Source organism: Thalassophryne amazonica, chromosome 7 (genome assembly GCF_902500255.1).
Source record: "Thalassophryne amazonica chromosome 7, fThaAma1.1, whole genome shotgun sequence".
In the NCBI taxonomy this organism is placed as follows: domain Eukaryota; kingdom Metazoa; phylum Chordata; class Actinopteri; order Batrachoidiformes; family Batrachoididae; genus Thalassophryne; species Thalassophryne amazonica.
In genome coordinates this window covers 109,357,547-109,429,635 of record NC_047109.1, presented here as the reverse complement: position 1 = coordinate 109,429,635, position 72,089 = coordinate 109,357,547, and the positions used below count along the sequence as shown (strand labels likewise).

Sequence of the window (72,089 nt, the reverse complement as noted above, 5' to 3'; positions counted from 1 at the left end):
TTTAAAAAAAATATACATTGTGGATTACTGTGAGGCCATTTTGAGGCTGGACCATCAAAGCGAATAATAACAGCACTGCATATTGTTCAAAATTTGCAAACTTCTCCAACCAAACATACAGATCAAGGTCTCTCTGAGGTCCACTGGGACTGGTGCTTATCTCTGTATTCCGTAGCATAAATCTGAGTCTAAGATCTCCCCTGGATGGGATGCCAGTGTGTCGCACATTACTTCCTCACCCAAACCCAGTATCCATTTACAGCGGGGTGGACCTGGGCAATGCAGATGAAGTGTCTTGTCCAAGGATACAAACAGGTTAAGTGGAGAATCAAACCCAGATCTAAAGATTGGTAGCCCAACTCCTTGTCCCTTTGAGCTAACACAGTACAGAATCAATCTTGTCAAAATTCCCCTGTCAGTTTTCACAGTGGTTCATGATTTGGTCTTGTATCTTGTTAGAACTCTTGAGAACTCTGTTCCAGTAGAGTTTATTTACACAGAGTTGATGTGAGACACTTTGACGGTTACCTGGACATGCTCCATCATAACTGAAGAGTAGCTGCTGTCTAAATGTTTAAAACCAGATAACGTTCATGCTTTCCAAGGCTTTTGAATGATTTCCTACATGTGTTTCATTGCCTTTTTGGAGTTTTTGTCTGCTTTCATATACACATCACCACTACATATGAGGTGTTTTTGGTAGTTATTTATGTCTCATAAAACACTTTGACTTGCCTCAAAGCTGCTTATAACACAAACTTTGCTTTTGTTAAAATTATTTTGTCGTTTCTCTTTTTTCTACTCTTTTTGGTCACCTCCTCCTTTATCACTTTTCCTCCTTAGCAGCCTTACCTCATCATGTTTTTGTCTCCCTCTCGTCTCCTACCTAGCCCTCAAAATGTTGTGCTTCCTCCCTCTCTCACTCTGTTTGTGGTCAGTCACACTTAATCTAGCTCCATCCATCTGTTTCTCTTCATTCGTTTAGTCTTGACTGTTTTCGATTAAGATTACATCAGGCTTTGACCTATTAGTGTGCTGTGAGCCTTTTGAAGTCATTGTGTGGTTACAGGTTAAACTCAAACCCCACCACTCTTCTTATTCAACATAATACAGACTGTAATCTGGGGGGTTGAACGTTATGTGCACCAGGCTCTATGTTCTTAAACATTTTCAGCCAAGGGACTAAAACGACTTTTTCTCTGAGCTCGGGGATCATTAAATCATATGAGAGTTCTTGTCATGTGGAGACCCACTAGTAGAGGGCCTGTGAACCATTTTGGGTCTCAGCACATAATCCAACCTAGCAATCTGTGAACTGGAATAAGGCGTTCGTTTAACCTCATATCCTGAGGATTTTGATTACATATTAATGGTAATGTGCCAACCGTAGAGTTTCTGTTCCTTATTAGAGTTTCACTTCAAAGTAAGGCTCAGGTTTCCCACTCAACTTGGTGTAGCTTTTCTTTTTCTGTACAAAATCATAGGTTTGTTTGCAGGACTATACACTATTAGTTGAGCCCAACCGACATATCAGTTTGCCGGTATGAGCCTTTCAAGAAAATATAAGTATTGATGTTATTTTAGCATATGTAAAACTTTTATTTAATGAATAAACAATACCTTGGCAGTTGTAAATAGTGTTATTATGTAGTTAGTCCAACAGAAGGCATGCCAACTGCATTATTTATAATGCTGTCAAGCATGGCTGGGACCTCCATCATCCCTTGCTCACATTAGTTACAAGACACGGAGGCAGAGGGACTTGTTAATATTAATTGTCAACCAAACTGGGTGTTTTATAGTGACAAGAGACAAGTGGTCGCTATGCCACAGGCTAAGCAGGGACAAAGGAGACAAGTCTACTCAGCAAATGCTGAGTGGCCCATGTGGCACAGCGACTGTCAATCTAAGTGTAGACAGTGTCATGTAAGCTGGTTGGTTATATTTGTAGTTGGTGTCAAAATCCAACCCTTCATCCTTGTTGTGACACCTAGGTAACAGATCAAATAGAGGATTACCTGTTGGGGTGAAATACAGTAGGTGCCTCGTGGCCTCTACAGTAGCCATGAAGACCCAACAGGAACTGTGGACATGAGATGGTGAACAGGGCTCAGGTGAAACAAGAAGTCTTCAACAGCAGATCAGGCAGAGGAGGTAGCGGCTTGTAAAGCTGCAGCAGGACCTGAGACGCCAGTTGTCTGGGATTTTCGAACCATTGGACTAGGCAAAAGATCTGTCAAGGACCATGTGTTTGTGTCATTCCCACATTAAACAAACACATACAGAGGCGTCTCTAGAAAGACCATGGACGTAGATTTTCTATCCCATCTGGGAATCAATCAAGAGACAACCTTCCTCACTACCAAGAGATTTCCGTTATTTATAAAAAGTTCATGTTAAAACTGTGAGACATCAAACCTCCGTTACATTACTTCCTCATAAGGGTTTGAGAATGAAATGTTACGAATCACTACCACTTTGTGTGTATATATTGACAGATATATTGGTATTGGAAGTTTTTTGCCCACTAATATTGGTATCAGTATCCCCCAAAAAACCCCATCCATATCAGTCTGGTTTTATTTAGAACTTGACACAATATTATTATTTGAAGACTTTGCAAAAAAAGTGCCCGTGGATCTTAGAATCTACATATTTCTGAACTGCCATTGTTGCCCTCTCATCATCGCTCATCAGAAGGCTAATAACGAAAATGTCAGCATTCATTTCCAGATGTTGATGAAGATATCATGTCTCAACCCGTGAAGTATGTCTCCTTTCTGTCCTCCCCTTGGATGCCTAAAGATTGACTGAAATGTTAAACTGTACATCATCATTACTTCTGGGTCAAAGATGGGCTAAGTAGCCAATTGGCCGCATCATGATGCTAAACTGACATCTGTTGGCCAAGTTGTGGCAGGGTAGGATGTTAAAGTAATTTAAACTCATCAGGCTAAGTGGACACAGTTGACTTGAAGGCCTCGAACCTCCTCATGTCTGGCTGTGGGTAGATTTCTGTGCCAGCACTTCTCAATTAGACCACTGGATAAGAGGACGTGTGTGTGTGTGTGTGTGTGTGTGTGTGTGTGTGTGTGTGTGTGTGTGTGTGTGTGTGTGTGTGTGTGTGTGTGTGCGTGTGTGCGTGTGTGCGTGCGTGCGTGCGTGGTGTGTGTGTGTGTGTGTGTGTGTGTGTGTGTGTGTGTGTGTGTGTGTGTGTGTGTGTGGAGTCTGCCTGCTTGACTTATGTATATTAATGTCAGCCAACAGGCCTGATTTCACTTCACAGATGAACCGCGGAGGTCCGTCTGTTAAACATTTGCTTAATTACGTGTGCAACATTTACACCAACATCGTAAAAACGCTGCTGAACTGTGACGTGACTCTTTGTTACGGTACCATAAATTTACTCACTGAATATGTCAAATTAGATGATGAATGAATAGATTACATTTGAGTTCACATTAAAGCTACAGTGTGTTGAATATAGTGTCATCAAGCGGTGAGGTTGTAGATGACATTATGCTTTTGGTGGTCACAGTTTTAGAGATTAGATTCGATAGAACTTTATTGATCCCTTGAGAAGACACCCATTGTGTAGCAGCACACAGGGGAAGAAGCACACAAAGTATCAAAAGTGAAAGTAAAAAAGAAAAATAGTTTGAAATATTAAATACACAATATAAATACCAGACATACATATGCATATCAGTACTTTTTTCTGGTTACTACTGCTCCTCTCATTCCCAACTTCTATCTTCCTGTTACTCCTCCCCCCCTGACTGTTTCCCTTCATGTTTTTGCTTCTTTGATGATGGGGGTCTTCATGCTCCCTCACCTTCTCATGTGACACGTATGATCCTCTCACAAAAATGAAGGTTCTCAGAACTTGTTAGCTGGCAGGAGCAACCAGTAGAGAATGTATAGAAAAGCAACCACTGATTCATCATCTTGTTTTTCAAGTCTGGGCACATGCATTGGTTCCACACTTTGCTGCAACCACAGCACCATAGTACTGCATTGAGCCTTCAATGGCAACCACCCAGGTAGACAACGGGTCCATCCCCACATCACTAAAATGAAAGAGATGAGAAATGATGAAAAAAATTCTTGTAAAACTTTGAGTCTGCAGTCAAGTTTGAGATGAAATGAACAAACTTTTGCTGTTTATTTCAATTTAACAACTTTGTTAATTCAGATATTTCATCACAATTGATTTACTACCACCTTTATTGCAATTTACCATCTGCTTCCTTGCTCTACTGGTGGTTGGCTCTCACTGCGGTATTGTATCACTTCCTGTTCCGGAGCACAGCGGTGTTTTGCTGTATCTGTTAGCTGTTTATTCTGCGCAGTTAGATTGATCTAGATAACTAGATAACGATTTGTTTCACAGTGTAATCTTCACGTGCCTTAACTAAAGCACTCCCTCTGCTGAATCACCTCTAAATTATTTACACATTATTCACTTTGTGTGTTTTTAGGAATCCGCTAGCTTAGCACAGCGACTAGCTCTTAGCCGGTTTAGCATGGCGGCTTCTCCTGTCTCTCCCGCACTTTTCTGCTCTGGGTGTGAAATGTTTAGTTATTCCTCGGCCTCCTTTAGCAGTAATGGTACTTGTAATAAGTGTAGCTTATTCGTAGCTTTGGAGGCCAGACTGGGCGAATTGGAGACTCGGCTCCGCACCTTGGAAAATCCTAAAGCTAGCCAGGCCCATGTAGTCGGTTTCGGATAAAGGTAGCTTAGCCGCCGTTAGTTCCCCTCCAGCAGATCCCGAGCAGCCGGGAAAGCAGGCCGACTGGGTGACTGTGAGGAGGAAGCGTAGTCCTAAACAGAAGCCCTGTGTACACTGCCAACCCGTTCACATCTCTAACCGTTTTTCCCCACTTGGCGACACACCCGCCGAGGAACAAACTCTGGTTATTGGCGACTCTGTTTTGAGAAATGTGAAGTTAGCGACACCAGCAACCATAGTCAATTGTCTTCCGGGGGCCAGAGCAGGCGACATTGAAGGAAATTTGAAACTGCTGGCTAAGGCTAAGCGTAAATTTGGTAAGATTGTAATTCATGTCGGCAGTAATAACACCCGGTTACGCCAATCGGAGGACACTAAAATTAATATTGAATCGGTGTGTAACTTTGCAAAAACAATGTCAGACTCTGTAGTTTTCTCTGGGCCCCTCCCCAATCGGACCGGGAGTGACATGTTTAGCCGCATGTTCTCCCTGAATTGCTGGCTGTCTGAGTGGTGTCCAAAAAATGAGGTGGGCTTCATAGATAATTGGCAAAGCTTCTGGGGAAAACCTGGTCTTGTTAGGAGAGACGGCATCCATCCCACTTTGGATGGAGCAGCTCTCATGTCTAGAAATCTGGCCAATTTTCTTAAATCCTCCAAACCGTGACTATCCAGGGTTGGGACCAGGAAGCAGAGTTGTAGTCTTACACACCTCTCTGCAGCTTCTCTCCCCCTGCCATCCCCTCATTACCCCATCCCCGTAGAGACGGTGCCTGCTCCCAGACCACCAATAACCAGCAAAAATCTATTTAAGCATAAAAATTCAAAAAGAAAAAATAATATAGCACCTTCAACTGCACCACAGACTAAAACAGTTAAATGTGGTCTATTAAACATTAGATTTCTCTCTTCTAAGTCCCTGTTAGTAAATGATATAATAATTGATCAACATATTGATTTATTCTGCCTTACAGAAACCTGGTTACAGCAGGATGAATATGTTAGTTTAAATGAGTCAACACCCCCGAGTCACACTAACTGACAGAAGGCTCGTAGCACGGGCCGAGGCGGAGGATTAGCAGCAATCTTCCACTCCAGCTTATTAATTAAACAAAAACCCAGACAGAGCTTTAATTCATTTGAAAGCTTGACTCTTAGTCTTGTCCATCCAAATTGGAAGTCCCAAAAACCAGTTTTATTTGTTGTTATCTATCGTCCACCTGGTCGTTACTGTGAGTTTCTCTGTGAATTTTCAGACCTTTTGTCTGACTTAGTGCTTAGCTCAGATAAGATCATTATAGTGGGCGATTTTAACATCCACACAGATGCTGAGAATGACAGCCTCAACACTGCATTTAATCTATTATTAGACTCAATTGGCTTTGCTCAAAATGTAAATGAGTCCACCCACCACTTTAATCATACCTTAGATCTTGTTCTGACTTATGGTATGGAAATTGAAGACTTAACAGTATTCCCTGAAAACCCCCTTCTGTCTGATCATTTCTTAATAACATTTACATTTACTCTGATGGACTACCCAGCAGTGGGGAATACGTTTCATTACAGTAGAAGTCTTTCAGAAAGCGCTGTAACTAGGTTTAAGGATATGATTCCTTCTTTATGTTCTCCAATGCCATATACCAACACAGTGCAGAGTAGCTACCTAAACTCTGTGAGTGAGATAGATTATCTCATCAATAGTTTTAAAAAGAGAGCCTTAAATCAGAAGTGCCTGACTCCGTGGTATAACTCACAAACTCGCAGCTTAAAGCAGATAACTTGTAAGCTGGAGAGGAAATGGCATCTCACTAATTTAGAAGATCTTCACTTAGCCTGGAAAAAGAGTCTGTTGCTCTATAAAAAAAAGCCCTTCATAAAGCTAGGACATCTTACTACTCATCACTAATTGAAGAAAATAAGAACAACCCCAGGTTTCTTTTCAGCACTGTAGCCAGGCTGACAAAGAGTCAGAGCTCTATTGAGCCGAGTATTCCTTTAACTTTAACTAGTAATGACTTCATGACTTTCTTTGCTAATAAAATTTTAACTATTAGAGAAAAAATTACTCATAACCATCCCAAAGACATATCGTTCTCTTTGGCTGCTTTCAGTGATGCCGGTATTTGGTTAGACTCTTTCTATCTAATTGTTCTGTCTGAGTTATTTTCATTAGTTACTTCCTCCAAACCATCGTGTCTATTAGACCCCATTCCTACCAGGCTGCTCAAGGAAGCCCTACCATTAATTAATGCTTCAATCTTAAATATGATCAATCTATCTTTATTAGTTGGCTATGTACCACAGGCTTTTAAGGTGGCAGTAATTAAACCATTACTTAAAAAGCCATCACTTGACCCAGCTATCTTAGCTAATTATAGGCCAATCTCCAACCTTCCTTTTCTCTCAAAAATTCTTGAAAGGGTAGTTGTAAAACAGCTAACTGATCATCTGCAGAGGAATGGTCTATTTGAAGAGTTTCAGTCAGGTTTCAGAATTCATCATAGTACAGAAACAGCATTAGTGAAGGTTACAAATGATCTTCTTATGGCCTCAGACAGTGGACTCATCTCTGTGCTCATCCTGTTAGACCTCAGTGCAGCTTTTGATACTGTTGACCATAAAATTTTATTACAGAGATTAGAGCATGCCATAGGTATTAAAGGCACTGCGCTGCGGTGGTTTGAATCATATTTATCTAATAGATTACAATTTGTTCATGTAAATGGGGAATCTTCTTCACAGACTAAGGTTAATTATGGAGTTCCACAAGGTTCTGTGCTAGGACCAATTTTATTCACTTTATACATGCTTCCCTTAGGCAGTATTATTAGACAGCATTGCTTAAATTTTCATTGTTACCGCAGATGATACCCAGCTTTATCCAGAGGACACACACCAATTAGCTAAACTGCAGGATTGTCTTACAGACATAAAGACATTGTTATTGTAGTTGGCCCCACAAATCTTAGAAACATGGTGTCTAACCAGATCCTTACTCTGGATGCATTACCCTGACCTCTAGTAATACTGTGAGAAATCTTGGAGTCATTTTTGATCAGGATATGTCATTCAGTGCGCATATTAAACAAATATGCAGGACTGCTTTTTTGCATTTGCGCAATATCTCTAAAATTAGAAAGGTCTTGTCTCAGAGTGATGCTGAAAAACTAATTCATGCATTTATTTCCTCTAGGCTGGACTATTGTAATTCATTATTATCAGGTTGTCCTTAAAGTTCCCTGAAAAGCCTTCAGTTAATTCAAAATGCTGCAGCTAGAGTACTGACAGGGACTAGAAGGAGAGAGCATATCTCACCCATATTGGCCTCTCTTCATTGGCTTCCTGTTAATTCTAGGATAGAATTTAAAATTCTTCTTCTTACTTATAAGGTTTTGAATAATCAGGTCCCATCTTATCTTAGGGACCTCATAGTACCATATCACCCCAATAGAGCGCTTCGCTCTCAGACTGCAGGCTTACTTGTAGTTCCTAGGGTTTGTAAGAGTAGAATGGGAGGCAGAGCCTTCAGCTTTCAGGCTCCTCTCCTCTGGAACCAGCTCCCAATTCGGATTAGGGAGACAGACACCCTCTCTACTTTTAAGATTAGGCTTAAAACTTTCCTTTTTGCTAAAGCTTATAGTTAGGGCTGGATCAGGTGACCCTGAACCATCCCTTAGTTATGCTGCTATAGACGTAGACTGCTGGGGGGTTCCCATGATGCACTGAGTGTTTCTTTCTCTTTTTGCTCTGTATGCACCACTCTGCATTTAATCATTAGTGATTGATCTCTGCTCCCCTCCACAGCATGTCTTTTTCCTGGTTCTCTCCCTCAGCCCCAACCAGTCCCAGCAGAAGACTGCCCCTCCCTGCGCCTGGTTCTGCTGGAGGTTTCTTCCTGTTAAAAGGTAGTTTTTCCTTCCCACTGTCGCCAAGTGCTTGCTCACAGGGGGTCGTTTTGACCATTGGAGTTTTTCCGTAATTATTGTATGGTTTTGCCTTACAATATAAAGCGCCTTTGGGCAACTGTTTGTTGTGATTTGGCGCTATATAAATAAAATTGATTTGATTTGATTTGTGTCAGGATGGGTCACAAACCAGGTGGACACAAATGCAAACTCACAGCAGGTGCAGTTAGAATTAGGTTTAATCGTTGAAGAAGGCAGGGATTCAGTTCACAGGTGGTCCAGCAATGAGGCAAAGGTACCGACAGACGTGAGGCTGAGGCTTTATCGAAAAAACAGGCTGAGGTCAAAATACAAAGCGTGGTGGCAATCAAAGGCAAAGACAAAAACGTGGTCAAGGACAAAACAAGGTCTAATACCGGCAGGCTGAATACAAGACAAAAGGAGGCAGGAAACAACAGCTGGAAAGTGAAAGACATTCAACAATCAAGCAAGGGACTGTGAGACTGTGAGTACTTAAATAACTGGTGGTGTGATTATTGAAATAAGATTCAGGTGTCGGTGAAGGTTCTGGAAGGGGGTGTGACCAGTGAACAGAGATAGGCATGATACAAGATAGTGAAGGCAGGAAGACAGAGTGGGGTGATGAAACAGACAAAGATGTGTGAGCAGGTGCAAGAGCGGGAGTGAGTGAAAATGCAAAGCAGACTGAATCAAAGTGTGGGAGACAAAGACACAAGAGCTGGAGTAGTCAAAGAACAAGAGGCAATAACAGAAACCATGGACAGAACGCAGAACAACTATGACCGGTAACAAACTAAGCCTGAACATAAGAACTGAATACACAAATGAGAAGAGCAAAATAAACAACTGAAAAACAGAGAATAAACAAACCCAGTGACTAGAGAATAATGCAATTAATAAAACAAGATAACAGATAAACAGAAAATGCAATAAATAACAAATGGAACATAATCAAATAAGAAGCACTGCAGATAAATAACCAAACCCTGTGACTAAAGTATAATAAAGCAACACAAAATAAATGATAAACAGAGTGCAATAAATAACTAAAGGAACATAACCAGACAGGAAACACTTGCAGGTAAATAACCACCAAAAACTGTGACCAAAGCATAATACACACAATGTGATGAACAGAACTAAACTACAGCTACATAAGGAACCAAGAGTGAACAAATGCAAGGATGATTGACAAACAAAACCAATGATAACATGAACATGAAAACCTGACAAGAAACAAGACCAGCTTAAGCATGACTATGATACATGGCCTGAAAGCTCAGAGCACAAAAGTGGAAAAAAGACTTCAAAATAATAACAGTCGGGCCCAACAGGGCTGGATCATGACAATTTGATTACCATCACCAATATATAATACATGCAAATAACATGTATGGCAGATTGTAGGGTATCATTCTGCAGTCTACAACCCACCCACCCATCCCTTCTTTACATAGAGCCACAATAAAACTGATAAAAAATATGTCTCCAGACCTTATGACTCAAAGTTGGCAAGATAACATTAAAAAAATCAAAAGCTACCAAGTGAAAAAAGAGAAAAGGAGAATAAACTAAATCTGTCAAAATAAACAAGTGTAAACTTTGTTTCGTCCTTTGTTTGGGTTCCTGTGGCTGCTTCCTTGACTGCACATGGCATTAATGACCCCCGATCATTAAAAAAAAGAGTTACAGATTTCACACTCTGAACTCTACCAGAGTGTCCAGCTCATGTCTTTTAATAAATCAGTCACAGAGACTTCATTCAACCACTTCCTGTAAATACAGAGTGTCACCTCTAGTTTCAGTCTGTGTCCAAAGAAGATCACATAGGTCTCTCTCTCTGCCTGCCGTTTCAACAGGCTCATTCAAAGTGCATCATCTACAGTCCATAATACAACCCCTGGCAAAAATTATGGAATCACCGGCCTCGGAGGATGTTCATTCAGTTGTTTAATTTTGTAGAAAAAAAGCAGATCACAGACATGACACAAAACTAAAGTCATTTCAAATGCCACCTTTCTGGCTTTAAGAAACACTATAAGAAATCAAGAAAAAAATATTATGGCAGTCAGTAACGGTTACTTTTTTAGACCATGCAGAGGAAAAAAATATGGAATCACTCAATTCTGAGGAAAGAATTATGGAATCACCCTGTAAATTTTCATCCTCAAAACTAACACCTGCATCAAATCAGATCTGCTCGTTGACATTGACCCTATGCCATGACATTGACCCTACGGGTCTTCTTGCAAGGAATGTTTTCGCAGTTTTTGCTCTATGGCAAGATGCATTATCATCTTGAAAAATGATTTCATCATCCCCAAACATCCTTTCAATTGTCCAAAATATCAACGTAAACTTGTGCATTTATTGATGATGTAATGACAGCCATCTCCCCAGTGCCTTTACCTGACATGCAGCCCCATATCATCAATGACTGTGGAAATTTACATGTTCTCTTCAGGCAGTCATCTTTATAAATCTCATTGGAACGGCACCAAACAAAAGTTCCAGCATCATCACCTTGCCCAATGCAGATTCGAGATTCATCACTGAATATGACTTTCATCCAGTCATCCACAGCCCACAATTGCTTTTCCTTAGCCCATTGTAACCTTGTTTTTTTCTGTTTAGGTGTTAATGATGGCTTTCGTTTAGCTTTTCTGTATGTAAATCCCATTTCCCTTAGGCGGTTTCTTACAGTTCGGTCACAGACGTTGACTCCAGTTTCCTCCCATTCGTTCCTCATTTGTTTTGTTGTGCATTTTTCGATTTTTGAGACATATTGCTTTAAGTTTTCTGTCTTGACGCTTTGATGTCTTCCTTGGTCTACCAGTATGTTTGCCTTTAACAACCTTCTCATGTTGTTTGTATTTGGTCCAGAGTTTAGACACAGCTGACTGTGAACAACCAACATCTTTTGCAGCATTGCATGATGATTTACTCTCTTTTAAGAGTTTGATAATCCTCTCCTTTGTCTCAATTGACATATCTTGTGTTGGAGGCATGATTCATGTCAGTCCACTTGGTGAAACAGCTCTCCAAGGTGTGTTCACTCCTTTTTAGATGCAGACTAACGAGCAGATCTGATATGATGCAGGTGTTAGTTTTGGGGATGAAAATTTACAGGGTGATTCCATAATTTTTTCCTCAGAATTGAGTGATTCCATATTTTTTCCTCTGCTTGGTCTAAAAAAGTAACCATTACTGACTGCCACAATCTTTTTTCTTGATTTTCCTATAGTGTTTCTTAAAGCCAGAAAGTTGCCATTTGAAATGACTTTAGTTTTGTGTCATGTCTGTGATCTGCTTTTTTTCTACAAAATTAAACAACTGAATGAACATCCTCCGAGGCCGGTGATTCCATAATTTTTGCCAGGGGTTGTATAATCAGATTCTCTGAATCTTCTGATTATATTATGGACTTCCTACACGTAAGCGGCAAGGCCGAAAACTGACATTGAATGCCCGTGACCTTTGATCCCTCAGGCGGCACTGCATTAAAAACTGACATTGTGTAAAGGATCTTACCGCATGGGCTCATGAACACTTCAGAAAACCATTGTCAGTTAACACAGTTCGTCGCTACATCTACAAGTGCAAGTTAAAACTCAACCATGCAAAGCGAAAGCCAAACATCAACATCATCCAGAAATGCCGCCACCTTCTCTGGACCCGAGCTCATTTGAAATGGACAGACGCAAAGTGGAAAAGTGTGCTGTTGTCTGATGAGTCCACATTTCAAATTGGTTTTGAAAATCATGGACGTCGTGTCCTCCGGACAAAAGAGGAAAAACACCATCCAGATTGTTACCAGCGCAAAGTTCAAAAGCCAGCATCTGTGATGGTATGGGGGTGTGTTAGTGCCAGTGGCATGGACAACTTGCACATCTGTGATGGCACCATCAATGCTGAAAGGTACATCCAGGTTTTGGAGCAACACATGCTGCCATCCAAGCAACGTCTTTTTCAGGGACGTCCCTGCTTATTTCAGCAAGACAATGCCAAGCCACATTCTGCATGTTACAACACCGTGGCTTCATACCATACCATACCCTTTATTTATATAGCACATTTCACAAACATAGTTTCCAAAGTGCTGTACAAAAAAACAACAACAACAACAACAAAAAACACATAGTAAAAGAGTGCGGGTACTAGACTGGTCTGCCTGCAGTCCAGACCTGTCGTCCATTGAAAACATGAGGTGCATTATGAAGTGCAAAATACGACAACGGAGACCCCGGACTGTTGAACAACTGAAGTTGCACATCAAGCAAGAATGGGAAAGAATTCCACCTACAAAGCTTCAACAATTAGTGTCCTCAGTTCCCAAATGCTTATTGAGTGTTGTTAGAAGTTAAGGTGATGTAACACAGTGGTAAACATACCACTGTCCCAGCTTTTTTGAAACGTGTTACAGGCATCCATTTCAAAATGAGCAGATATTTGCACAAAAACAATAAAGTTTATCAGTTTGAACATTAAATATCTTGTCTTTGTGGTGTATTCAAATGCATATAGGTTGAAGAGGATTTGCAGATCATTGTATTCTGTTTTTATTTACATTTTATACAACATCCCAACTTCACTGGAATTGGAGTTGTAGACAAAGACAAAAAAAAACACTCGGCAGAAATGATGAGTGATTACATTTTTTATTTATTTCATTTGATATGCAATTCCCTTCAAATATGAGACTACTTTAATGATCCAAATACTTTGGTGAACCCATTCTTAGCACCAAAGAAGTTCTTCCACATGAATAAATGTGTATTTACAATAAAGATTTGAAATATTTTCTAACAATGCATTTAATTTTTCAAATATATTTTGACAGACAAACATGTGACGTATTCTGAAAACTGAACTTTATGGGTATTATACTAAAAACAAGTACATTAAAAGGAAAATTACTGAACGTTCTAGAAAATAGCCGTAGACCTCAGAGGGTGAAGGAAAAGTGGCCAAAAATAAAAACAGAAGTAGTTTTAAAAATATGGTAGAAGAAAAGCGAACTAAAAAAAAAAAAAATCCACTTCCTCAAACTCATGCTCATCTTTTCTCCTCCCTTTCCATCCCCCTCCTCCATCCTTCCTGTCACTGTCTGATGCTGATCACTGTGCAACTGTCATCACCTTTACAACAAACACCTCCATCAGGTCGCACAAGCCTCATTTGTCAGGCTGAGACGTTCTAAGAGGTGAGAGCTTCGAGCTTTATTGGCTGCATGGTGACTGTCGTGAGAAATGTCGTTTCTAGTCACTCTTCTGCTTTTCTCGATTGACGTTTCAGAGCTCGTGGCAGCGGAGATGTTGGCAGGGGTGTTAGTTTTGGGCACTGTCCTTACAACTTTACCAGGTAAGACAAATCCACACCAGATATTATAGCTCTTTTTTTTTATTATCATCACCATTTGAAAATCTGAATTGAGAAAAAAATAATAATTGCTGATATTACTGAGAGGAGAAATGAACCATTAGGAATTATGATCAATGATGATTAATGAAGCTATTTGTGGTCTATATGAAACACATTATACTGGCGGTGAACAACAGCAGTCAAAAAGTGAAGCACTGACTTATAAGCACCTTTATGCACTTAAGGTTGTGCGGCGGCCAGGTGCCCTTGCCTTTACTCACAGGATATTTATAAGTATTGATTGGATTTTGTGCAAGGTAGTCAGAGGCAGGCCGGCAGTTAGCAGGACGACACCAAGTCTCATTATCACCGCTTCACTTTATGTGTCGTTCTCTCAGCTCAACACAACTGCACTTTCACAGCTTTTCTCAGAGGACCCACAATGAAGGGTCAGATTTTAGGCGTGATCTGATTACATTTAAGCTGCTTTTAGTCTCCAAGTAGCTACTCCCAAAACCTATCCCATTTTGAATCTTTTTAACGACAAGTGATGGTGGAAATGTGCAGAAATGAGAATAATGTTGAAGCGTGTTGGATGGCAAAGGTTTCCTGATGATCAGGATTTGGATACTAGATTTCAGGTGGCTGGACCATTAAACAGATTTGTGAAAAGATGGAGATAAAGAATAAGAAGCATCTCCATGTTTACACTTTTTTTTAAGATGTATGTCATAAAAAGAATTTTCTTTTAGAGCTCGACCGATTTTGAGGCCGATACCGATAACGATATTTGGATGAAAAAAATGCTGATAATCGAAAAATCGGCTGATTTGCCGATAGCCAATAAATCAGCCGATATTTTTTTTTTTTTTAATTAATAAAATGTTCTTTTTTGGACCCTTAACAAAAAAGGTATGAGCTTTGTCCTCATATTGATTAACTTTATAACAGAGAAGAATTTTCAAGTTCAAAAAATGCAAAAAATACAATTGGAGCAGTTAGGGGGCTATTCAAACAGGCTAACTAAAACAACCTTTGCCATATCACGTGAGGTAAATCTGTCCTACAAATGGATTTTGGAAAACCATGTGACGGAGAACCAATTCAGATTGGACACTCACATTGCGCATGTGATCACACATCTTTTATGAGGAGTACCAAGACGGCCGACGGTGGATCGAAAGTCCGCGGAGTTAACTTTTCAGCAAAAAAGGTAACTTTCTATCTCATCATCAAAAAGTTATTTGCAGTTTAGTAAAGCTTGGTCCCAGCCCATATATGCTTTTGTCAGCCTATCAGTAAAGTGTGACGGCGAACTACGGGGGCCGGTGATGAACACGTTTAAGCAGGGGTGTAAGCAGCTCTCAGTTGAATGGGGTCAGAGCTCCATCTACTGGACAAACGGTGCAAGGACATTTTACATTGCCGACAAACATTTCAGTAACTGTTCTGTTTATGAGAAATTATCAGCGTTCTATCGGCAAAATTTCGGCCGATAGAGAGTACTTTGAAAAGGGCTTATATCGGCCGATAATATCGGCTGGCTGATTTCAGTCGGGGTCTATTTTCTTTGGCACCACTGTAATTTTATTCCTTAATTCAAATAAATAGATTCTTTATTGTTACTGAACATTGCTCTACAATGCAAATTATTTTGTTCTTACCAAGATAAAAACAAAACTTAGATTTCAAAGTATTCGATAAATTACCTTGTTTTAAGAGTAAATTTCTTATTTTAAGAGTTAAACTTTACACTCTAATCTTCTTTCTAGATTTAACCATTTAACCATTTACATGAATGGACCCCAGGAAGAGTAGCTGATGCAGTTATACTGCAGATGCTAATGGGGATCCAAATAAATAAACAAATAAACAAACCATCTTGATTCAAGAAATCTTGTCAAGTGAAATTGTCTTGCTGCATGAACAGATAATTTCACTTGTCTTGAGTATCTTTTTCCCCTCAGATTTGGTATTTTTATCTTGTTTTTAAACACCCTTTTTTGCAGTGTACAACCAAATTCTCTTTGAGCACAGCTGATTTTCACGGCAGCAAGAACAAATAGTCAAGTAATAAGAATAAAATCTGATTTAGAATGTAAAGAATCGAATGTTTATTAAATATAAAGTGCAGTGTGAAGGTGCAAAGGTCCAGCTCAGGCTTTCTGCAGAGTTTTCACAGCCCTGGTGGAAGAAGCTGTTTGTTAATTTTTCTCTCAGTTCCTTCATGACTCTGAGCCTGCCAGAGGGGAGGGCATCAAAAAGACACTGTCCGGGGTGTGTGCAGTCAGACCTGATCTTTTCGGCTCTGTTTCTCAGCCGGGCAGAGTGGATATGGTCCAGAGGTGGGAGAGTGACACCGATACTGTCTTGTGCAGATTTGGTGGCCTGCTGCAGATCTTTCCTCTCCTCTGAGGTGCAGCTGGAGAACCTCACTGTGCATCCATAGCTCAGAACGCTTTCTGTGGTGCAGTGGTACAAGTTGGTGAGGAGTTTCTGTGGGAGCCCAGTTTTCCTCAGGGTCCGCAGGAAGAAGTGCCCCCACTGGGCTTTCTTCACCAGCTCCTTGGTGTTCAGTCCCCAGGTTAAGTCCTCTGAGATGTGAACACCAAGGTAGTTGAAACTCCTCACCTGTTCCACCTCTTCTCCACTGATCAGCAGGCTGGCATGTGCTGTGGCCTTGTGTTTCTTGAAGGCAATGAAAAGCCCCTTTGTCTTGTTGGTATTGAGGAGCACGTCATTGTTGTGACACAAGGATGTGAGGGCCTGGACCTCCTCTCTGTAGGCTGCCTCGTTGGTGTTGGTTATCATCCCAACCGCGGTTTGTCATCTGCAAACATGAGTATGTAATTTGGGCTATGAATGGGAGAGCAGTCATTTGTGAAACGTGAGTATAAGAGTGGGCTGAGAACACAGCCTTGGGGGGTGCCGGTGTTGAGGATGGTAGTAGAGGAGGTGAGGTCTCCAAGTCTCATGTGCTGTGATTTGTCAGTTTTGTGAAATGTGAAAGGCCATACAGCTTTAAAGATTTGTGTAAGATTTAGTGCCATTTGTTTGAAGATACACTCAGCTCACAAGAAGATACCCGATATATGTTCATAAAAAAGGGATGAGAAGATATCTTAAAATCACTTCTGTTTCATTTGTTTAACAGGAACTGATTAATTCCAGAGGGCTAATTGCTAAGACAAGCCAAAACAAAAGAAAGTTATATCAGAAACCATGTTGCAGCATTATGTTGATACAGGAACCCAAAAGGGACATACTCGCTCCATTTTTCACATTTTTCTTTGCAGCCAAAAGACTAAACAAAGAACAAGAGGAACCAGTGCAGGCTAACAAGTTAGAGAACCGTCATTTTTGTGAAATGGAGGATCATATTATATTTACTGCTACTCATAAGAGAAGTCAAGGGAGCAGGAATCACAATACACCAAAGTAGCTAAAGCATCAACAAAAGCAATATCGTGATCGCTGATGGCATAATACATTCTGCAACCTCACCACTAAATGGCACTAACTCTTACACACTGTAGCTTTAAGCATGTGCAGTGTACTTTTTACTTCGTATGACTTTGCCGGTGGCAGACTTACAATGCGTGTTGTTATCATTGTGTAAGATTTTGGATGAATGTGTTATGCAGGTATCCAGAGTAGGTGGAGTGTGACATTTTCACGGCAGGAAATCTGTGTTTGGGCGGGAACAACCGTCACGCTGCCCTGTCGTTATGACTACCCATCAGGTAATTTAGTGACATTTAATATACATAAATCATACACAAGCAACTCCCACAGGCTTTGTGTGGCTCACATCAATGTGTTGTATCCAGTGTTACAGATAATAAACTCAAATAATATTTTGCATGAAATACCCACTTTCTACACTTTCTAAAACTATGTGACATCTTCCATGTGGCGCAAAGAAGCACACAGTGCAACACCCCAAGTGTTGCTTCCAGTTTCTAACAGATGCCATTGCCATTTTCATGTTCATTGCCCACACTTCCATTCATTTATGCTCCCATGGACATCCCATGGACGTCTTTAAATGAGGTGTGGTGAGGTGCATTGTTGGATCATTGTTATCTTGAGGCTACAGAAACCAGTCATGCCATAGACCCACCAAAAAACCCATCTAAACTCAAGCACACTGTATTTATAGTATTTATTTGGTGAAAAATTCAGATGCGTCTTGCAAGTATACGTGCAGAATCAGAATCTGCTTTTCTGCCAAGTGGGGAATTCATCTTGGTATTATGGTGCAAGCATAGAGCTGTCAGTATGTACATTTGCAAAAAAAAAAAAAAAAACCATGTTTGTGCACACAATGACAATGAATTGAAAACAGCAACTAAAAGAAGCGTAATCCCTAATGGAAAATTAAATAAAAATAAAAAAGTCTCACCTCACTGCTTCACCTCAGGGAGCTTTGGTATCTGGTGGCAATCCACTTGCATGCTGTGACGCACTGTACACAGACCTGTTAAAACTGCAGAAAATTCCAAAATACCACCAGGTTCCAACTCATTCCAGCTTTTAAAGGGGATTGCAGATTGGAAATCCGATTGGCTTTTATTTATTTATTTATTTTTCCAAGATGCATGTACACGAATGATCATATTATAAAATGAGCTCCAATAAAAAAATGAATTCCGGTTCATTTTTGCTTCTTTTCCTCTCTGCCATTTTCAAAAAAAAAAAAAAAAATGTTCTGATAATTTTGTTGCACTTCTCTTTGTTTTAGTACATTATAAATGAACATGTTATGTTGTGATATTTTCATATTGTAAAGCGTTTTAAGCATCTGGTAGTAGTAAATTTGCTGTGGACATGCAATCCTCCTCCTCCTTCTTCTAACTTCCCAGGTCACACTGTTAAGCGGGTCATGTGGTTCCGTGTGTCTCCAGAGAGCCGTAGGGAGTTTACCTACCACACTGACCCAAACCAGATCAGTCTGTCGTACCGCGGGCGCACACGGTAGGCAAAAAAACACACACAGAATTAATGCAGTTACTGAGTTTGCAAAATTTCCTTAAGTAATTTTATAAAAATGACTTCATATTCAGCTGTGAGATTTTGTATCTTCTGGAACTGATTATTGTCATTTTTAATGTCTGCTTTGCCATATAAGAGTGTGAGATTTGATCACGTCACCCCAAAATGAGGATGAATTTTAAAGTGCTGTTTTTGACTTAGAAGATCCTGAATGGTTATTTGCCATCTTATATGGCTGAGTTGGCTTGGCCCTAAGTGCCCGCTCGTGCCCTGCGGTCATAGGTGACAGGACTGGCTGTGTGTCCCAAAGGTTACGAAAAAATATTGTGCCATAAGTTTTTTTCTGTTTGTGCCTTGATGTTGTGGAATTCCTCACCAAAATAAGTTGACGGTGAGCATATAAATCATGTTCCTGGAAATATGTGATTCAATTTATGAGGTCATCTGGAATAGATTCTGGAACTGAGATCCAGAAGAATATTTGGCAGATATCAACATTTATTTCAAAATGTTGTGAGACGATGAAATTTGATAATGTCCTAGAAAATGACTATATTTGATTTTGAATTAGACTGAAAAAATATTAAAGTTTTTAAACATTCAAGAGCATTTAAGTCAAAAAATAATTAATAATGAACTTCACTAACATTTTATGAGCAGATTAATAATGTCCTACAAATTAATTTATGGAATTTTTGAGTCGATCTGGAACATATTTTTAATCCAGGATCCAGAAGTATGTTATATACACTCAACAAAAATATAAACGCAACACTTTTGGTTTTGCTCCCATTTTGTATGAGATGAACTCAAAGATCTAAAACTTTTTCCACATACACAATATCACCATTTCCCTCAAATATTGTTCACAAACCAGTCTAAATCTGTGATAGTGAGCACTTCTCCTTTGCTGAGATAATCCATCCCACCTCACAGGTGTGCCATATCAAGATGCTGATTAAACACCATGATTAGTGCACAGGTGTGCCTTAGACTGCCCACAATAAAAGGCCACTCTGAAAGGTGCAGTTTTATCACACAGCACAATGCCACAGATGTCGCAAGATTTGAGGGAGCGTGCAATTGGCATGCTGACAGCAGGAATGTCAACCAGAGCTGTTGCTCGTGTATTGAATGTTCATTTCTCTACCATAAGCTGTCTCCAAAGGCGTTTCAGAGAATTTGGCAGTACATCCAACCAGCCTCACAACCGCAGACCACGTGTAACCACACCAGCCCAGGACCTCCACATCCAGCATGTTCACCTCCAAGATCGTCTGAGACCAGCCACTCGGACAGCTGCTGAAACAATCGGTTTGCATAACCAAAGAATTTCTGCACAAACTGTCAGAAACTGTCTCAGGGAAGCTCATCTGCATGCTCGTCGTCCTCATCGGGGTCTCGACCTGACTCCAGTTTGTTGTCGTAACCGACGTGAGTGGGCAAATGCTCACATTCGCTGGCGTTTGGCACGTTGGAGAGGTGTTCTCTTCACGGATGAATCCCGGTTCACACTGTCCAGAGCAGATGGCAGACAGCGTGTGTGGCATCGTGTGGGTGAGCGGTTTTCTGATGTCAGTGTTGTGGATCGAGTGGCCCATGGTGGCGGTGGGATTATGGTATGGGCAGGCATCTGTTATGGACGAAGAACACAGGTGCATTTTATTGATGGCAATTTGAATGCAGAGATACCGTGACGAGATCCTGAGGCCCATTGTTGTGCCATACATCCAAGAACATCACCTCATGTTGCAGCGGGATAGTGCACGGCCCCATGTTGCAAGGATCTGTACACAATTCTTGGAAGCTGAAAATGTCCCAGTTCTTGCATGGCCGGCATACTCACCGGACATGTCACCCATTGAGCATGTTTGGGATGCTCTGGACCGGCGTATACGACAGCGTGTACCAGTTCCTGCCAATATCCAGCAACTTCGCACAGCCATTGAAGAGGAGTGGACCAACATTCCACAGGCCACAATTGACAACCTGATCAACTCTATGCGAAAGAGATTTGTTGCACTGCATGAGGCAGATGGTGGTCACACCAGATACTGACTGGTATTCCCCCCCCCCCCCCCCCCCCAATAAAACAAAACTGCACCTTTCAGAGTGGCCTTTTATTGTGGACAGTCTAAGGCACACCTGTGCACTAATCATGGTGTCTAATCAGCATCTTGATATGGCACACCTGTGAGGTGGGATGGATTATCTCAGCAAAGGAGAAGTGCTCACTATCACAGATTTAGACTGGTTTGTGAACAATATTTGAGGGAAATGGTGATATTGTGTATGTGGAAAAAGTTTTAGATCTTTGAGTTCATCTCATACAAAATGGGAGCAAAACCAAAAGTGTTGCGTTTATATTTTTGTTGAGTGTATAAGCAAAGCAGATATAACAGCACTGAACTCAATAAATTTATGAACGAATCGTGATGAAATTGTATGAGCACATACATTGAACAAAGAGAATAGTGGCACCAACTTAAATGAATTGTTTCAATTGGTAACATCTAAATGAATTAAGTTGTTTGAACTTAAGTTAATAAGTTAGATCAACTCTAACTTACAAACCTTAGTTCAAACAACTTAATTCATTTAGATGTTACCAATTGAACCAACTTTTTAAGTTGATTCTTTTTTCAGTGTAGATACATTCTTAGGAAACCAGGCTTGATGCTTAATGCAAATGAAAGTGGGTATTTTGGCAGTGAGGAATATGTGGCCTTAGCTTAGTGCCTTGTAGTTTTTATGTAATTTTCAAATGTTTTATTTTATTTTTATCCCTATTTTATATGGTTGATTTTTGTCTTTGTATTTTGTTTTATTTTGTGAAGAAGTCTGTATGTTTGATTTGAAGGTGATGTACAAATTATTATTATTTATCATAATAATATAAAATGGTAATCATCATGTCCATCTTGCATTCCAGCTACATTGGCGGCAGCTATTCCAGCTGTTCAGTGCAGATCCGGGGGGTTAAGATGAGCGATGAAGGTCAGTACCACTTCAGATTTGAAACGGACCAACCGATGGGGAGGTGGACGTCTCCTGACACCGTCACTCTGGATGTAACGGGTAGGTTCAGGGTCAGAGAGGCTCAGATTCATTTTGTTGAAATGACACTAAAATGGTCTCTGTCTGTGTGCATTTCAGACCTCCAGGTTCAAGTGCATCCAGCCAGGCCAGCGAACATGTTTGGCTCTGGAGAGGCGGTGTTTGTAGGTTGCCAGGCTCGAGGCTGTGCCGCCGCAGGAAGGAGCCTGTCATTGTACAGGTGTTTATGAGCACACACGCAGCGTACTTGCACACTTTAAACACCATGCAGACTCCGCTGGGATCAGAGAGGTCACTGCAAATCAACGACTGATGCATATGATATTTATGGTCCGCCCTCAGGAACGGGCAAAACCTTGGTTCCTATGAGAAGTGGATGATTATTAATCGCTTTGATCAACAACATGCTGGAGTCTACAACTGTCGACCAATCCCTCCACAAAACGTGCTGTCTCCGCCCCTTTCTCTGGTACTGGGATGTAAGTAACCATCAGTCAATCAGTACAACAAAAAAGTCATATTTTCTGATATTTATATCATAAAGCGGCAGTGTGTGGGATTTAGTGTCATCTAGTGGTGAGGTTGCAGACTGCATTATGCATCGCTGTTAATGTGAAGGTGGCGGGTGGGGGGGGTGATCTCTTAATGTTTTGTTTTTTGGGGACAGGAAGTTATACTTCCTTGCCTTTTCTTATGATAAGCAATCAGTATGCTCCTTCATTTCACAAAAAATTTGGTTAGCCAGGATTAGCAACCAGTAGACCGGTTAAGGCCCCCTGACTTGAACGTGTCTTTGATTCACGCAGTAGCACGCACGTCGTCGTGATGATCCCACCCGCCGTGTTTCGAGCTGGAAGCTGTTCTTTGTTTTACTGGCTGCCACGCGCTCTGTGCTGGACGCTGTGTATATAAAATAATTATTTTGTGTCGGCTTAACCATTTTCTCTGCAAATTGACCATTGAAAACGGCTGTAATCACTTCCTGAATCACAGAGGGCCGCTCCAGCTTCAGCCGTTCGCACGCGTGCCTAACAAGCTGCAGAAAGCATTTGGAGCCATCTAAAAAGGTAATTATTTGTCATGTTTACATTGTCATGGCTTGGTAAAACAGTTGCGTGTTCTTTCCTTCTTGTGTGCAGTTGTAAAAGCATGTTTAGAACAGATTTAACTTCTTGTTATAATCGTTCAGACAAGCTGCGCTCTGATGCGATCCGCTGACATCACCACTCGCTCTGTTCACTTCTTCTTTACTCCACTTGACGAGATGCACATCATGTTTGTGATTAGATCACGTCACGTAGCATGACATTTACGCGTGAAAGATTTTTTGAACATTTCAAAACTCTCTGTGTGCAATAGTACGCGCCAGCGCCCACATCCTGTCTACACCCGTTAAAGACGAGTTTACTCTCCAGCATGACACAGGTCGTGCTAGTGTGTAAGTCGTCAAAGGCATGCTCGTGTCAGGGAGCCTTTATAGGAAGTAAGTGTTGATTGCTCTTCTTTTTTCTTCAGTCTTCCAGCTGTGATGCAAAACGCACAACACAACATTAGCATGTCCCTTTGGGCTACTATATCAAAATGGCGCTGCAGCATGGCGGCCTCCATGAGGAGATCCGCCCCCATGTAAAAATGAAGGGCTCATTAATTCTAATCTTATGAACAAACACTGATTCTTTGTTGCAGGAAATTATACACAAATGCACAGATGGCTATGAATGCGATGTTCCATTTCTGCTAATAAATGCTGCTAACAATCCTACACAAATATGTTTTTGAAGCTGAGGCAAGGCAGGACTGTATATGCTCTAACAAACTTAATATTCATCTGTGCAATGCTATCACTTTTCTGTGTGTAGGTTTATTTTATACATTTGTATGTCTTTAAAAAAAAATCCAAGAAAAAATAAATAAAAGTGTGAAATTGGTGGCCCTAGGGTGAGATTAGGCCAATGACTCAGCACTTTAGAGTTGTAGTATCCTTTGTCATCAGAAATGATGTGTGGCTCACATGTTAACTTTTAATCAGGTTTTCATTGAACGGTAAGATGTTCAAGCAACTAGATTACTAGCAGCTTTGTCATGTGCATGTAATTTTCTCGCTATCACAAGCTGCTGTCAACCCTGCGTGATGTCACCTGTAGGTTTTCTATATTGACCTGGAAGAGCTGATATGAAGCCCATATCTGGACGTCACCACGTTGACGGCGTTGGCAGCGCTTATTCTACCTACATCACATCGAAACTGTAAATGGATAAATTAGTGGTGCGTGGGTGACTCAGTTTGTGAAGAAAGAAGCCTGAACATACCCGCCTTTGAGTTCGAACCGGTGACGCTAACAGGCTAACCTCAATTCAGGTGTTTATTAAATCAGATTTTTGGGGACTGGGCAGTGGTTCTCATAACATTTTGCTTTGGTGTGGGCCATTAAAAGTTACAAGTGGCTTATTTTCTCAATAATCGTGCACTATCAGGACCTAACAGATTAAGCTACCAATAGCTGCTAAAAGTGCTAACACCATTAGCATACAATGTTAAATAAGACAAAAATTTCACTGTGCACCAGGGACGTCTTTAGAATATTTCACCACACAACAAGCCAGATTATTCTGCATGTTTTAATATAATAAAATGCTCAACACGACAGACATAGATCTACAGACACTATGTGAGGGGGACGCGCTGGACTCAGCAACTGTCACTCAAAGAAACCACACCCCTAATTATGCAATGGGGAATACATTTTTTAATGTTGTATTAATAATAGTTAATGTGTTAATATAAAAACGTGTTCACTTTTATTGTGTCAAAAGTCAGCAGTATCAAGATGAGCTATGAATCTGTGTAGTAAGTTGTTAAATAATATCTGTGCTAAGACTTTATTTTACGTTAGTTAAGTGTTTGTCTGTGTTATCCGTTTGAAAGTTTTTGAGACCTGGTTTAAAGTTTAAACATAAGAGTTAAGTTTCACTTTCAACAGGCATGTGCAAGTGTCAGATACAAGGAGATCGCCCCCTGTTAGTGAGAGCCAGTAACATTAGAAATGTGAGACTAAACTACACCCATTGTAAATGCCCACATTGTACAACCCCTGGCAAAAATTATGGAATCACCGGCCTCGGAGGATGTTCATTCAGTTGTTTAATTTTGTAGAAAAAAAAGCAGATCACCGACATGACACAAAACTAAAGTCATTTCAAATGGAAACTTTCTGGCTTTAAGAAACACTATAAGAAATCAAGAAAAAAAATTGTGGCAGTCAGTAACGGTTACTTTTTTAGACCAAGCAGAGGGAACAAAATATGGAATCACTCAATTCTGAGGAAAACATTATGGAATCACCCTGTAAATTTTCATCCCCAAAACTAACACCGGCATCAAATCAGATCTGCTCATTAGTCTGCATCTAAAAAGGAGTGATCACACCTTGGAGAGCTGTTGCACCAAGTGGACTGACATGAATCATGGCTCCAACACGAGAGATATCAATTAAAACAAAGGAGAGGATTATCAAACTCTTAAAAGAGGGTAAATCATCAAGCAATGTTGCAAAAGATGTTGGTTGTTCACAATCAGCTGTGTCTAAACTCTGGACCAAATACAAACAACATGGGAAGTTTGTTAAAGGCAAACATACTGGTAGACCAAGGAAGACATCAAAGCGTCAAGACAGAAAACGTAAAGCAATATGTCTCAAAAATCGAAAATGCACAACAGAACAAATGAGGAACGAATGGGAGGAAACTGGAGTCAACGTCTGTGACCAAACTGTAAGAAACCGCCTAAAGGAAATGGGATTTACATACAGAAAAGCTAAACGAAAGCCATCATTAACACCTAAACAAAATGAAACAAGGTTACAATGGGCTAAGGAAAAGCAGTCGTGGACTGTGGATGACTGGATGAAAGTCATATTCAGTGATGAATCTCAAATCTGCATTGGGCAAGGTGATGATGCTGGAACTTTTGCTTGGTGCCGTTCCAATGAGAATTGTAAAGATGACTGCCTGAAGAGAACATGTACATTTCCACAGTCATTGATGATATGGGGCTGCATGTCAGGTAAAGGCACTGGGGAGATGGCTGTCATTACATCATCAATAAATGCACAAGTTTACGTTGATATTTTGGACACTTTTCTTATCCCATCAACTGAAAGGATGTTTGGGGATGATGAAATCATTTTTCAAGATGATAATGCATCTTGCCATAGAGCAAAAACTGTGAAAACATTCCTTGCAAAAAGACACATAGGGTCAATGTCATGGCCTGCAAATAGTCCGGATCTTAATCCAATTAAAAATCTTTGGTGGAAGTTGAAGAAAATGGTCCATGACAAGGCTCCAACCTGCAAAGCTGATCTGGCAACAGCAATCAGAGAAAGTTGGAGCCAGATTGATGAAGAGTACTGTTTGTCACTCATTAAGTCCATGCCTCAGAGATTGCAAGCTGTTATAAAAGCCAGAGGTGGTGCAACAAAATACTAGTGATGTGTTGGAGCGTTCTTTTGTTTTTCATGATTCCATAATTTATTCCTCAGAATTGAGTGATTCCGTATTTTTTTCCCTCTGCTTGGTCTAAAAAAGTAACCGCAATTTTTTTTCTTGATTTCTTATATTGTTTCTTAAAGCCAGAAAGTTGCCATTTGAAATGACTTTAGTCTTGTGTCATGTCTGTGATCTGCTTTTTTTCTACAAAATTAAACAACTGAATGAACATCGTCCGAGGCCGGTGATTCCATAATTTTTGCCAGGGGTTGTATAAAAAGTGTTGTATGACCCATTTTCTGAGCCTTTCACAAGATGGACACTATCTGTGAGGGTCTGGTTTTCATTGTGACCTTTAATAAATCCAGAATGAGGAATACAGTGGTTTGGTTCTTGGTAAGGGGCAGTAAATTACATAAAGAGCCAGGAGAAATTACAATGTGAAATTCAAATATTATCAAAGTTGAAATGTCATTTTCTGAAAGAAATAACAAAAGAATATATAGAACTTGGAGTTACATGGTGTAGATTTTTTCTTTTTTCCCTTCAAATTTATTCCTGTGCACTAAATGGACACTGGAGCGTATTTCCTGCAAACCAAATTTACCAAATAGTACAAATAAAGTAACATCAACCACAACATGAACATTGGACTTGGAAAAGTGGTATTTGGACACTGTCCTTCTCATTTGTCCTTATGTCGTTCCTATCCCACCTCTTTCCCCAGATGGTCCTCGCTCCACCTCCATAGCAGCATCTTCAACAGGGGAGGTGTCAGAGGGGGGCTCGGTCACTCTGACCTGCAGTACTGATGCAGCTCCACCTGCAGAGAGCTTTGCATGGTTTAAAGGTACAGTAGAGAAAAAAAATGTACCATATGCATGTAGATTATACCAAAACCAAATTCACTGAGGTACAGAGACGCAGTTGATGATAATAAAAAAATGGACAGTCGAGACACTTCAACCCACTGGTTTAAGAAAAGGTCTGTATACTGCACCCCCCCCCCCCCCCAAAAAAAAAAAAAAAAATTAGCGTTCTTCTCAAAAAGGACTTGCAAATGATGAAAAACCTGGGGGTTTTTTTTTTAGCCCACAGTGGTTATTACTACTTGACTATGTATATCGTTGCTTTGTGGCAACATTTTTGACTTGCATGTTTGACATTTCTTTGTTGTGCTTTGCTTATATATTTTTTTACTTCTGATAGTATTCACAGCGGATGGTCACCCTATTGAGGCTGGTCTGCTTGAGGTTTCTTCCTGTAATAAAAAAAATAACCCCTTGGGGGAGTTTTTCTCTTAACACTTGCCAATGTGCTTGTTAAGGGGGTGGGTAAAGTGAGACCTTACTCTTGTAAAAGCGTATTGGGGTGACTTATGTTGTGATTTGGTTCTGTATATTCATTTAATTGAACTGAGTGATAACAGTTGTTCTCATGTTCCACATACCACCGTGCTTACGTCAGTTTGTCAGTGAGGACATATTCTTGATAACAAAACACCTCACCATCATTACTTTGTGGAAACTCAAAACCGATACCAAAAGAAACCCTGCTGGATGGATGATGGAAATTAGGAGCAGGTGTAGTTGAACTTACAGCTGGCTTGCCACCTACTGGACTTCTCTAACCTTGTTACATGGATCTTGTCATCACATGCATGATAGAAATTGGGAGCAGGTGCAGTTGAAGTTACTTTACGTGTATCATGTATCAGTTTCTACCTTTTCCAAAGTGGCCACCAAGGTAGGTACACGTCATGAAAGAGGAAACCTCCCTTTGTGGGCAGAATGACCATCAGCTTCTTGGAGGAGCATTTTACAACACAACTGCCTCTTTTTGGACTCTGTGTTTTCTGTGTATGCACTTTGTCTGCTTTCCAGATATGGAGAGTGGCAGTATCCCGGACAGCTTTAGACCTCAGCTCCACCTGTCCCACATCAAATACACAGACAGAGCACAGTACTATTGTGTAGCGCGGAATTCACTGGGGACGGACCACTCGGAACCACTTCTACTCAATGTGACTTGTAAGTTTCCAGTGTCACGGTGTTGGTCTCCTTTAATTCTCGGTACGAAACCTAAAATGTGTCAATGATTCAACCAAGTGGGTTGTTAGAAAATATTCCTCCCTTTCTTCATTACAATCTTAATCTACAAAATAGTGCAGCATCTTGTCAAATTTTCTAATATATACAAGAGAGGACAGATATTGTGGACTCCAAGAGTTCCTAAACCAAAGGGAACCGTTTAGAGATACACTCACCGGCCACTTCACTGGATATATGTCTTTTTAACTACTCATTAACCCTCTTGGGTCCACGGACTCACTGGCAATGTTTTTTTTTTTTATGTTTCTGGACCCCTGATAGTTAACGCAAATATCTAATCATCCAATCATATGACATGAACTCAATGCATTTAATCATGTAGACATGGTGAGGAGGATCTGCTGAAATTCAAATCAAACATCAGAATGAATTAGAAAAATTATGAAAGTGCCTCTGGGACTGGCAAGATTGTTACTGCTAGATGGGCAGTTTGATTGTTTCCGAAGCTGCTGATCTACTAGGATGTTCACACACAGGGCTTCAGAGAATGGTTTCAAAAAGAAGAAATATCCAGAAAGCCGTGGTTCTCTGGGTATGAATGACTTTTGAATGGCAGAGGTCAGAAGACTGGTGAGGTTGGTTTTTGCTAATAGAAAGGCACCAATAATTCAGTCATTAATTGCAACCAAGGTATGAAGAAAGGCCAGATCAGGTCAGTTCTGGGAGTAGTCACCACATTTACCATAGTAAGGACCTGCACTGGATCCTGATGGGCAGTCACCCAGGCAGGCAACAGGTCCACCCCCACACCTCATAAGTAGCCACCTATATAATCACAGCCACGTGGTGGGTGGGCATCCACATTTTTCCATTGCTGGGGTGTTCTGCATCGAGGCATCCGCTTGCTGACTCAAACTTAGAGAATCAACCACTTGTCCATCATGGTGTCGGTGGCATTCCCTCTCAATGCAAGTAGCACCCCTCATTTGAGTCTCCTGTAACCATTTATTTGTCATAGTCATTTCAGTGGTACCCAAGGATCCTCCAGAAACCCCTAGAGCCAAAGACATCCAGTTGTCTCCTTAGGCCACCATACTCACGGCCATACAGTAAGACCAGAAACACTACCACCCTGAAGACTGCAAAGGCATCAGCTTCGCGAAACACTTGTCCATCAACTTCATAACTCCAAAAGCTTTTCCAAAGCATCTTGCCATCTCAAAAGGGACTTCCAAGAGACAAGAATATCACTGCACGTTCTCTGGGAAGTGAATCTTTCAAAAAAAAAAAAAAAAGAAGGACACTTTCACCACAAATACGAGCAAGCATGGATGCTAGTCTTGATCCATGACCCAGACTGTGAGAATTCTCTGAAAAGAATTGGGATGCCAAGGTTCATCCAGTCTTGTATCAATGTTTCTGGCTGGTGGTGGGGTAGTGGTGTGGCAACAGCATGAAGCTGTCATTTCAACATGGACAGTAATCTCTCAATGTTTCCAACAACTTGGTGAATCAATGCTATGTACAAATAATTCCGACCGTTCCAAAGCAACACGGAATCCAAGTCAGTATGATCAGAACGCATCTCAGGAAGCAACCTGTGAGTGTACATTTCTATATTTGGTCCTGCTGTGAAAATTGTTTAGAGGTTACTGTAGGTCACAATGATTAGGCAACAAGTCTTTCCCGACCTCGAGATGGAAGCATGACGGCCTATCAGAGCAGGAAGTGACACAAATGTATTTTTGGCTGATTGAGACATGTTTGATGGTGCTCACTGTTTCTAAAAGTATTATGTGCTGGTTTAGATGCTTTGTTGAATAGCTGTTAGCATGAGGTCAAACATGCAGAGTGTACATCTGCAAAAAAAAAAAACCCTGGTATTTCAACATATTTAAAGAGGCTGTGTTTCTTTAGACTCTCCAAAAAATACACGTGTGTTGGCAAGTGTTCCAGGTGACATCAGAGAAGGTTCATATGTAAACCTCAGCTGCTCCAGCCACGCCTACCCACCTGTTGACAGGTATGAACACCTAATCAGAATCACCTTAATCAAGGAGGAATGTTTTCTCACAAGTATTAAATTGCAAATAATCACCTTTATTCATATTTAGAATATTGTTCTACAACAATACTTGGATGTGTTGCTGTTCCATCACAATTTATTAATTCCCTGCTTTATTCTTATCTCCAAAATTGTTTTCCATTGGATGTTAGAAATAGGCAGCATAAGGTTTTTGTAATTCAGTTCATTCCAATTCTTGATCATTACAATCCGAAACCATTTAGATACTGATATATTGGCAGTTGTCTCTTTACTGTAATAAAATTCAACCCAGCAGTTTTGTAATGTATATACTGTATGTTAGTTTGTGAATTTGCTGTTGTTGCAATGATTGACAATCAGGTACATAAGTGTTTGGACAGCAACACTATTTTTGTCATTTTGCCCGTGTACGCTGCCAGAGTGAAGTTGAAATTAAACAATCAATATGTGCTTGTAGTTCAGACCTTCAGGTGCATAGAGTTCCCATGCAGTGATGTAAATGAAGTCCAAGACATATACACTGACTTGGAAACATCTGTGTATCCATGTCTAAAGTGATGATTTGTTATAACAATAACCCTTACATTTAGTTTGCCTACTTACTTATGGCCTGTGAAAAATGGAACTACTATATATATATATATATATATATATATATATGTGTGTGTGTGTGTGTGTGTCTGTAATTCCTTAAAGGTTCATGTCATATTTATGCTTAAACCCCTTGAACTAAAGGTGAAAATCAACCTAACCCTAACACTTATACAGCATGAAATGTCTTCCTACAGGTCAGTATCAACTGTGTGACCAAACCATATAAAATATTAATGAAATTAGTAAAAAAAAACTAAAAGTAACACTGAAATACTGCCCAGTCCTACGAATCTATTTCAACATCATCATAGGCGGCACCATCACCATCACATTCTTTTCTGCAGGTATGCTTGGTATCGCATCTTAGGTGACCAGGTACTGGTTAGCGGAACCTTCCAGAATTTAACATTCCCATCAGTGCGAGCGCACCATGCTGGTCAGTACTACTGCACGGCTTGGAACCGATTAGGATACCAGACGTCTCCCGTTTCTGCACTCACAGTGCTCTGTAAGTAGACAGAATGTGGTTTGTGTGTACGTGACATTAAGTCTGACAGTACAAAAATACATCATCACAATATCTAAGATGCCCTTGGTTATAAGAAAACCATTGGAAATATGTTTGACATATAATATCAGACATACAGTATTTCCAGGAAAAACGACCCCCGTCTTATATTCAAGTCGATACAGTACTTGCGTGGGATTGAAGAATTAAATGGTTTATTCCTAGTAAATCCCTTTAGCTGCTCCCGTGTTTGCACTTGGGGTCACCACAGCAAATCCGAGGTGGAGCTCCATGTTGAATTGGCACAAGTTTTACACCAGATTACATGTAAATCTCCACATTACATGGAGAAATGTGGCAGGAGTGGAGTTTGAACCAGGAACCGTCTGCACTGAAACCAAGTGCACTAACCACTTGGCCACCACCCTCGCAAGTGGTTTATAATGAAGGCAGCAGATTTGCATGCAGTACGAGATTTCTCATAAATCTTGTTGGCCATCTCATTTCAGCTCTTTTGTCATACACTATTTGCCACTTTACAGTTGCATGTTCATTTAAGTATTGTACAGCCTGCATGATGTTTCTCCCTCTTTTTGTGCAGGCTGCATCAAGGATCGCCTTCTTTAGTTTACTATCTACTATTTAATGATCATAGGTCAGGTTTGGATGGTAACTCAGCCACATGCGGTGTGCAGCCAGTACATTCTGAGTGCCGGTCCCAAGCCCGGATAAATGAGGAGGGTTGCGTCAGGAAGGGCATCCGGCGTAAAACAAGCCAACCCAACTATGCAGACTCAGAATCGAATTCCCATACCGGATCGGTCGCGGCCAGGGTTAACAACGTCCGCCACCGGTGCTATTGCCCAACAGGGTGCCGGTGGAAATTGGGCTACTGCTGGGCGAAGACGACGAAGAAGAGGAGGAAAATGTTGCCACGAACAGCGGGAGAAGAGGAAAACTAGAAGGGTGGAAATGAGAGTGGGGACTTTGAATATTGGTAGTATGACTGGTAAAGGGAGAGAGCTGGCTGATATGATGGAGAGGAGAAAGGTAGACATATTGTGTGTGCAAGAGACCAAGTGGAAGGGAAGTAAGAGCAGGAGTATCGGCAGTGGGTACAAGTTGTTGTACCATGGTGAGGACAGGAAGAGAAATGGTGTTGGGGTAATTTTAAAGGAAGAGTATGTTAAAAGTGTGTTGGAGGTTAAGCGAGTGTCTGACAGGGTGATGAGTGTGAAGTTAGAAATTGAAGGGGTGATGATGAATATCATCAGTGCATATGCCCCACAGGTTGGTTGTGAGATGAAGGAGAAAGAAGATTTCTGGAGTGTATTAGATGAGGTGGTGGAGAGTATGCCCAAGCATGAAAGAGTGGTGATAGGAGCGGACTTCAGTGGGCATGTTGGTGAAGGGAACAGAGGTGATGAGGAAGTAATGGGTAGATATTTTTGATCAGGATATGTCATTCAAAGCGCATATTAAACAAATATGTAAGACTGCTTTTTTGCATTTACGCAATATCTCTAAAATTAGAAAGGTCTTGTCTCAGAATGATGCTGAAAAACTAATTCATGCATTTATTTCCTCTAGGCTGGACTATTGTAATTCATTATTATCAGGTTGTCCTAAAAGTTCCCTGAAAAGCCTTCAGTTAATTCAAAATGCTGCAGCTAGAGTACTGACGGGGACTAGAAGGAGAGAGCATATCTCACCCATATTGGCCTCTCTTCATTGGCTTCCTGTTAATTCTAGAATAGAATTTAAAATTCTTCTTCTTACTTATAAGGTTTTGAATAATCAGGTCCCTTCTTATCTTAGGGACCTCATAGTACCATATCACCCCAATAGAGCGCTTCGCTCTCAGACTGCAGGCTTACTTGTAGTTCCTAGGGTTTGTAAGAGTAGAATGGGAGGCAGAGCCTTCAGCTTTCAGGCTCCTCTCCTGTGGAACCAGCTCCCAATTCGGATCAGGGAGACAGACACCCTCTCTACTTTTAAGATTAGGCTTAAAACTTTCCTTTTTGCTAAAGCTTATAGTTAGGGCTGGATCAGGTGACCCTGAACCATCCCTTAGTTATGCTGCTATAGACTTAGACTGCTGGGGGGTTCCCATGATGCACTGAGTGTTTCTTTCTCTTTTTGCTCTGTATGCACCACTCTGCATTTAATCATTAGTGATTGATCTCTGCTCCCCTCCACAGCATGTCTTTTTCCTGGTTCTCTCCCTCAGCCCCAACCAGTCCCAGCAGAAGACTGCCCCTCCCTGAGCCTGGTTCTGCTGGAGGTTTCTTCCTGTTAAAAGGGAGTTTTTCCTTCCCACTGTCGCCAAGTGCTTGCTCACAGGGGGTCGTTTTGACCATTGGGGTTTTTACATAATTATTGTATGGCCTTGCCTTACAATATAAAGCGCCTTGGGGCAACTGTTTGTTGTGATTTGGCGCTATATAAATTAAATTGATTGATTGATAGATATGGTATCAAGGATAGGAATGGGGAAGGACAGATGGTAGTTGATTTTGCAAAAAGGATGGAAATGGCTGTGGTGAATACCTACTTTAAGAAAAGGGAGGAGCACAGGGTAACATATAAGAGTGGAGGAAGGTGCACACAGGTGAACTACATTCTTTATAGGAGATGCAAGCTAAAAGAAATCACAGACTGTAAGGTGGTAGCAGGAGAGAGTGTCACTAGACAGCACAGGATGGTTGTTTGTAGGATGACTTTAGAGGTAAAGAAGAAGAAGAGAGTGAGAGCTCAACAAAGGATCAGATGGTGGAAGCTGAAGGAGGAAGACTGTTGTGTGAAATTTAGTGAGCAGGTGAGAGAAGCACTAGTTGGAGGGAAGCAATTTTGGACAACTGGAAAAGTACTGCAGATGTGGTGAAGGAGACAGCTAGGGCAGTACTGGGTATGACATCTGGACAGTGGAAGGAAGACAAGGAGACTTGGTGGTGGAATGAAGAGGTCCAGGAAAGCATAAGGAGAAAGAGGTTGGCAAAAAAGTTTTGGGATAGTCGGAGAGATGAAGAAAGTAGACAGGAGTACAAGGAGATGCGGCCTAAGGCGAGAAGAGAAGTGGCAAAAGCAAAGGAAAAGGCATATTGCGAGCTGTACAAGAAGTTGAATAGTAAGGAAGGAGAAAAGGACTTGTACCGATTGGCCAGACAAAGGGACAGAGCTGGAAAGGAGGTGCAGCAGGTTAGGGTGGTAAAAGATGCACATGGTAATGTGCTGACAAGTGAGGAGTGTGTGCTGAGAAGGTGGAGGGAATATTTTGAAGAGTTGATGAATAAAGAAAATGAGCGAAAGAAAAGGCTGGATGATGTGGCGAGAGTAAATCAGGAAGTAAAAGAGATTAGCAAGGAAGAAGTGAGGGCTGCTATGAAGAGGATGAAGAGTGGAAAGGCAGTTGGTCCAGATGACATTCCAATGGAGGCATGGAAATGTCTAGGAGAGATGGCAGTAGAGTTTCTAACCAGATTGTTTAATAAAATCTTGGAAAGTGAGGGGATGCCTGAGGAGTGGAGACAAAGTGTGCTGGTTCCTATTTTCAAGAACAAGGGTGATGTGCAGTGCTGCAGTAACTACAGAGGCATAAAGCTGATCAGCCACAGCATGAAGTTATGGGAAAGAGTAGTAGAAGCTAGGCTTAGAAAACAGGTGAAGATCTGTGAGCAGCAATATGGTTTCATGCAAGAAAGAGCACTACGATGCAATGTTTGCTCTGAGAATACTGTGGAAAAGTACAGAGAAGGACAGAAAGAGTTACATTGTGTGTTTGTGGACTTAGAAAAAGCTTATGATAGGGTGCCAAGAGAAGAGTTGCGGCATTGTATGAGGAAGTCTGGAGTGGCAGAGAAGTATGTTAGGGTAGTGCAGGACATGTACAAGAATAGTGTGACAGCGGTGAGATGCGCAGTCGGAATGACAGACTCATTCAAGGTGGAGGTGGGATTACACCAAGGATCAGCTCTGAGTCCTTTCTTGTTTGCAGTGGTGATGGACAGGTTGACAGATGAGATCAGACAGGAGTCCCCATGGACTATGATGTTTGCAGATGACATTGTGATCTGTAGTGAGAGTAGAGAGCAAGTTGAGTCTAGTCTGGAGAAGTGGAGATATGCTTTGGAGAGAAGGGGAATGAAAGTCAGTAGAAGCAAGACTGAGTACGTGTGTGAACGAGAGGGAGCCCAGTGGAATAGTGCAGTTACAAGGAGTAGAAGTGGTGAAAGTAGATGAGTTTAAATATTTGGGGTCAACTGTTCAAAGTAATGGAGAGTGTGGTAGAGAGGTGAAGAAGAGAGTGCAGGCAGGGTGGAGTGGGTGGAGAAAGGAGGCAGGAGTGATTTGTGACCGAAGAATATCAGCAAGAGTGAAGGGGAAAGTTTACAAAACAGTAGTGAGACCAGCTATGTTGTATGGTTTAGAGACAGTGGCACTAACAAAAAGACAGGAGGCAGAGCTGGAGGTGGCAGAGCTGAAGATGTTGAGATTCTCTTTGGGAGTGACAAGAATGGACAAGATTAGGAATGAACATATCAGAGGGACAGCTCAGGTGGGACGGTTTGGAGACAAAGTCAGAGAGGCGAGATTGAGATGGTTTGGACATGTGCAGAGGAGGGACCCAGGGTATATAGGGAGAAGGATGCTGAGGATGGAGCCACCAGGCAGGAGGAGAAGAGGGAGACCAAAGAGGAGGTTCATGGATGTGCTGAGGGAGGACATGCAGGTGGTTGGTGTGACAGAGGAAGATACAGAGGACAGGGTGAGATGGAAACGATTGATCTGCTGTGGCGACCCCTAACGGGAACAGCCGAAAGACAAAGAAGAAGGTCAGGTTTGGATGGTAACACAACTCACAGCTCAGCTCCCTTTTAACCAAAACAGTACAGAGCAATGACCACATTGCTGTTGATGCCACCCAAATCCATCTGTTGATAACATTCCCCTTTTTACCCCAACTAATGAGCAAGACACCACCAAAATACACAGAGTACCCCACTTTTGGCAGTAACTCACTCCCATCATCAAAGGAGCAATCAAAAGATTGCCATCGGACTACCATGATCAGAGTATAGGAATGCTTAATTCTCAGTCCAACCGCTTCACATTGCAAAATGTCTCCATGAGTACTGCACATTATCTTCCAAAGAAGTCTCATAAGTACATCATTGGCCAATCACAATGCTTCTTGTGGAAGCTAAGTGTTCCCATATTGACTGCTCCATGACAAACCCTCCACTCTGTCATTCTTTCTGTTCCTTTGTCCAGACCCTCCAAAGAACACCTCAGTTCTAGCTCAACCTTCCAGTGTTGTGGACGCTGGCCGCCCCTTGACTTTGACCTGCAGCAGTCAGGCCAACCCAGCAGTAGAAAACTTCACATGGCACCGCTTGGCAGTGGATGGAGGCTCTGTACAATGTTAGCATCATTCAAATTTGGTTCTCCTAAAGGTCAACATTACCAATCCATCCATACTTAATTTTGTTAAGTGGACACACTGTGTATATCTGAAATACTTGATAATCTTCTCAGCATGGGGTACAAAATCTGGCCCAGTTTTCACCTTCTCAGAGGTTGGACCTGGAGAAAGTGGTCAGTACTACTGTCAGGCTCGGAATCGAATTGGAACCCACAACTCTCCTGTTCTCACCATACGGGTCAGAGGTAAGATTACCTCTTAGATCATTTCTCCGACTGCTTGTATGCCTGTTTTTGTACTTTTGTCCCACACCTACAGAGGAGCTTGTTTTCATGGGCGTCTGTTTGTGTCACTGTTCATACTTTTGTGTACTGCTGGAGTGACTTTGTGTCAAATGGATGGTTTGCTTAGGGAGACTAAGATGAGGAATATCACTTGGATTCTGAGGGAAACTCAGGTTTGTCAATTTATTCATGTGGCATCTTTCTCTAGGAAAACAGGTGCCTCTGTGTTGAGAAGGCCAAGAGGATGGAGACATTTCACCTGGCTATGGCAGATGGTGACTTTCAAGAAGTGGGGATGGACCGATTGTCTGCCTGGGTGATTACTATCCAGAGCCCAAGTGCATTCTCCCAGACCCGGCATTCCCTCTTTGTTGGATTGTTTACAGGATTAAGCTACAGAGCTTTTTCTTCTTGTGCTCCTTCCTTATGGAACAGCCTGCCTGTGGTCTTCTGGGGTCCACTTCAGTACAAATATTTAAGGTTGATCTTAAAACATATTTGTAGGCTGCTGTTTATAATCTACTAAAATAAGCAACAGGTTGGTCGTTGTTGAGTCACACAGCAGCCTGTACTTAAGGTTCATGAAATGGAGCATTATTTCCACCTAGTGGACCCTTAATTAGAGTAAGCGGTGGAAGAAGAGTGTGTGTGTGTTTATATGATAGGCTCCTGTCATACAGTATTAAGCCAATGACTTGCTGACACAAATATGGCTAATCAGAATCCCCCCCCCCCCCCCCCCCCCCCAATTTTACAAAATCCAACACTTCCGCCACGTTTCATGACAATTTTGTTCATAATTGTAGGTAAAGAAACAGACAAACATTTACTATCTTAAATAAAAGTAATGAAGATTTAATATTACAACCAGTGGTGGGAACAGCTAATCGAAAAGTTAGCTTTGATAACCAGTAATCCACTAACTGAAAAGTTTTTTTATAACGGTAAACCGATAAAAAAATTAGCAGCAGTTACAGCTAACGGTTAACTTTTAGTATTGACTCGGTCGGTACACTGTCGGCTACTGATAAGCCACTTCCGAGTTTAAGCACCACAGGGGCTTCTGAGCAAAATCAAAGGCGATCACAAACCCAAAATGAACAATGAGCCAGAGCTTTTGTCTTTATGCAACATCAGCCGCTACAACCAGTGGTGGGTACAGCTAACTGAACAGTTAGCTTTGATAACCACTAATCCACTAACTTAAAAGTTAACTTTTACAATTTTACAAAATCCAACACTTCCGCCACATTTCATGACATTCATTCATTCATCTTCTACCGCTAGTCCAATTAAGGGTCGCGGGGGGGGCTGGGGATTATCCCAGCAGTCATAGGGCGTGAGGCGGGGTACACCCAGGACAGGACGCCAGTCAGTCGCAGGACCACAAACAGACAAACAAACACAGATACACCCACACACACACCTACGGACAATTTAAAGATTCCAATCCACCTAACCCGCATGTCTTTGGATGTGGGAGGAAACCGGAGCACCCGGAGGAAACCCAAGCAAACACGGGGAGAACATGCAAATTCCACACAGAAAGGCCACGGGAATTGAACCCACGACCTTCTCGCTGTGAGGCAGCAGTGCTGACCACTAATCCACCGTGCTGCCTACATTTCATGACAATTTTGTTCATAATTGTAGGTAAAGAAACAAACAAACATTTAATATCTTAAATAAAAGTAATGAAGATTTAATATTACAACCAGTGGTGGGAACAGGTAATCGAAAAGTTAGCTTTGATAACCACTAATGCACTAACTGAAAAGTTTTTTATAACGGTAAACTGATAAAAAAAAAAACGTTATAGCTAACCGCTAACTTTTAGTATAGAGGGTTTTCATGTAACGTATCGGTCATGTCATTTTGTGTCCCGCGCCATTCTGGATTACAACGCGGTGGCCACTATGATACGCTACGTGCATTTGGCGAACAATTGCAGAAGCTTCAACGTCGGTGTGAAGAAGCCTCACGGCACCGTGGCGCTGAGAGGGATCCATCGCTACCAGAAATCCACTGCTCCCAGAATTTAATTTTATTTTATTCTGCAATAAAATTATATAAGAATACATAAAAATACTGCTGAGGATAACACAGGAACGCTTCCAATACGGATGCTTATTTACATTGTGATCCTCGAGCACCGAGCTGCTGATCCGCAAGCTGCCCTTCCAGCGCCTGGTGAGAGAAATCGCTCAGGACTTCAAGACGACCTCCGCTTTCAGAGCTCCGCTGTGATGCTCTGCAGGAGGCCGGCGAGGCTGAAATGGTCGGCAGCTTCCTAGTTCACAATATCGCAGTGTGACACTGTCGGCCAGTTAGTTACATCACCACTAAATTCACTTTCTGGTATAAGATACGGATCCACTGAACCAACTGCTACACATCGATCACAATAAACAGCTTTATCTAAAGCATCGTAATAACCGGACATTCTCTACATTTTTCTATCACGCTCCAGGCTCCTTGCAATCCAGAATGGAGACGGCACCTGTCCTGCAGCAAATCGGTCATGTGATTGAAAACCCTCTATTGACTCAGTACACTGACTGCTACTGATAAGCCACTTCCGAGTTTAAGCACCACAGGGTCTTCTGAGTAAATTCAAAGGCGATCACAAACCCAAAACAAACAACGAGCGGTGTCTTTATGCACAACAGTGGTGGGCACACTTCCGATAATCCAATAACAGATAATTATCCAAGATAATGTTTTCATTATCAGATTATCTTTTTAGATAAATTTGAAAACCATCATCGGACTAATTATCTTCCAATGAATTACCATCCGATAACGTATTAAACTAAGCCGAACAGTGAAAAATATTTTAAAACTATTAAAGCTGTTGACACCTACCTGTTAAAGCATGTTGTTCTACCCTCTGCAATCAGAAACCACTCTATCGGCCATTTCCTTTAGCACCATACTAATATAATCGCAATGTCACCAAGTCATCCAGCGGCATACATGTTTAACTTCTGGTTCAAATTTTAACCACTCATTTTAGACAAGTTATTTAAAATTATTGTCATGTCTGAAGTTTATAAAGTGAAAATATCAGATATATGTTGTCGTTTAAAGTAATGTGCTAATTTTTAAGGTTTTGTGAGCACATGCTGTGCCAGGCAGCAATGCATTATGGGTAGCATAAAGTAATCTCAGACGTTCACGACAGGACAAATGCATTTCAGACACTCTGTTCAGGGTCCACAGATAACAGCATTAAACTCTAGTGCCTAAAACTCTCGTGAATATATTCTCTGGGTTTATAGACGTTAGTGTATTTGCGTTTGTTAAATTCCACGCATCTTAAATGTAGCAGACACGGATTATCTGGAATTTTGACATTTTTTCAAGGCCACTACTGCCATCTACTGGCCAGGAGTGTTCATGGCAGTATTAAACGTCTTGGTACATGGCTGCTCTCAAAGTGTTGATATTGTCCATTGTCCAGGCGCTTTTTGTGTGCATATATTTGTTAACTTTGTATTCTAAAACTACGGTTAGAAGTAATTCCGACTCCTTATCGGTCCACACGAACGAGGTTGGCGCCATGTTTTTAGTTTTTGTGGAAGTGACAACAAGAGAATAAGGCTCCCGATTGGATAGAATTTTAATCAGTACCGCCACCCCAAGTTTTGGCAGACTAATTACAACACATTTATACGGTTCGATGTGGCTGGACTTTTTTTTTAAACGACGTAGTGTAAAGTTTTTTCCGCAAACTGAAAGGGTAAGATATTCGGTTTTACAAATACCCGACAATGTGTGTACATGGCCTTATGTCTGTGAAAGGCACTATATAAATAAATTTACCTACTTACTAATACTGAGTGCACGTTTTACAACATCATAAAAGTTTTAAAACATGCAATTGCGATGACACTTCCAGGGCTCCGTAAAAATGCCTGTTTTTACAAATAAAAATGGAATATTTTACAAAAGCACATTTATCTTTAAACCAACACACGACACACGTCACACGTCACATTAACATGTTGGTTTACATAATGGATTACTGAACCAATCACTGTTTAGCACTTATACCCAGAATGCTTTGCGGTCTGTGTTTGTTACAAAACCTCAGAATTAGTGCCTTGTTCAACATTAAAAGATATATGTTATATTTTAACTTTGTACAAATGACAGAATTGACATTAATGGAGTTATTCTATCAGTATTTTCAAAAAAACATAAGTTAGTATGACTTTATTTTTCAAGACCTCCGCCTGACCGGAGTGTTGAAATCGATAGGGAGTTGGTCTTATGATTGCTTTCGGTGTGCCTGTGTTGTGGGAGCGCTGTTGTAAACAAGAGCTTCTAACAGAGGCAGAAATTTTTATCGCTTTTAATGCTTTCAAAAGCGATTGTATTAAAAATCAATTTCAGCTCTTTAGTAACTGTAAATGTCCCCTAGACAACACCGGAATTTATCAGTTATCGATTATCTGTAACTTCTGATACATTTTTGGGTGGTTTATCTTTATCAAAGATAACTTTTCAGTTATCTTATTATCTGTTATCGAAGTTAATTTTTTGGTTATCTGTGCCCACCACTGACTGAAAGTTAGTGGAACTAAATTTAGCGGAAGCTAATTGGTCCGCTGATGGTTTTCAAAGTTAGCAGAAAAGCTAATCTACAGTACTAATGAAAAAGTTAGCTTCGCTAGTTAGCGGATTAGCGGAACTGTGCCCACCACTGATTACAGCAGTTGGCAACTGGAAGTGGCAGAGTATTGATTGTTTCACGCCAAGTGTTCTGAATTACAACCTAAAGTTGTGTAATAGTAAAAAGAAGCAACCTTTAAAAATACTGCTGTGACATTTTTAATTAATTGTAATGACGTCCGGACTCATCAGCTTTTCTCTTTCATCGATGTTGAGCATTATATTTTGTCACAGCTGTCAAATGCTCCTGAAGTGTTTCATATTCTCTTACACAAAATAAATATGCAAACAAATCAATCTGTTTCAGCTACATGTTTCATGTTGTGGCTGAAAGGATATTTTTACGTACTGCTGTTAGTTTGAGATGATAAGTGATGACAGCTCCCTGTCACTATCCCCACATGAGGTCCCAGCTCTGGTCTTCGTCTTCCTTTGCCTCGTGATCTCTGTTGTTTGATGATTCGTGGTGCATCATGTAAAGCCCTGAACTATTTCAGGAGCTGATGAAGTGTTGTGGAAAACTGTTGTGAAGATAGACAGCTGAGTAAGTTTTGGAAATCAGAACCATAAGACTCACGTCTAGACTTGTGATGTAATCTGTAAAGACTTCTTTCCTCATTCCTCTCTTTCTAGTTTTTCATCTACTATATGTCACTAGTTCACTATTTGTTTGCTGCTTTATTTTTCTGTCACTTCTGTTTCTTCGTGCTTCTCGTCATGGCGTTAATCTCTGCCTTCTCATCGGCAGGTCGGCTGAAGGTCATTGCTTTGGCCTCAGCAGTGGGCGTGTCTGCTGGACTCATCACTCTTACTGTGGCCATTATGATCAGGTGACACAGTTACACACACACACACACACACTGTGATCAGGAACAACCATTGTTCCCCACTGGTTGCAACATTTAGTGTCTCTTGCCTTTTGCCTGAAGTAATCCCCAGTAGGTGATGGTGTCAAACCATCTTTGGCCAGTACATTGAATGCTTTGGGGCATATTGCCCAAGACATCAACTCCACATGAACGTGAGGCAAAGATGAAGAAAAAGACTGTTTGACGCACAATATCATACACATTTTACATTATTGAATAGTATTGTTGGATGCTTCGGTTGTCAGCCGATTCATCCCAGTGCTCAATGTTGATGTCTAGAGCCTTCATGTCACATTTACAGATATCTACTTAGCGCAGTTGTGGATGACCTGCAGGCCTTTTCCCAATGGCCACTTTGCCATAGAGGATGTGGCCATCGTGTGGTGAATGTGGTGAACATGTCCAAGCCAGCGTAGTCTGCATTGCCTCAGTAGGGTGTACGCAACAAAAGTCGCATAGCAATGCCTACATAAAGTTCACCTTGTACAAAATGAACCAAAGGACGACTTGTTATGACAATGTAAACCTGAAATACGTTAAATCCAGCAAACACTCAAGATAGCCTCCTGGCTAAAATGATGTTTCCTTACTTTCCATCACATCACTTCTGCAAGGGCTTTGAATTTTAAATTCCTTCTCTCTAAACAGTCAATTAGCAGATTTAAGCAGAAATTGCTCAAAAACACCCATAGATCGTGAAGGATCAACACTATCAGTCACCTTTTTTTTAGACAGATTAAAGATAGATTCTTTACTAAATGTTTTGGAGCATCACAAGTTCTTATTATACTCATGAAAATTCAGTAAGGTGTATCTTCTATTATACATTCCAAATCTAAGGTGGAACTCTACTAGTGTATACTAAGGTACTCCTAAATATTAAAAAACGAGGAAGAAAGAAGAAGGGACAAAACCACTTAGGTGCCTGGTCTTGAGAACCAGGGATGGTAGGTTTAAAAGCTTTTTTATCCCATGGGAACTCTCCCTACTCACCCAAGCGACTCAAGAATATGGACAGCACAATAATAAGTGACATTTAGACAAACAGGTCAGTAAACAACATTTACAAAAAAAATATCATAACTACATAATATTATAGGAGTTAGTACCTGAAACCTAAATGTTCCTACAGAAAAAGATTGAATTATACATCTACCTAGTCTGTAGACATGTTGTAAAACAAAGTTATGGCTAGTAGGCTAAGATATAAATCCGGTTATGTTATTATAGAAACAAAAACTATGATACAATATGTATTAGGTTCATATTTAAAGTTCACCCTGCTAGCTGAGTTATGGACAGTTACTATAGAAAGCTAAATTTCATATTCTACATGCTTTCTAATGGAAACCCCAAACTTAGATACCATCTACTGATATCTATTAAAGAACCGTTTAAACTGAAGAACCATTAAAAATCTACATCATGTAAAAGAGTATAAATCCTGAAAGTTGGCTAACTACAGGTAGAAGAGCTACCGTAATTTAGCCTATAACAAGCCTAGCACACCTTGCTAACCAAAAAAGCTAAATAAAGCCAATAACTAGAGTATAAAGCACAATAGTGTCGCTACACCTTGCAATAACAATCGTAACAACCAATACATATAACAAGTGTCTATTAACGTTAACTTAAACAGCTATGACACACGGTACTGAAGCCGGCTTATAAGCTAACGTTAGCAGATAAGTTTAGCTAATTGTACACCCACTTCTCCCTATATTATTAAAAAACGATTAGTACTGTATATATTCACAACCATAAAGTGTACAAGATATAAGTACCGCAGTGAAAGGATACAGAGGTTGATTGTGTTCTGCCTGATCACCAACTAAACTGCTTTATAAATAATGCTTAAATGGAGTTATTTTTGCAGTATCGTTCCACAGACAGGAGCCAAAGATGCCATTCACATTAGACTTTCTGCTAAGTCATTTGCACAATATTAATTGACATATGCTTTGCAGTGTCCCATATACATGGAGTATTGAGTGATTAAAGGCAAATTAAATGTTGTTAACATCACTACCTATGTGAGGAATTTGCAACTGAGAAATCATGAACCATCCTGTTGCTCCAGGTTGAGTACGGTCATCTGTGAGTCTACAAAATTGTCTAAGCAATTTTTTGGGGCATTATTACTAGAATAAACTTTCACAGATTCTTAATTTCTTTCTCATTTTTGCCATTAACAAAGCTATCTAAGAAAAGATGTTTATATTCATCCTCATGTAAAGGACAAACTGTTGATGCTGTTTCTTGAATGATAATTAATCCACTTACAGTCAACACCTAAATTCTTATTCTGATTTCAAGCCTCTAACTGATGCACCGCAAAAGCGCGACTTTATTAATCGTAATTCTAACTTCTAATGTCTTCATAGTAAGAACATGCACAGAGTGGACATGGAGTCAGTTGAAGATACAAATAAGGTACAGCGTTCACTTTTGAATTCTTTTAAAATGTGCATAAATGGCTCAACACCTTTAGGATGATTTGTTTGCTTAAATGATTTTAATGCTTTTAATGTTAGTGAGCATGCCACACTAACGTCAACATGGACTCCACGCTTTTATCTACGTTTATTTTGCTTTATTCTTATCTTTAATATACAAATGTTAATGTTGTATTAATGCAGTTCTCTATGTGAATGTGACTTAGTGCCAAACTGTCTTTCACTCTCTCTGTTGACCCAATGCAGCATCTGTCAGTGACAGCTGACACCGTGTTCTATGAGTCAGCCCAACAGACCGTCCCAGTGAGAACGGGCAAGATGCCCGATATACCTGTGCGCAACCAACACACACACACAACGATGCAGTCTTCAAAATATTACACAAAGACTGTGGAAAAAGGAATGATCATACACTGCGGATTCCTCTTCCTCTTATCTGAGGTGTGTGTGTGTGTGTGTGTGTGTGTGTGTGTGTGTGTGTGTGTGTGTGTGTGTGTGTGTGTGTGTGTGTGTGTGTGTGTGTGTGTGTGTGTGTGTGTGTGTGTGTGCACTTGCGCAGGAGGAGCCAGAGGACATAAGTGACAGCCCTCATCCTGCTATTATTCCTCTGAAGGATGCTCCACCAATCACAGAAGCTGAACACAACCCGTCCCCCAATTATATCACTGTCCACTATTCCAGAGTCTCCAGGTACATCCTCTTTATGTCTATTTTTTTCTCCTGTCTTTGCGTGTTTTTTTAATCTTTTTTCCTTCTTTCTATCATCTCTGAACTTCTTTTTGTTTCACTGGTATTGTTCAAACATGCTCTTGAGTCTTGGACTTGTGGTATTGTAAAAGGAAGTCAGAAGTGGCGGGAAAAATGGTGGTGAAGGATATATGTGGAAGTGGTGAAGGATATATGTGAGGACTAACACAATTCGTAACGGGAGCACAAATTCATTTCATGATGTGATCATGAAATGCAGGGTGACGCGTGGGGGGGGGGGGGGGGGGGTGTGAGAGTCTGTTGGGGTTATAGTTATGTGAAGGGAGAGGCTTAGGTTAAGGTTGGAGTTAGGGAAAGAGGTAAAGTTAGATATATCCATCCAATCCATTTTCTTCCACTTTATCCGGAGTCAGGTCGCGGGAGCAGCAGCTCAAGCAAAGCCGCCCAGACCTCCCGATCCACACACACCTCCCCCAGCTCCTCCGGGGGAACCCCGAGGCGTTCCCAAGCCAGCCGAGAGATGGCTGGCTTGAGTTAGATATAGTCAAATAAAAAAAAAAAAAGTGACACAAAAATGTAACTAATTTTGTGACGGGAGATTGAAAAGAAGTGTGACACTGAGCTGGTGAGGACAGTGTGAAAATGGTGAAGTGTTTGGTTTAAATGGCAAACTGGCTCATATTAGAGGTAGGACAACTGGAGTTGCACCTATGCATAAGTGGGACCTGTCAAAATATATTATACACACACACACACACACACACACACATGTAAAAGTTTGCGCACCCCAAATTGATGCCACAAATCTGTGAACTCTCTCAAAGAATTCCACATAGTGCATTTTATCTGCCAGGGAGGGAAATTCAACAAGTTGAGACTGTGGCCTGCTTCCGTAGACGTGTCCATAAAAATCATAGAGGGATATGCTTTGCAAACTTAATACCTATTACTACATTGGATGATGTTGAAATTGAGGATGGCAAAGTGGTTGTTCCAGCAATATGAAAAATTTCATGTCTGCGACCTACAACGTGCATGGAATGTCTCAAACCTAAACCTACTTCTAGGCATCTTATATATGCTACTCTGGAACCACCCCTAAACCCAAACAGCTCAACTGTCAACCCCACTGAGGTCCTTAGTCTGGGTCTCATTAACATAAGATCACTATCTTCAAAATCATTGTTGATTAATGATCTAATTATTAATCATCACTTAGATATGATTGGGTTATGTGAAACCTGGCTTAAACCTACAGCTGTCCTCCCCTTAAATGAGGCCTGCCCACCAGCATATACATTTAGACACGTCCCTCGTAATGCGAAGCAAAGCGGGGGTGTTGCTCTTATTTATAAATCTAGGTTTAGCTTATTAGCTGTTGTGGGTCACAAATATAACTCATTTGAGCATCTGATTCTCCGCTCTGCTCAGGATATTACGCATTGCCAAGGTCAGAAGAATAAAAATCAGCCATATTATATTATAGGCCTCCTAGCCCATATTCTGAATTCTTAGATGAATTTGGTGCGTTCATCTCTAACTTGTCAATTCGTGCAGATAACATTCTGATCATTGGTGACTTTAACATTCATATAAATAAGCCTTCTGATCCACTCTGCAAATCATTTATGGAAATTGTGGCTGCATTAGGATTTCAGCAATGCATTCAGGAATCGATGCACATTAATGGAAATACCCTGGATTTGTTTCTCGTATGTGGTATTGCTGTCATGAATATTGACATCATGCCTCTTACATCAGTGGTCTCTTATCACTCACTTATTAAGTTTACAGTTTCGCTGCCATGTTTAGTGGAACAACAACCTTGTATATCACTATGGTGATGCATCAACTCCTCAACTAAGACTGAACTCAAAGCTAGACTGCCTGATGTCTTAGCTTCACATTTGGCAAATACCCAATCAGACAGGCTTGTGGATAGTTTAAACTCAGTGCTCAAAACTACACTCAGCATGATTGCGCCACCTGTGTTAAAACCGCGCTCCCCCAAATCACAGTCACCTTGGTTCAATGATTACCTGCGTGACCTCAGCATAAGTCCAGAGGTCTAGAATGAAGTTCAAAATTAGAAGTATTCCACCTTGCGTGGCGTGATGCTATCTTAGACTAAAAGCATCCATTATTGGCTATAAAGCAGACCTACTATCAATCAATCAATCAACTTTTTTCTTATATAGCGCCAAATCACAACAAACAGTTGCCCCAAGGCGCTCCACATTGCAAGGCAAGGCCATACAATAATTATGAAAAACCCCAACAGTCAAAACGACCCCCTATGAGCAAGCACTTGGCCACAGTGGGAAGGAAAAACTCCCTTTTAACAGGAAGAAACCTCCAGCAGAACCAGGCTCAGGGAGGGGCAGTCTTCTGCTGAGACTGGTTGGGGCTGAGGGAAAGAACCAGGAAAAAGAGATCGATCACTAATGATTAAATGCAGAGTGATGCATACGGAGCAAAAAGAGAAAGAAACAGTGCATCATGGGATGGTCCAGGGTCACCCGATCCAGCCCTAACTATAAGCCTTAGCGAAAAGGAAAGTTTTAAGCCTAATCTTAAAAGTAGAGAGGGTATCTGTCTCCCTGATCTGAATTGGGAGCTGGTTCCACAGGAGAGGAGCCTGAAAGCTGAAGGCTCTGCCTCCCATTCTACTCTTACAAACCCTAGGAACTACAAGTAAGCCCGCAGTCTGAGAGCGAAGCGCTCCAATGGGGTAATATGGTACTACGAGGTCCCTAAGATAAGATGGGACCTGATTATTCAAAACCTTATAAGTAAGAAGAAGAATTTTAAATTCTATTCTAGCATTAACAGGAAGCCAATGAAGGGAGGCCAACACGGGTGAGATATACTCTCTCCTGCTAGTCCCCGTCAGTACTCTAGCTGCAGCATTCTGAACCAACTGAAGGCTTTTTAGGGAACTTTTAGGACAACCTGATAATAATGAATTACAATAGTCCAGCCTAGAGGAAATAAATGCATGAATTAGTTTTTCAGCATCACTCTGAGACAAGACCTTTCTGATTTTAGAGATATTGCATAAATGCAAAAAGGCAGTCCTACATATTTGTTTAATATGCGCTTTGAATGACATATCCTGATCAAAAATAACTCCAAGATTTCTCACAGTATTACTAGAGATCAGGGAAATGCCATCCAGAGTAACGATCTGGTTAGACACCATGCTTCTAAGATTTGTGGGGCCAAGTACAATAACTTCAGTTTTATCTGAGTTTAAAAGCAGGAAATTAGAGGTCATCCATGTCTTTATGTCTGTAAGACAATCCTGCAGTTTAGCTAATTGGTGTGTATCCTCTGGCTTCATGGATAGATAAAGCTGGGTATCATCTGCGTAACAATGAAAATTTAAGCAATACCGTCTAATAATACTGCCCAAGGGAAGCATGTATAAAGTGAATAAAATTGGTCCTAGCACAGAACCTTGTGGAACTCCATAATTAACTTTAGTCTGTGAAGAAGATTCCCCATTTACATGAACAAACTGTAATCTATTAGACAAATATGATTCAAACCACAGCAGCGCAATGCCTTTAATACCTATGACATGCTCTAATCTCTGTAATAAAATTTTATGGTCAACAGTATCAAAAGCAGCACTGAGGTCCAACAGAACAAGCACAGAGATAAGTCCACTGTCCGAAGCCATAAGAAGATCATTTGTAACCTTCACTAATGCTGTTTCTGTACTATGATGAATTCTAAAACCTGACTGAAACTCTTCAAATAGACCATTCCTCTGCAGGTGATCAGTTAGCTGTTTTACAACTACCCTCTCAAGAATCTTTGAGAGAAAAGGAAGGTTGGAGATTGGCCTATAATTAGCTAAGATAGCTGGGTCAAGTGATGGCTTTTTAAGTAATGGTTTAATTACTGCCACCTTAAAGGCCTGTGGTACATAACCAACTAACAAAGATAGATTGATCATATTTAAGATTGAAGCATTAAATAATGGTAGGACTTCCTTGAGCAGCCTGGCAGGAATGGGGTCTAATAAGCATGTTGATGGTTTGGATGAAGTAACTAATGAAAATAACTCAGACAGAACAATCGGAGAGAAAGAGTCTAACCAAATACCGGCATCACTGAAAGCAGCCAAAGATAACGATACATCTTTGGGATGGTTATGAGTAATTTTTTCTCTAATAGTCAAAATTTTGTTAGCAAAGAAAGTCATGAAGTCATTACTAGTTAAAGTTAATGGAATACTCAGCTCAATAGAGCTCTGACTCTTTGTCAGCCTGGCTACAGTGCTGAAAAGAAACCTGGGGTTGTTCTTATTTTCTTCAATTAGTGATGAGTAGAAAGATGTCCTAGCTTCATGAAGGGCTTTCTTATAGAGCAACAAACTATTTTTCCAGGCTAAGTGAAGATCTTCTAAATTAGTGAGACGCCATTTCCTCTCCAACTTACGGGTTATCTGCTTTAAGCTACGAGTTTGTGAGTTATACCACGGAGTCAGACACTTCTGATTTAAAGCTCTCTTTTTCAGAGGAGCTACAGCATCCAAAGTTGTCTTCAATGAGGATGTAAAACTACTGACAAGATACTCTAACTCCCTTACAGAGTTTAGGTAGCTACTCTGCTCTGTGTTGGTATATGACATTAGAGAACATAAAGAAGGAATCATATCCTTAAACCTAGTTACAGCGCTTTCTGAAAGACTTCTAGTGTAATGAAACTTATTCCCCACTGCAGGGTAGTCCATCAGGGTAAATGTAAATGTTATTAAAAAATGATCAGACAAAAGGGAGTTTTCAGGGAATACTGTTAAGTCTTCTATTTCCATACCATAAGTCAGAACAAGATCTAAAATATGATTAAAGTGGTGGGTGGACTCATTTACTTTTTGAGCAAAGCCGATAGAGTCTAATAATAGATTAAATGCAGTGTTGAGGCTGTCATTCTCAGCATCTGTGTGGATGTTAAAATCGCCCACTATAATTATCTTATCTGAGCTAAGCACTAAGTCAGACAAAAGGTCTGAAAATTCACAGAGAAACTCACAGTAACGACCAGGTGGACGATAGATAATAACAAATAAAACTGGTTTTTGGGACTTCCAATTTGGATGGACAAGACTAAGAGACAAGCTTTCAAATGAATTAAAGCTCTGTCTAGGTTTTTGATTAATTAATAAGCTGGAATGGAAGATTGCTGCTAATCCTCCGCCCCGGCCCGTGCTACGAGCATTCTGACAGTTAGTGTGACTCGGGGGTGTTGACTCATTTAAACTAACATATTCATCCTGCTGTAACCAAGTTTCTGTTAGGCAGAATAAATCAATACGTTGATCAATTATTATATCATTTACCAACAGGGACTTAGAAGAAAGAGACCTAATGTTTAATAGACCACATTTAACTGTTTTAGTCTGTGGTGCAATTGAAGGTGCTATATTATTTTTTCTTTTTGAATTTTTATGCTTAAATAGATTTTTGCTAGTTATTGGTGATCTGGGAGCAGGCACCGTCTCTACGGGGATGGGGTAATAAGGGGATGGCAGGGGGAGAGAAGCTGCAGAGAGGTGTATAAGACCACAGCTCTGCCTCCTGGTCCCAACGCTAGACAGTCACAGTTTGGAGGATCTCAAAAAATTGGCCAGATTTCTAGAAATGAGAGCTGCTCCCTCTAAAGTGGGATGGATGCCGTCTCTCCTAACAAGACCAGGTTTTCCCCAGAAGCTTTGCCAATTATCAATGAAGCCCACCTCATTTTTTGGACACCACTCAGACAGCCAGCAATTCAAGGAGAACATGCGGCTAAACATGTCACTCCCGGTCTGATTGGGGAGGGGCCCAGAGAAAACAACAGAGTCCGACATTGTTTTGCAAAGTTACACACCGATTCAATGTTAATTTTAGTGACCTCCGATTGGCGTAACCGAGTGTCATTACTGCCGACGTGAATTACAATCTTACCAAATTTACGCTTAGCCTTAGCCAGCAATTTCAAATGTCCTTCGATGTCGCCTGCTCTGGCCCCCGGAAGACAATTGACAATGGTTGCTGGTGTCGCTAACTTCACATTTCTCAAAACAGAGTCGCCAATAACCAGAGTTTGATCCTCGGCGAGTGTATCGTCGAGTGGGGAAAAACGGTTAGAGATGTGAACGGGTTGACGGTGTACACGGGGCTTCTGTTTAGGGCTACGCTTCCTCCTCACAGTCACCCAGTCAGCCTGCCTTCCCGACTGCACGGGGTCTGCCAGGGGGGAACTAACGGCGGCTAAGCTACCTTGGTCCGCACCGACTACAGGGGCCTGGCTAGCTGTAGAATTTTCCACGGTGCGGAGCCGAGCCTCCAATTCGCCCAGCCTGGCCTCCAAAGCTACGAATAAGCTGCACTTATTACAAGTACCGTTACTGCTAAAAGAGGCCGAGGAATAACTAAACATTTCACACCCAGAGCAGAAAAGTACGGGAGAGACAGGAGAAGCCGCCATGCTAAAACGGCTAAGAGCTAGTAGCTACGCTAAGCTAGCGGATTCCCAAACAGGGAATCCGACACTAGACAGGCTGAAGCAGCACAGATGACACACGACAACAGTGCTAAAAAATAAAATAAAAATCCACTGGACAGGCTGTGGAGCAGCACAGGTAACACACGACAACAGTGGTAAAAAATAAAATAAAAATCCACTGGACAGGCTGTGGAACAGCACAGGTAACACACGACAACAGTGGTAAAAAATAAAATAAAAATCCACTAGACAGGCTGTGGAGCAGCACAGGTAACACACGACAACAGTGCTAAAAAAATAAAATAAAAATCAAAATCCACTGGACAGGCTGTGGAGCAGCACAGGTAAAATCCACTGAACAGGCTGTGGAGCAGCACAGGTAACACACGACAACAGTGCTAAAAAATAAAATAAAAATCCACTGAACAGGCTGTGGAGCAGCACAGGTAACACACGACAACAGTGCTAAAAAATAAAATAAAAATCCACTGAACAGGCTGTGGAGCAGCACAGGTAACGCACGACAACAGTGCTAAAAAATAAAATAAAAATCCACTGGACAGGCTGTGGAGCAGCACAGGTAACGCATGACAACAGTGCTAAAAAATAAAATAAAAATCCACTGGACAGGCTGTGGAGCAGCACAGGTAACACACGACAACAGTGCTAAAATAAAATAAAAATCCACTAGGCAGGCTGTGGAGCAGCACAGGTAACGCACGACAACAGCGCTAAAATAAAATAAAAATCCACTAGGGAAGCTGTGGAGCAGCACGACAACAGTGCTAAAAAATAAAATAAAAATAAAAACGAAAGCGTTAGCAAGCTAGTTAGCTTGCCAACGCTGATGAAGGTTAGCTGATAAAAGTGCTCCGTCGCGATGCTTCGACCGTTAGAGGTCTTCTTTAGGCGTTGGAGCACGGTGAAAAAGTAAAAAAAAGTAAAAAAAGTCTTGAAAAAGACTGTTAATTCAAAGAACTCAAACAGCTCAGTTCAAACAGCTAACAGATACAGCAGAACACAGCTGTACCTACTACTCTGATTTGATCAACAAAAACAAGCATAACTCAAAGTTCTTGTTCGACATGGTGGCAACACTTATTCATGGACAACCACCTGTAGCTCGCTCTCCTTTTACAGCACAAGATTTCCTAGATTACTTTGAGAAGAAAATAGAAGACATTAGGTTAAACATATCCCAGCATGCCTTAACCCAGCCACTACACCCTACTATTGAGGTGGGTGCCACTACTGAGGTAGTATCTAGATTTACAGAATTTGATAGTATCTCTCTTGGCATGCTGACGAAACTTGTAATGTCAACAAAAAGCACAACCTGTTTATTTGATCCTATACCAACAAAACTGTTTAAGGACCTGTGGCCCACTCTTGGGCTGACTGTGCTGGAAATTATTAATCTTTCTTTAACTTCTGAATCTGTTCCTAAATGTTTCATATCTGCAGTGATTAAACCATTACTTAAGAAACCTAATCTTGACCCTAGTGTATTGAAAAACTAGCGGCCAATATCAGATCCATCATTTTGCTCTAAAATTCTGGAAAAAGTGGTGTCACGGCAGCTCGTGGACTATCTTACTGAGAATAATCTCTTTGAACCACTGCAGTCTGCTTTTAGAACATATCATTCCACAGAGACGGCTCTCACTAAAGTGCTGAATGATCTTCTGCTTACAATGGATTCAGACACCACTACGGTTCTGGTGCTGTTAGATCTCAGTGCTGCATTTGATACCGTGGATCATCATATTCTACTTGACATGTTGGGAAAGTGTAGTGACACGGACCCACAACAGGGGGCGTGGAGTTGCTGCCCGGCTTTTATGGATGGTGTTGATGAGTTGTTGATGAGTGACAGCTGAAACTCCTGGCTGCTCCTGTGAGGCGGCGGCACCCTCTCGTGCCTGAAGCCCGCCATTCAGGCAGGACGCCCTCTGGTGGTGGGCCAGCAGTACCTCCTCTTCAGCGGCCCACACAACAGGACCCCCCCCTCAACGGGCACCTCCTGGCGCCCAACCAGGCTTGTCGGGATGATGGTTGTAGAAGTTGGCCAGGAGGGCCGGGTCCAGGATGAAGCTCCTCTTCACCCAGGAGCGCTCTTCGGGTCCATAACCCTCCCAGTCCACCAGATACTGGAACCCCCGGCCCCGTCGACAGATGTCCAGGAGCCTGCGCATGGTCCAGGCAGGCTCTCCGTCGATGATCCGGGCAGGAGGCGGCGCCAGTCCGGGGGTGCAAAGTGGTGAAGTGCGGTAGGGTTTGATGCGTGAGACATGAAATACTGGATGAATCCGCAGTGAAGCTGAAGCTACCAGCTTCACTGCGGCCGGACTGAGGACTTTGAGGATGGTGTAAGGTCCAATGTAGCCGTCTTTCAGTTTCTGGGATTCCACGTTGAGAGGAATGTCCTTGGTGGAAAGCCAAACCTCCTGCCCGGGCTGGTATGCAGGGACCGGGGAAAGCCGGCGGTCTGCATGGGCCTTGGCCCTCATCCCGGGCTTTAAGCAGGGCAGAGCAGGCAGTACGCCACACCCGACGGCACCTCCTTAGGTGGGCCTGGACCGAGGACACCCCGACCTCTCCCTCAACAAGCGGGAACAATGGGGGCTGGTACCACAAACATACCTCAAACGGGGAGAGGCCGGTGGCAGATGAGACTTGGTTGTTGTGAGCGTACTCGATCCAGGCCAGATGGTTGCTCCAGGCCGTCGGGTGCGCGGAGGTCACGCAGCGGAGAGCCTGCTCCAAATCCTGGTTCGCCCGCTCTGCCTGTCCGTTCATCTGGGGATGGTACCCGGATGAGAGGCTTACGGTGGCCCCCAGTTCCCTACAGAAACTCCTCCAGACTTGCGAGGAGAACTGGGGACCACAGTCAGAGACAATGTCAGATGGAATCCCATGCAGACATACAACATGGTGGACCAGGAGGTCTGCTGTCTCCTGGGCCGTTGGGAGCTTCGGGAGGGCCATGAAGTGGGCCGCCTTGGAGAACCGGTCCACTATCGTGAGAATGGTGGTCATGCCCTGGGACGGCGGGAGGCCCGTGACGAAGTCCAGGCCGATATGGGACATGGAGCGATGAGACACGGGTAAAGGCTGGAGGAGTCCATGTGCTCGTTGGTGGTCTGCCTTGCCCCTGGCACAGGTGGTACAGGCCTAGACATACTCCCGGACGTCGGCTTCCATAGACGCCCATCAGAAGCGCTGCCAGACCACTGCCACGGTTCTTCGCACCCCTGGGTGGCAAGAGAGCTTAGAACCGTGACAGAAGTCTAGGACTGCAGCCCTGGCCTCTGGTGGGACAGAAAGTTTGTCTTTCGGGCCAGTCCCCGGGTCCGGATTCCATGCCAGGGCCTCCCAGACGGTCTTCTCCACATCCCAGGTGAGGGTGGCCATGATAGTGGACTCGGGTATGATGGTTTCCGTTGGAGCCGACAGCTTGGTTTTGACTTCCTCCTCGTGTACCCGGGACAGGGCATTGGATCGTTGACTCTTGGTCCCGGGGCGGTATGTGATCTGGAAGTCAAAACGCCCGAAGAACAGTGACCAGCGGGCTTGCCTGGGGTTCAGGCGCTTGGCGGTCCGGATGTATTCCAGGTTCCGATGGTCCGTGAAAACCGTAAATGGTACTGCAGCTCCATCCAACAGGTGTCTCCACTCCTCAAGAGCCTCTTTCACTGCTAGGAGTTCCTGATTGCTGACGTCATAGTTCCTTTCTGCCGGGGTCAACCTGCGGGAAAAATAGGCACAAGGGTGGAGGACCTTATCAGACACCCTGCTCTGGGACAGCACGGCTCCTATCCCTGAGTCAGAGGCATCCACTTCAACGATGAACTGGCGGCTAGGATCGGGCTGCAACAGAACTGGCACAGTCGAAAACCGGCGTTTCAACTCCCTAAACGCAGCTTCGCACCGATCCGACCAGGCGAAGGGGACTTTTGGGGAGGTCAGGGCTGTCAGGGGACTAACGACCTGAATGTAGCCCTTAATGAACCTCCTGTAGAAGTTTGGAAAGCCGAGGAACTGTTGCAGCTTCCTACGGCTTGTCGGTTGGGGTCAATCTCTCACCGCCGCAGCCTTGGCCAGATCAGGGGCGACGGAGTTGGAGGAGATTATAAACCCCAGGAAGGACAAAGAAGTGCGGTGGAACTCGCACTTCTCGCCCTTCACAAACAGCCGGTTCTCCAACAACCGCTGCAGGACCTGACGTACATGCTTGACATGAGTCTCATGATCCGGGGAGAAGATGAGAATATCGTCCAGATACACAAAGACAAACCGATGCAGGAAGTCCCGCAAGATGTTATTCACCAAAGCTTGGAATGTCGCAGGGGCGTTGGTGAGGCCGAACGGCATGACCAGGTACTCAAAGTGACCTAACGGGGTGTTAAATGCCGTCTTCCATTCGTCTCCCTTCCGGATCCGAACCAGGTGGTACGCATTTCTAAGATCCAGCTTTGTGAAGATTTTGGCTCCATGCAGGGGCGTGAACACTGAATCCAACAGGGGCAACGGGTATCGGTTGCAAACCGTAATCTCGTTCAGCCCTCTGTAATCAATGCATGGACGGAGTCCGCCATCTTTCTTGCCCACAAAAAAGAAACCAGCACCCATCGGGGAGGTGGAGTTCCGGATCAGTCCGGCAGCTAAAGAGTCCTGGATGTAGGTCTCCATTGATTCGCACTCAGGACATGAGAGGTTCTACAGCCTGCTGGACGGGTACTCAACGCCGGGGATCAAATCAATGGCACAATCGTACGGACAGTGCGGGGGAAGAGTGAGTGCCAGATCTTTGCTGAAGACGTCAGCAAGATCGTGGTACTCCACCGGCACCGCTGTCAGATTGGGGGGAACTTTAACCTCCTCCTTATTGGTCAAACCGGGGGGAACCAAGGATCCTAAACACTCCCGGTGGCAGGTTTCACTCCACTGAGCCACAACCCCAGACGGCCAATCAATCTGGGGATTGTGTTTTACCATCCATGGGAAGCCCAAAATAACGCGGGAGGTAGAAGGAGTTACATAAAACTCAATCTCCTCCCGATGATTCCCAGACACTACCAGAGTTACTGGCTGTGTCTTGTGTGTGATTAAAGGGAGAAGTGTGCCATCTAGTGCCCGTACCTTCAATGATGAAGGAAGGGCCACTAGAGGGAGCCCTACTTCCTTTGCCCATCTGCTATCCAACAGATTCCCTTCCGACCCCGTGTCCACAAGTGCTGGGGCGTGAAGGGTTAAATCCCCACACAGGATCGTGACTGGGATTCGTGCTGATTTACGTGCCCTTCCCTCATGCGTGTTGTGACCCACCCTGAGCCCAGTCTCTAAGGGCGAGTGTTGTTTTGACCGTTTGGGGCAGTTTTTCTGTGTGTGCTCCGTTGAGCTGCAGAGAAAACACTCCCCGCGGACCAGCTTCCTCAATATGTCATCTGATCTTGTTTTGGCCTTGTTCGTTTCCCTAACAACGTCAGCAGGGGGAGCTGTTGCCACACAGAGCCCTCTGGCTGTGGAGCGTGGGGAAGATGGCTCCCTTTCGGACCCGGAAGGAAGAGGGATGGCTCGTGCCTGACCACGCCCTTCGTCTCACTCCCGTCGACCTTCTTCTAATCGGTTGTCTAACCGTACTACCAGGTCGTTAAGCCCGTCGATAAGCCCGTCTAAATCCCGCGATTCGTCCTTAGCCACCAGATGCTCCTTAAGGACCAGAGACAGTCCGTCTACAAAGGCGGCGCGGAGTGCAACAGTATTCCAGCCGGCCGTCGCTGCCGCGATGCGGAAGGCGACTGCATACTCGGCCGCACTCCGACGCCCCTGTCTCATAGACAGCAGCGTACTCGAAGCAGTTTTGCCTCTATGTGGGTGATCGAACACCAGTCTGAACTCCCTCACAAACTCATTATATGCTGATAGAAGCCATGAGTTCTGCTCCCAGAGCGCCGTAGCCCAGGAGCGTGCCTCTCATCGAAGCAAATTAATAACATAAGCCGGGGGGGTTATGTATGCTTCAGGGGATGGTGGGGGGTTCGTTGAATGACCACTGGAATATCTCTATTCGGCACCAGGTCAGCAGGAGGAGGTGCTGCAGCCACGCCCCATGTGGGCACTTCCACCTGTGCGGTGAGAGCCTCCAACCTGCGATTGAGTATTGCGCTCTGCTCGGTCACTAAGTCCAACCGAGCAGTGAAGGCGGTTAAAATTTGCTGCCATTCACCTAACACGCCTCCTGCTGGTGCCTGTGCACCCTGTTTTTCCATTGGTTGTTCATGGTTGACGCCCCTCTGAATCCATGACGCTGGCCGAGGTATCCTGTTGGGAAAGTGTAGTGACACGGACCCACAACAGGGGGCGTAAATGAACGGACAATGGATAAGCCAAAAATACAACAATTTAATGTTGTGGAATGGGCACAAAGGAATACAGACAAATGCAGATTTGGAATAAAGTCAATAATACAAAGGTGACGTGTGGGCAGGCTCGAGGATAGAAGACGTCTGTCCAGAGAAGAGCCAGGTCCCACATGATTTCCACTGCCAACGGATCTGGAACAAACCGGAGCCGCCAAGTCCTGAGTCCCCAGGTGGCCACCGTCTCCAGCTGTCAGATCTGTTATTGCTGGCAGGAAGCAGAAACAGGTTACGGTGGGTGTGTGCACACCCAGCAAACAGTCAGCAACTCACAGTTCCTTCCTGAGTGAACACAGTCCTCCACTCCAAGGTAGCAGGAAACACAATCCGTGCAGTGCCTAATGTAACAACTAAGAATTTAGGAGTGGATTCGCCTACTCCTCCAAATTCTCACCAACCAGCTCCAAGCTGCGAGTTACAGAAGGTTACCACTGCAAAAACGTTCAGAACTATCCTTGCGTACGGCAATGATATGGCTGAGATGGTTACCTGGTTAGTAGACTGATATCTCGGCAGGGAGGTGGAGTTGCTGCCCGGCTTTTATGGATGGTGTTGATGAGTTGTTGATGAGTGACAGCTGTCACCCCCGGCTGCTCCTGTGAGGCGGCGGCACCCTCTCGTGCCTGAACCCCACCATTCAGGCAGGACGCCCTCTGGTGGTGGGCCAGCAGTACCTCCTCTTCAGCGGCCCACACAACATGATAGGCTGGAAAATCATTTTGGGATTACTGGGAGTGCCCTTGCATGGTTGACGTCATACTTGACCAGTCATTCTCACTGTGTTTTGTACAGTAACACTACCTCTAACCTTACAGACATGAAATTTGGGATCCCTTCACTGGCTTCCTGTCCCAGTGAGATCAGATTTTAAGGTTCTGCTACTAGTCTATAAAACTGTTCACGTACTGGTACCCCCTTACCTAGCTGACCTAATTAAACCTTACGTACCGGCCCAGGCTTTGCATTCTCAGAGTGCAGAACTACTTTGTGTCCCTTGGGTGAATAAGAAGTCTGCGGGTCAGAGAGCTTTCTCTTATCATGCCCCCGTTCTGTGGAATGATCTACCTGCATCAATAAAACAGTCAGATTCTGTGGAGACTTTCAAGTCCAGACTTAAGACGCACTTATTTTCCCTTTTGTATGGCTAGCATACTGGCATAGTATAGTTCTATGCTTTTTACTCTTTTAATTCATTTTATTAGGAAACTGAGCGTGCCGCGGCCTCAACTTTACCTAAATTCTGGGTCTTTTAGTGAAGCTTAGGGCTAGTGGCCGACGATCACCTTAGTATTTCCTGTTTTTCTTGTTTAATGCTGCCAAATTATACAGTATTTCTTGTCAATCTGATGCCTGATTCTGTTTTTTCTCTGTTTAAGGTGCAGCTCCATCCAGAGATGGGTGTGGTATTTGTGCTGGAGACCCTCCTGTCCTGTGCACCAACACCATTTCCTGTATATTCATTTTGTGAATTGTTCTGTAATTTGTGTCTGTAGCATGGCCCAAGCAGAGAGTCGCCCCTTTGAGTTTGGTCTGCTTGAAGTTTCTTCCTCAGAGGGAGTTTTTCCTTACCACTGCTGCTCTGGGGGTTAGTAAGATTAGACCTTAACTGTGTGAAGTGCCTTGAGGCAACTCTGTTGTGATTTGCCGCTATATAAATGAAAATAAATTGAAATTGAAAGAATGCATTCTTACTAACACCCATTCAAGTATTTACGAGTAGATACAGACCTCAATAATTTAGTTAACATTTCTTTAACAGGATGTCACTCTGCACACTGCCAAAAAGGCTTGAAACAGTCTGTCATATATAGTTGTATGTAAAAGTTTGGGCACCCCTGATGATTTCCATGATTTCCCTTTATAAATCATTGGTTGTTTGGATCAGAATTTCAGTTAAATATATCATATAGCAGACAAACAGTGATATTTGAGAAATGAAATGAAGTTTATAGGATCTACAGAAAGTGTGCAATAATTCTATTAACAAAATTAGGCAGGTGCATAAATTTGGGCACCCTAACAGAAAAAAATACATAAATATTTAGTAGATCCTCCTTTTGCAGAAATAACAAGCTCTAAGGCTTCCTATAGCTGCCAGTGAGAGTCTGGATTCTGGTTGAAGGCATTTTGTGTTATGTGCCGACGCGGGTTGAGGAGCGGACCTGCGTCTGACTGAACCCAGCGCTAAATAACCAGAAAGCGGTTCCAAAAACAAAACATTTATTTCCCTTTCTGTGCAATAATTGTGTACAACATAAGATATGGCTTGTCTGGCGGAGTGAAGGACGGCGCGCTCTCCAGCGCCCAAAGGGATCGAAGCCCGGCGCTTCTGGACTCAAACTCACCGCCAAACACCCCCCAGGTGGACACAACAAACTGACTCTGTGAAGGATAGAAGAGGTGAGGTAAGTCAACAGCTACAACTAATATCCTTCAACGGCACACACTATCAGCAACACATTCAGGTCTGAATTTAAGCTTTATGTAAATGAGCAGCTTCTCACAACAGGTGGAGGATCATCAGTCCGCACACCACGGCTGTGAGAAGCGAGCTGCACAATTCTCATCAATGTTCAAATATACTGCTTAACAAAATACCAAATTACTATTAACACTTATTCAGACAATCAATCACCTCTGATGTGTGCTGACAGCATGTGTCCCTCACCCGTCCTCCTTCACAGGCACGATGTGTCAAACCCAGGCGCGGTCCTCAGCGTCTCACAAACGAGCGTCACAAGGTTGAGTTCCCGGCAATTCTGCTTGAACCACTCATGGCTTAAATGCAGAATGCCATCTAATTATCTGCTTCAGCTGAAAGTCCTTAAGTCTGCACGTGAGCATCATCCACAGGTGCTGCGAGTCATTAGGCCTGCACGTGGACATCCTCCACAAGTGCAGCCAATAATGTTGATGAGGGTGAAGGATTCTTCTGCCAGCACCTTCTCCACAGACAAAAAACAGATTGCATACCACCTGGAGAGCAAAGAAAAGAAAACAACACAAAAACATCCAGCCAAACCCCCAAACACACAACAGTACCCCCCCATCAACGGGAAGCCTCCCAGCGACTGAACAGACCAGGCCCGAGAACAGCACCTCCCTCCGGGGTCCATGACAGCAAGCAGACGGCGTAACGCTCCCAAGGTCCACAGCAGACAGCAGGACAGGGCACCGCGGCTGGAAGGCCGGCTGGCATCAACAAAACCCCAAAAAAGTCCCACATACAACCCAACATACATACAAAAAAAAACACAAAACCCACCCAAAACCTCCCCAGGAGACCGTCCCATCCAACCCCGGGAAGAAAAGAAAAACTCCCAAATGCAAAAACCCAACACAGCCCCAACAACACAATACAAACACAAATGCACAAAGAAAAATAACAACCAACCCCCCCCCCCCCCCCCCCCCAGAAGACCTTTACCGCCAGTTCTAGGAGAGACAACCAAAACAGGAATCCCACAGAGGTCCCCAGGTTTACATGGAGGAGCAGCGCCCCCCAGAGGACTGTACCATCAACCCCAGGAGGCCCCTTCCCCACAACCCAGGAACCCCAGACCCGGCCACACTTGGCGAGTCGGCCCCACAATCAATCCCCCCCCCCCCCCCCCCCCCAGAGGACCGTCCCATCAACCCTGGAGGTGGAACCTGGAAGGGAGCATAAAAACACAAAAATCCAACCCCCGGCGGACTTCATTAAAACACCCCGGGGGCAAATAAAACAACTGGAAAACCCTGTTACCTCCCCCAGCACCCCGAAAGACCCCAGATCACTCCCAGAGCCAGTCGTTAGCTCCATTTTGGTGAACGGCACAAAATTACTAAGCCGGGGAAGGAAACAGGAAAAACTAACCCGGTCCCAACCCCGAAGCACAGTGGAAAACCGGAAATACGTCCGGTGCCCCTACCCGACCATACCACCAGCCTATCGGGAGGGGTGGAACTACCGAAATGGCGAACGGCAACAGATCGGCCCACCCCTCTGACTGAGGTATGTTCTCGCTGCACCACACCCCGGTAACACCAATGACGAACGGCCAAAGGCCCACCGAGGCTGGAGTGGAACCGGGCCCTAACCAAACCCAAAAAAACGCCCCTGACAACCCCCCCCCCCCCCCTAGGTGCAGAGGTCTTCTGAGAAACACTCAGTGTGACCAACCTGCACCACCCCACAACCCACAAGACGAACGGTCTTAGGGCAAGTGAGGTTGGGGTTAGGGAAGCAGGGAAATAAAAAACAACAAAACGACCCAATCCCAAACAGAAAATACGTAAGTTCAAATGATAAAAACTGACGATTGGCTGAGTCCAGCCGAGCTCCGACCCGCCAGTCGTTCACTCCACCAGAACCGCCTCTAAACACCCAAACAATTTATAACCCCTCACAAAAAAACAAAAACAGCCCACATAACTAATTATGTTTTTTTTGTGTGTGTGTCCATTATTGTGCCTGTCTCAGAACACCTGGAGATACGTCATCACTATTTTTCTTGACGCTTATGTGACCGGGGCAATATGACGGCTTCAGCTCGTCCGAGCTGCATGGGCTCATCCACAAGAGGAGTCAGAGGTCCCGTCGGAGGAGTCTTAGTGGGGCGAAGAAGAGGCAGCCCAGATCCGTGTCGGGGAAAGCCCCGAGACGAAAAGACCCGCTCTGATGTCCGCCCTCTCTCGCGTCCACGCTCCTTTATCCGATCATCTAGACGAATAACCAAAGATATTAGCTCATCTAAATCATTTGGTTCGTCACGGACTGCTAGCTCGTCTTTTAATGAATCATTCAAACCATCCACAAACACTCCTCTTAAAGCTGCGGTATTCCAACCGGACTGAGCGGAAAAAATTCGGAAATCCACAGAATAATCCGCCACACTCCGCCTCCCCTGCCTGAGATTCAGCAACCGTTGGGCAACGGTATTTGTTTTCACCGGATGGTCAAAAACCAATCAGAACTCCCGGGAGAAATCCTTAAAGGATCCTAACAATGGAGAATTATTACTCCACAACGCAGCGACCCAAGCTAAGGCGTCACCTCGGAGCAAATTTGTCACATATGAGACACGGCTACCATCAGAAGAGAAGGAAGCCGGTCGCTGAGCAAAAACCAGAGAACATTGCATCAAAAACGGAGCACAAGCTTCAACGTTTCCCGCATAAGGCTCCGGATGACAAATAATTGGTTCGGAAGCCGAATCTCTGGGTGACGGAGTTATCTGCACCGGTATCGATGGTGCCGCAGCTGGAGCAGCAGGAAGCGGAACGGCTTGCACTGCAAGCTCCGTAACGCGGGCATCTGTTTGTTTAATTTGGTTTGCGAGATGCTGTAATTGCTCCCATATTTTCTCCAAGTGTTCTTGAACTCTTTCGGCAAACGGAACCGCTTCTGCCGCTGGATCCATTTTAGAATGGCCGGGAACTACTGTTATGTGCCGACGCGGGTTGAGGAGCGGACCTGCGTCTGACTGAACCCAGCGCTAAATAACCAGAAAGCGGTTCCAAAAACAAAACATTTATTTCCCTTTCTGTGCAATAATTGTGTACAACATAAGATATGGCTTGTCTGGCGGAGTGAAGGACGGCGCGCTCTCCAGCGCCCAAAGGGATCGAAGCCCGGCGCTTCTGGACTCAAACTCACCGCCAAACACCCCCCAGGTGGACACGACAAACTGACTCTGTGAAGGATAGAAGAGGTGAGGTAAGTCAACAGCTACAACTAATATCCTTCAACGGCACACTCTCAAGATTAAACGTGACTTCAGAGTAAACAAATGGAGATACTTTGTGGACTATTTAAAACAGAGGGAAAAATCGATACAAAAAGAAAAAGAAAAGGTGTTCTTTAAAGGAGTGGAGACAGCGCAACCACCGGCCTTTCTGATAAGTCAGAACAGCTGTTTTGATTTTATTTTCCGCTCCGTACGTCCGTCACCTCACTTTCTGATTGGCTGCACATCACAATCAGCAAGCTGCGTGCTCGTTTGTGGTCGGAGGACACCACACACGCTGTGATATCGGGCCAAAAAAATCCAACATGTTGAATATCCCCGATTTATGATCGGAGCACTCCTGACATCCTTCCGAGCAGATCAGAGCGCTCTTAGCACACCACACACAGCAGAAATATCTGATAAGATTATCTTTAGTGGCATCACGATTGTTGGGGCGTCCTTAAGATTGTCGGAAGGGGAAGATCGGGTCCAATATTGGCCTAATTATCCTGCTGTATGAACCAGGCCTTAAGGACTTACCAAACCCATTATGTGTTTTAACATCACGATCGCTTTTGGAAGCATCAAAAGCGACAAAAGACCCAAACAATGAGCCCCTTCTATGTTCAAACATGCTGCCCCCTGCTGGAAGTTGTTATTTACTACATGGCTTAAAGCACAGCTGCAAGCTACCAATCACAATGCTCCGGTCAGGCAGAGGTCTTGGAAAATAAAGTCATGCTGACTTACGGTTTGGTGTGAATACTGATAGAATAACTCCATTAATGTCAATTCTGTCATTTGTACAAAGTTAAAATATAACATATATCTTTTAATGTTGAATAATGCACTAATTCTGAGGTTTTGTAACACACACAGACAGATCGCAAAGGATTCTGGGTAAAAGTGCCTCTGCTCAACACTGATTGGTTCAGTCATTCATTATGTAAACCAACATGTTAATGTGACATGTGTCGTGTGTTGGTGTTTACAGATACATGTGCTTTTGTAAAATATTGCATTTTTTTATTTGTAAAAACAGGCATTTTTATGGAGCCCTGGAAGTGTCATTGCAAAATGTTTTGCATGTGGAGAGACTGTGCGCACGCTTTATTAGTGCTGTGCACACATTTGATGATGTTGTAAAATGTGCACTCAATATTGTCTTGACACATAAATGTTGGCTTTACACTGTGCGAGTTTTAGCCCTTTTTCAGATGATTTTTCATTCATGCAAGAATTTTTTGGACCGAGTTTCAGGTTAATCTTTCAGGGTAATCTTATGATGTTAACATTAAATGCCTATTTATTGTCTATTTACTCATATAGTTTCTAAGTTTTTATATTGGTTTAGTGCAGAAAAGGTGCAGGTCACAAATCTGCCACTGTATGGTGAGAAGAAACCAAGGGACTCGCCCAAAGTTGTTTACACATTATTGCCCCAGCCTCGCCACTGACAACAAGCACAGAGAAAATGCAACTCAGGTAACAGCAGTTCATTTACATGTATTTTTCCACTTGAAATGGTCTCTGTAGATACAGATCACACACAGAGGTATGAATAAGTATTACTTCACAAACGTCAAAATGTATGAGGCCCACAGCAAAAGGAGCCTTCAAACTCAGTTATATAAAGGATTTCAATCCCAAGCTGATGTACTAAAATAAATAACACTTTTATTATTATTATTATTATTATTATTATTATTATTATTATTATTATTATGTCGCAGACTCTTGCTTGCCTCTACTGGTGGTTGGCTCTCACTGCGGTATTGTATCACTTCCTGTTCCGGAGCACAGCGGTGTTTTTCTGTATCTGTTAGCTGTTTAATCTGCGCAGTTAGATTGATCTAGTTATCTAGATTACGATTTGTTTCCCAGTGTAATCTTTACGTGCCTTAACTAAAGCACTCCTTCTGCTGAATCACCTCTAAATTATTTACACATTATTCACTTTGCGTGTTTTTAGGAATCCGCTAGCTTAGCGTAGCTACTAGCTCTTAGCCGATTTAGCATGGCGGCTTCTCCTGTCTCTCCCGCACTTTTCTGCTCTGGGTGTGAAATGTTTAGTTATTCCTCGGCCTCCTTTAGCAGTAACGGTACTTGTAATAAGTGTAGCTTATTCGTAGCTTTGGAGGCCAGGCTGGGCGAATTGGAGACTCGGCTCCGCACCGTGGAAAATTCTACAGTTAGCCAGGCCCCTGTAGTCGGTGCGGACCAAGGTAGCTTAGCCGCCGTTAGTTCCCCCCTGGCAGATCCCGAGCAGCCGGGAAAGCAGGCTGACTGGGTGACTGTGAGGAGGAAGCGTAGCCCTAAACAGAAGCCCCGTGTACACCGCCAACCCGTTCACATCTCTAACCGTTTTTCCCCACTCGACGACACACCCGCCGAGGATCAAACTCTGGTTATTGGCGACTCTGTTTTGAGAAATGTGAAGTTAGCGACACCAGCAACCATAGTCAATTGTCTTCCGGGGGCCAGAGCAGGCGACATTGAAGGAAATTTGAAACTGCTGGCTAAGGCTATGCGTAAATTTGGTAAGATTGTAATTCACGTCGGCAGTAATGACACCCGGTTACGCCAATCGGAGGTCACTAAAATTAACATTGAATCGGTGTGTAACTTTGCAAAAACAATGTCGGACTCTGTTGTTTTCTCTGGGCCCCTCCCCAATCGGACCGGGAGTGACATGTTTAGCCGCATGTTCTCCTTGAATTGCTGGCTGTCTGAGTGGTGTCCAAAAAATGAGGTGGGCTTCATAGATAATTGGCAAAGCTTCTGGGGAAAACCTGGTCTTGTTAGGAGAGATGGCATCCATCCCACTTTGGATGGAGCAGCTCTCATTTCTAGAAATCTGGCCAATTTTCTTAAATCCTCCAAACCGTGACTATCCAGGGTTGGGACCAGGAAGCAGAGTTGTAGTCTTACACACCTCTCTGCAGCTTCTCTCCCCCTGCCATCCCCTCATTACCCCATCCCCGTAGAGACGGTGCCTGCTCCCAGACTACCAATAACCAGCAAAAATCTATTTAAGCATAAAAATTCAAAAAGAAAAAATAATATAGCACCTTCAACTGCACCACAGACTAAAACAGTTAAATGTGGTCTATTAAACATTAGGTCTCTCTCTTCTAAGTCCCTGTTGGTAAATGATATAATAATTGATCAACATATTGATTTATTCTGCCTAACAGAAACCTGGTTACAGCAGGATGAATATGTTAGTTTAAATGAGTCAACACCCCCGAGTCACACTAACTGTCAGAATGCTCGTAGCACGGGCCGGGGCGGAGGATTAGCAGCAATCTTCCATTCCAGCTTATTAATTAATCAAAAACCCAGACAGAGCTTTAATTCATTTGAAAGCTTGTCTCTTAGTCTTGTCCATCCAAATTGGAAGTCCCAAAAACCAGTTTTATTTGTTATTATCTATCGTCCACCTGGTCGTTACTGTGAGTTTCTCTGTGAATTTTCAGACCTTTTGTCTGACTTAGTGCTTAGCTCAGATAAGATAATTATAGTGGGCGATTTTAACATCCACACAGATGCTGAGAATGACAGCCTCAACACTGCATTTAATCTATTATTAGACTCTATTGGCTTTGCTCAAAAAGTAAATGAGTCCACCCACCACTTTAATCATATCTTAGATCTTGTTCTGACTTATGGTATGGAAATAGAAGACTTAACAGTATTCCCTGAAAACTCCCTTCTGTCTGATCATTTCTTAATAACATTTACATTTACTCTGATGGACTACCCAGCAGTAGGGAATAAGTTTCATTACACTAGAAGTCTTTCAGAAAGCGCTGTAACTAGGTTTAAGGATATGATTCCTTCTTTATGTTCTCTAATGCCATATAACAACACAGTGCAGAGTAGCTACCTAAACTCTGTGAGGGAGATAGAGTATCTCGTCAATAGTTTTACATCCTCATTGAAGACAACTTTGGATGCTGTAGCTCCTCTGAAAAAGAGAGCTTTAAATCAGAAGTGTCTGACTCCGTGGTATAACTCACAAACTCGTAGCTTAAAGCAGATAACCCGTAAGTTGGAGAGGAAATGGCGTCTCACTAATTTAGAAGATCTTCACTTAGCCTGGAAAAAGAGTCTGTTGCTCTATAAAAAAGCCCTCCGTAAAGCTAGGACATCTTTCTACTCATCACTAATTGAAGAAAATAAGAACAACCCCAGGTTTCTTTTCAGCACTGTAGCCAGGCTGACAAAGAGTCAGAGCTCTATTGAGCTGAGTATTCCATTAACTTTAACTAGTAATGACTTCATGACTTTCTTTGCTAACAAAATTTTAACTATTAGAGAAAAAATTACTCATAACCATCCCAAAGACGTATCGTTATCTTTGGCTGCTTTCAGTGATGCCGGTATTTGGTTAGACTCTTTCTCTCCGATTGTTCTGTCTGAGTTATTTTCATTAGTTACTTCATCCAAACCATCAACATGTTTATTAGACCCCATTCCTACCAGGCTGCTCAAGGAAGCCCTACCATTATTTAATGCTTCGATCTTAAATATGATCAATCTATCTTTGTTAGTTGGCTATGTACCACAGGCTTTTAAGGTGGCAGCAATTAAACCATTACTTAAAAAGCCATCACTTGACCCAGCTATCTTAGCTAATTATAGGCCAATCTCCAACCTTCCTTTTCTCTCAAAAATTCTTGAAAGGGTAGTTGTAAAACAGCTAACTGATCATCTGCAGAGGAATGGTCTATTTGAAGAGTTTCAGTCAGGTTTTAGAATTCATCATAGTACAGAAACAGCATTAGTGAAGGTTACAAATGATCTTCTTATGGCCTCGGACAGTGGACTCATCTCTGTGCTTGTTCTGTTAGACCTCAGTGCTGCTTTTGATACTGTTGACCATAAAATTTTATTACAGAGATTAGAGCATGCCATAGGTATTAAAGGCACGGCGCTGCGGTGGTTTGAATCATATTTGTCTAATAGATTACAATTTGTTCATGTAAATGGGGAATCTTCTTCACAGACTAAAGTTAATTATGGAGTTCCACAAGGTTCTGTGCTAGGACCAATTTTATTCACTTTATATATGCTTCCCTTAGGCAGTATTATTAGACGGTATTGCTTAAATTTTCATTGTTACGCAGATGATACCCAGCTTTATCTATCCATGAAGCCAGAGGACACACACCAATTAGCTAAACTGCAGGATTGTCTTACAGACATAAAGACATGGATGACCTCTAATTTCCTGCTTTTAAACTCAGATAAAACTGAAGTTATTGTACTTGGCCCCACAAATCTTAGAAACATGGTGTCTAACCAGATCCTTACTCTGGATGGCATTACCCTGACCTCTAGTAATACTGTGAGAAATCTTGGAGTCATTTTTGATCAGGATATGTCATTCAAAGCGCATATTAAACAAATATGTAGGACTGCTTTTTTGCATTTACGCAATATCTCTAAAATCAGAAAGGTCTTGTCTCAGAGTGATGCTGAAAAACTAATTCATGCATTTATTTCCTCTAGGCTGGACTATTGTAATTCATTATTATCAGGTTGTCCTAAAAGTTCCCTAAAAAGCCTTCAGTTAATTCAAAATGCTGCAGCTAGAGTACTGACGGGGACTAGAAGGAGAGAGCATATCTCACCCATATTGGCCTCTCTTCATTGGCTTCCTGTTAATTCTAGAATAGAATTTAAAATTCTTCTTCTTACTTATAAGGTTTTGAATAATCAGGTCCCATCTTATCTTAGGGACCTCGTAGTACCATATCACCCCAATAGAGCGCTTCGCTCTCAGACTGCAGGCTTACTTGTAGTTCCTAGGGTTTGTAAGAGTAGAATGGGAGGCAGAGCCTTCAGCTTTCAGGCTCCTCTCCTGTGGAACCAGCTCCCAATTCAGATCAGGGAGACAGACACCCTCTCTACTTTTAAGATTAGGCTTAAAACTTTCCTTTTTGCTAAAGCTTATAGTTAGGGCTGGATCAGGTGACCCTGAACCATCCCTTAGTTATGCTGCTATAGACGTAGACTGCTGGGGGGTTCCCATGATGCACTGTTTCTTTCTCTTTTTGCTCTGTATGCACCACTCTGCATTTAATCATTAGTGATCGATCTCTGCTCCCCTCCACAGCATGTCTTTTTCCTGGTTCTCTCCCTCAGCCCCAACCAGTCCCAGCAGAAGACTGCCCCTCCCTGAGCCTGGTTCTGCTGGAGGTTTCTTCCTGTTAAAAGGGAGTTTTTCCTTCCCACTGTAGCCAAGTGCTTGCTCACAGGGGGTCGTTTTGACCGTTGGGGTTTTACATAATTATTGTATGGCCTTGCCTTACAATATAAAGCGCCTTGGGGCAACTGTTTGTTGTGATTTGGCGCTATATAAAAAAATTGATTGATTGATTGATATAACCTCATATTTTAGAGGAAGTTTGGCAAATTTCTTGAAGTGCAATTAAATTATATAGAATACATTATGTCTAATTAGACACCAGTCATTGTTTGTTATTTTTGTTCTATTTAAAATTTTTCTTCTCTTGTTCTACTTTCCGCTTATGTCCTCAGCTGAGCAACTCATCAGGCTTCCTCACATAAATCGCTTTAACTCCCATCCAACCAGAGAGAATTGTGGGACAGGAAACTATCTTTGTGATGATGATCCTGCTGTGGGTTGGACATGTTGTTGGCCAGACTGTGATGGGAACGTCATGTACTGCTCCTGCTGCTGCTGTTGGAATCCAGCTTCCGAATCCCTTTTTTTTCCCTCCACTGTATTGTCAAATAAGGCAGAAGAAATCTCAGTTGTCCAAAAAAAATTGTAAAATAGCATTCATGCCGCTGGCTTTTTTCTTGCATCTCTGCCCATGGTAAAATTTTGAGAGAACAAGCTGTATACATGTGTGGCCTCAACAGCTACCAGCATTTTATTTTCCTGACATAAAATCAGAAATACATCTTTTGAAAGCGTGGATGTCTTGCATAGCTTTGAAACTTCTGACTGAAACATATTCAAATACATATACTTCTTTCTTACAAACGTGACTCGAGAAGATGCATTAGTTTAGAAAACTATGTGGCATCAACATGTTAAAGTTGTCGTCCCTGTCAATTTTTTTAAAAACTATTTAAATCACAAAAAAGGATTTTCTTTGCTACCACTATAATTTTGTTCCATACTACTCCAATAAAGAATTCACATTTGTATATCACTAATATGATCAAAAGTAATAAATGTAAACTTTTTAACCCACATGCACTAAAGAATAGTTTAACCAACTTAAATCAGTTGTTTCAT

At 42.5% G+C, this 72,089-nt stretch overlaps 1 protein-coding gene and 1 long non-coding RNA gene across 2 annotated transcripts in view; one reads left to right on the top strand and one right to left on the bottom strand.

Moving 5' to 3' along the window:
• The window catches only part of LOC117513376, an 11,849-nt gene extending 1,469 nt beyond the window's left edge, over positions 1-10,380 (bottom strand). Inside the window, exons 1-3 of the long non-coding RNA XR_004561596.1 lie at positions 10,371-10,380; positions 4,458-4,465; positions 1,147-1,150 (exon numbers count right to left, since the gene is read on the bottom strand). This is a non-coding gene — a long non-coding RNA (uncharacterized LOC117513376). The remainder of the gene's footprint in view (positions 1-1,146; positions 1,151-4,457; positions 4,466-10,370) is intronic.
• A 3,509-nt stretch (positions 10,381-13,889) lies between these two features.
• Positions 13,890-71,868, top strand: si:dkey-33i11.1 (sialoadhesin). Its single transcript, XM_034175317.1, has 18 exons — positions 13,890-14,023; positions 17,668-17,766; positions 18,889-19,000; positions 21,951-22,096; positions 22,175-22,295; positions 22,418-22,554; positions 27,291-27,413; positions 28,447-28,593; positions 30,532-30,637; positions 31,600-31,763; positions 37,035-37,184; positions 37,299-37,430; positions 42,895-42,976; positions 45,400-45,448; positions 45,718-45,804; positions 46,031-46,161; positions 66,165-66,295; positions 71,360-71,868. Exons 1-17 carry the CDS (start codon positions 13,912-13,914, stop codon positions 66,265-66,267), a joined length of 2,001 nt encoding a protein of 666 aa, XP_034031208.1. The 5' UTR covers positions 13,890-13,911; the 3' UTR covers positions 66,268-66,295; positions 71,360-71,868.
• The last annotated feature ends 221 nt before the right edge of the window (positions 71,869-72,089 follow it).

Excerpts from the sequence above, each read along its gene's own strand:
- si:dkey-33i11.1 (XM_034175317.1), top strand. The coding sequence starts at position 13,912 with ATGTCGTTTCTAGTCACTCTTCTGCTTTTCTCGATTGACGTTTCAGAG. Across the intron at positions 22,097-22,174 it reads CGTCACTCTGGATGTAACGG|ACCTCCAGGTTCAAGTGCAT; the intron begins GTAGGTTCAGGG and ends TGTGCATTTCAG. Across the intron at positions 30,638-31,599 it reads GCCTACCCACCTGTTGACAG|GTATGCTTGGTATCGCATCT; the intron begins GTATGAACACCT and ends TCTTTTCTGCAG.